Here is a 72,089-nt window from a genome sequence, read left to right as displayed (position 1 = left end):
CTTTCTAGACTAGAGACTTACATTTTGCTGTCTTTTACTCTTGTTATCTCACTATTCTGTAATATTCATTACTATTTGGTCTGAATGACTACTGATTTCTAGCTGTTTCCTATAATGGGCCTTCTGCTCTACTTGTGGGACTTCACCACATGTAGAAACAACTTTATACACTCTTCTCCGGACTTCCGAAGCTATATAAACTTGTCTTTCAACTGTTTTACAGTTGAATACTACTTTTCAGTGAATTCTAGAGGGTTGAAACACTGTTTTCTTGTGAAGTAACTCTATTTCAAGGATTTCTGTAGTGTACAACATCCTTTCTAGACTAGAGACTTACATTTTGCTGTCTTTTACACTTGTTCTCTCACTATTCTGTAATATTCATTTCTATTTGCTCTGAATGACTACTGATTTCTAGCTGTTTCCTATAATGGGCCTTCTGCTCTACTTGTGGGACTTCACCACATGTAGAAACAACTTTATACACTCTTCTCCGGACTTGCGAAGCTATATAAACTTGTCTTTCAACTGTTTTACAGTTGAATACTACTTTTCAGTGAATTCTAGAGGGTTGAAACACTGTTTTCTTGTGAAGTAACTCTATTTCAAGGATTTCTGTAGTGTACAACATCCTTTCTAGACTAGAGACTTACATTTTGCTGTCTTTTACACTTGTTCTCTCACTATTCTGTGATATTCATTAGTATTTGCTCTGAATGACTACTGATTTCTAGCTGTTTCCTATAATCGGCCTTCTTTTCTACTTGTGGGACTTCACCACATGTAGAAACAACTTTATACACTCTTCTCTGAACTTGCGAAGCTATATAAACTTGTCTTTCAACTGTTTTACAGTTAAATACTACTTTTCAGTGAATTCTGGTGGTTTGAAACACTGGTTTCATGTGAACTAACTCTATTTCAAGGATTTCTGCAGTGTACAACATCCTTTCTAGACTAGAGACTTACATTTTGCTGTCTTTTACACTTGTTCTCTCACTATTCTGTAATATTCATTACTATTTGCTCTGAATGACTACTGATTTCTAGCTGTTTCCTATAATGGGCCTTCTGCTCTACTTGTGGGACTTCACCACATGTAGAAACAACTTTATACACTCTTCTCCGGACTTGCGAAGCTATATAAACTTGTCTTTCAACTGTTTTACAGTTGAATACTACTTTTCAGTGAATTCTAGAGGGTTGAAACACTGTTTTCTTGTGAAGTAACTCTATTTCAAGGATTTCTGTAGTGTACAACATCCTTTCTAGACTAGAGACTTACATTTTGCTGTCTTTTACACTTGTTCTCTCACTATTCTGTGATATTCATTAGTATTTGCTCTGAATGACTACTGATTTCTAGCTGTTTCCTATAATGGGCCTTCTTTTCTACTTGTGGGACTTCACCACATGTAGAAACAACTTTATACACTCTTCTCTGAACTTGCGAAGCTATATAAACTTGTATTTCAACTGTTTTACAGTTAAACACTACTTTTCAGTGAATTCTAGTGAGTTGAAACACTGTTTTCTCGTGAAGTAACTCTATTTCTAGGATTTCTGTAGTGTATAACATCCTTTCTAGACTAGAAACTTACATTTTGATGTCTTTTACACCTGTGCTCACTCAATTCTATGATATTCATTAGTATTTCCCCTGAATTACTACTGATTTGTAGGTGTTTCCTATAATGGGCCTTCTGCTCTACTTGTGGGACTTCACTACATGTAGAAACAACTTTATACACTCTTCTCTGAACTTGCGAAGCTATATACACTTGTCTTTCAACTGTTTTACAGTTGAATACTACTTTTCAGTGAATTCTAGAGGGTTGAAACACTGTTTTCTTGTGAAGTAAGTCTATTTCAAGGATTTCTGTAGTGTACAACATCCTTTCTAGACTAGAGACTTACATTTTGCTGTCTTTTACACTTGTTCTCTCACTATTCTGTGATATTCATTAGTATTTGCTCTGAATGACTACTGATTTCTAGCTGTTTCCTATAATCGGCCTTCTTTTCTACTTGTGGGACTTCACCACATGTAGAAACAACTTTATACACTCTTCTCTGAACTTGCGAAGCTATATAAACTTGTCTTTCAACTGTTTTACAGTTAAATATTACTTTTCAGTGAATTCTGGTGGTTTGAAACACTGGTTTCATGTGAACTAACTCTATTTCAAGGATTTCTGCAGTGTACAACATCCTTTCTAGACTAGAGACTTACATTTTGCTGTCTTTTACACTTGTTATCTCACTATTCTGTAATATTCATTACTATTTGCTCTGAATGACTACTGATTTCTAGCTGTTTCCTATAATGGGCCTTCTGCTCTACTTGTGGGACTTCACCACATGTAGAAACAACTTTATACACTCTTCTCCGGACTTGCGAAGCTATATAAACTTGTCTTTCAACTGTTTTACAGTTGAATACTACTTTTCAGTGAATTCTAGAGGGTTGAAACACTGTTTTCTTGTGAAGTAACTCTATTTCAAGGATTTCTGTAGTGTACAACATCCTTTCTAGACTAGAGACTTACATTTTGCTGTCTTTTACACTTGTTCTCTCACTATTCTGTGATATTCATTAGTATTTGCTCTGAATGACTACTGATTTCTAGCTGTTTCCTATAATCGGCCTTCTTTTCTACTTGTGGGACTTCACCACATGTAGAAACAACTTTATACACTCTTCTCTGAACTTGCGAAGCTATATAAACTTGTCTTTCAACTGTTTTACAGTTAAATACTACTTTTCAGTGAATTCTGGTAGTTTGAAACACTGGTTTCATGTGAACTAACTCTATTTCAAGGATTTCTGCAGTGTACAACATCCTTTCTAGACTAGAGACTTACATTTTGCTGTCTTTTACTCTTGTTCTCTCACTATTCTGTAATATTCATTACTATTTGCTCTGAATGACTACTGATTTCTAGCTGTTTCCTATAATGGGCCTTCTGCTCTACTTGTGGGACTTCACCACATGTAGAAACAACTTTATACACTCTTCTCCGGACTTGCGAAGCTATATAAACTTGTCTTTCAACTGTTTTACAGTTGAATACTACTTTTCAGTTAATTCTAGAGGGTTGAAACACTGTTTTCTTGTGAAGTAACTCTATTTCAAGGATTTCTGTAGTGTACAACAACCTTTCTAGACTAGAGACTTACATTTTGCTGTCTTTTACACTTGTTCTCTCACTATTCTGTGATATTCATTAGTATTTGCTCTGAATGACTACTGATTTCTAGCTGTTTCCTATAATGGGCCTTCTTTTCTACTTGTGGGACTTCACCACATGTAGAAACAACTTTATACACTCTTCTCTGAACTTGCGAAGCTATATAAACTTGTCTTTCAACTGTTTTACAGTTAAATACTACTTTTCAGTGAATTCTGGTGGTTTGAAACACTGGTTTCATGTGAACTAACTCTATTTCAAGGATTTCTGCAGTGTACAACATCCTTTCTAGACTAGAGACTTACATTTTGATGTCTTTTACACTTGTTCTCTCACTATTCTGTGATATTCATTAGTATTTGCTCTGAATGACTACTGATTTCTAGCTGTTTCCTATAATGGGCCTTCTGCTCTACTTGTGGGACTTCACCACATGTAGAAACAACTTTATACACTCTTCTCCGGACTTGCGAAGCTATATAAACTTGTCTTTCAACTGTTTTACAGTTGAATACTACTTTTCAGTGAATTCTAGAGGGTTGAAACACTGTTTTCTTGTGAAGTAACTCTATTTCAAGGATTTCTGTAGTGTACAACATCCTTTCTAGACTAGAGACTTACATTTTGCTGTCTTTTACACTTGTTCTCTCACTATTCTGTGATATTCATTAGTATTTGCTCTGAATGACTACTGATTTCTAGCTGTTTCCTATAATGGGCCTTCTTTTCTACTTGTGGGACTTCACCACATGTAGAAACAACTTTATACACTCTTCTCTGAACTTGCGAAGCTATATAAACTTGTATTTCAACTGTTTTACAGTTAAACACTACTTTTCAGTGAATTCTAGTGAGTTGAAACACTGTTTTCTCGTGAAGTAACTCTATTTCTAGGATTTCTGTAGTGTATAACATCCTTTCTAGACTAGAAACTTACATTTTGATGTCTTTTACACCTGTTCTCACTCAATTCTATGATATTCATTAGTATTTCCCCTGAATTACTACTGATTTGTAGCTGTTTCCTATAATGGGCCTTCTGCTCTACTTGTGGGACTTCACTACATGTAGAAACAACTTTATACACTCTTCTCTGAACTTGCGAAGCTATATACACTTGTCTTTCAACTGTTTTACAGTTGAATACTACTTTTCAGTGAATTCTAGGGGGTTGAAACACTGTTTTCTTGTGAAGTAACTCTATTTCAAGGATTTCTGTAGTGTACAACATCCTTTCTAGACTAGAGACTTACATTTTGCTGTCTTTTACACTTGTTCTCTCACTATTCTGTGATATTCATTAGTATTTGCTCTGAATGACTACTGATTTCTAGCTGTTTCCTATAATCGGCCTTCTTTTCTACTTGTGGGACTTCACCACATGTAGAAACAACTTTATACACTCTTCTCTGAACTTGCGAAGCTATATAAACTTGTCTTTCAACTGTTTTACAGTTAAATACTACTTTTCAGTGAATTCTGGTGGTTTGAAACACTGGTTTCATGTGAACTAACTCTATTTCAAGGATTTCTGCAGTGTACAACATCCTTTCTAGACTAGAGACTTACATTTTGCTGTCTTTTACTCTTGTTCTCTCACTATTCTGTAATATTCATTACTATTTGCTCTGAATGACTACTGATTTCTAGCTGTTTCCTATAATGGGCCTTCTGCTCTACTTGTGGGACTTCACCACATGTAGAAACAACTTTATACACTCTTCTCCGGACTTGCGAAGCTATATAAACTTGTCTTTCAACTGTTTTACAGTTGAATACTACTTTTCAGTGAATTCTAGAGGGTTGAAACACTGTTTTCTTGTGAGGTAACTCTATTTCAAGGATTTCTGTAGTGTACAACAACCTTTCTAGACTAGAGACTTACATTTTGCTGTCTTTTACACTTGTTCTCTCACTATTCTGTGATATTCATTAGTATTTGCTCTGAATGACTACTGATTTCTAGCTGTTTCCTATAATGGGCCTTCTTTTCTACTTGTGGGACTTCACCACATGTAGAAACAACTTTATACACTCTTCTCTGAACTTGCGAAGCTATATAAACTTGTCTTTCAACTGTTTTACAGTTAAATACTACTTTTCAGTGAATTCTGGTGGTTTGAAACACTGGTTTCATGTGAACTAACTCTATTTCAAGGATTTCTGCAGTGTACAACATCCTTTCTAGACTAGAGACTTACATTTTGATGTCTTTTACACTTGTTCTCTCACTATTCTGTGATATTCATTAGTATTTGCTCTGAATGACTACTGATTTCTAGTTGTTTCCTATAATGGGCCTTCTTTTCTACTTGTGGGACTTCACCACATGTAGAAACAACTTTATACACTCTTCTCTGAACTTGCGAAGCTATATAAACTTGTCTTTCAACTGTTTTACAGTTAAATACTACTTTTCAGTGAATTCTGGTGGTTTGAGACACTGGTTTCATGTGAACTAACTCTATTTCAAGGATTTCTGCAGTGTACAACATCCTTTCTAGACTAGAGACTTACATTTTGCTGTCTTTTACACTTGTTATCTCACTATTCTGTAATATTCATTACTATTTGCTCTGAATGACTACTGATTTCTAGCTGTTTCCTATAATGGGCCTTCTGCTCTACTTGTGGGACTTCACCACATGTAGAAACAACTTTATACACTCTTCTCCGGACTTGCGAAGCTATATAAACTTGTCTTTCAACTGTTTTACAGTTAAATACTACTTTTCAGTGAATTCTGGTGGTTTGAAACACTGGTTTCATGTGAACTAACTCTATTTCAAGGATTTCTGCAGTGTACAACATCCTTTCTAGACTAGAGACTTACATTTTGATGTCTTTTACACTTGTTCTCTCACTATTCTGTGATATTCATTAGTATTTCCCCTGAATTACTACTGATTTGTAGCTGTTTCCTATAATGGGCCTTCTGCTCTACTTGTGGGACTTCACTACATGTAGAAACAACTTTATACACTCTTCTCTGAACTTGCGAAGCTATATACACTTGTCTTTCAACTGTTTTACAGTTGAATACTACTTTTCAGTGAATTCTAGAGGGTTGAAACACTGTTTTCTTGTGAAGTAACTCTATTTCAAGGATTTCTGTAGTGTACAACATCCTTTCTAGACTAGAGACTTACATTTTGCTGTCTTTTACACTTGTTCTCTCACTATTCTGTGATATTCATTAGTATTTGCTCTGAATGACTACTGATTTCTAGCTGTTTCCTATAATCGGCCTTCTTTTCTACTTGTGGGACTTCACCACATGTAGAAACAACTTTATACACTCTTCTCTGAACTTGCGAAGCTATATAAACTTGTCTTTCAACTGTTTTACAGTTAAACACTACTTTTCAGTGAATTCTGGTGGTTTGAAACACTGGTTTCATGTGAACTAACTCTATTTCAAGGATTTCTGCAGTGTACAACATCCTTTCTAGACTAGAGACTTACATTTTGCTGTCTTTTACTCTTGTTATCTCACTATTCTGTAATATTCATTACTATTTGGTCTGAATGACTACTGATTTCTAGCTGTTTCCTATAATGGGCCTTCTGCTCTACTTGTGGGACTTCACCACATGTAGAAACAACTTTATACACTCTTCTCCGGACTTCCGAAGCTATATAAACTTGTCTTTCAACTGTTTTACAGTTGAATACTACTTTTCAGTGAATTCTAGAGGGTTGAAACACTGTTTTCTTGTGAAGTAACTCTATTTCAAGGATTTCTGTAGTGTACAACATCCTTTCTAGACTAGAGACTTACATTTTGCTGTCTTTTACACTTGTTCTCTCACTATTCTGTAATATTCATTTCTATTTGCTCTGAATGACTACTGATTTCTAGCTGTTTCCTATAATGGGCCTTCTGCTCTACTTGTGGGACTTCACCACATGTAGAAACAACTTTATACACTCTTCTCTGAACTTGCGAAGCTATATAAACTTGTCTTTCAACTGTTTTACAGTTAAATACTACTTTTCAGTGAATTCTGGTGGTTTGAAACACTGGTTTCATGTGAACTAACTCTATTTCAAGGATTTCTGCAGTGTACAACATCCTTTCTAGACTAGAGACTTACATTTTGCTGTCTTTTACACTTGTTATCTCACTATTCTGTAATATTCATTACTATTTGCTCTGAATGACTACTGATTTCTAGCTGTTTCCTATAATGGGCCTTCTGCTCTACTTGTGGGACTTCACCACATGTAGAAACAACTTTATACACTCTTCTCCGGACTTGCGAAGCTATATAAACTTGTCTTTCAACTGTTTTACAGTTGAATACTACTTTTCAGTGAATTCTAGAGGGTTGAAACACTGTTTTCTTGTGAAGTAACTCTATTTCAAGGATTTCTGTAGTGTACAACATCCTTTCTAGACTAGAGACTTACATTTTGCTGTCTTTTACACTTGTTCTCTCACTATTCTGTGATATTCATTAGTATTTGCTCTGAATGACTACTGATTTCTAGCTGTTTCCTATAATGGGCCTTCTTTTCTACTTGTGGGACTTCACCACATGTAGAAACAACTTTATACACTCTTCTCTGAACTTGCGAAGCTATATAAACTTGTATTTCAACTGTTTTACAGTTAAACACTACTTTTCAGTGAATTCTAGTGAGTTGAAACACTGTTTTCTCGTGAAGTAACTCTATTTCTAGGATTTCTGTAGTGTATAACATCCTTTCTAGACTAGAAACTTACATTTTGATGTCTTTTACACCTGTTCTCACTCAATTCTATGATATTCATTAGTATTTCCCCTGAATTACTACTGATTTGTAGGTGTTTCCTATAATGGGCCTTCTGCTCTACTTGTGGGACTTCACTACATGTAGAAACAACTTTATACACTCTTCTCTGAACTTGCGAAGCTATATACACTTGTCTTTCAACTGTTTTACAGTTGAATACTACTTTTCAGTGAATTCTAGAGGATTGAAACACTGTTTTCTTGTGAAGTAAGTCTATTTCAAGGATTTCTGTAGTGTACAACATCCTTTCTAGACTAGAGACTTACATTTTGCTGTCTTTTACACTTGTTCTCTCACTATTCTGTGATATTCATTAGTGTTTGCTCTGAATGACTACTGATTTCTAGCTGTTTCCTATAATGGGCCTTCTTTTCTACTTGTGGGACTTCACCACATGTAGAAACAACTTTATACACTCTTCTCTGAACTTGCGAAGCTATATAAACTTGTATTTCAACTGTTTTACAGTTAAACACTACTTTTCAGTGAATTCTAGTGAGTTGAAACACTGTTTTCTCGTGAAGTAACTCTATTTCTAGGATTTCTGTAGTGTATAACATCCTTTCTAGACTAGAAACTTACATTTTGATGTCTTTTACACCTGTTCTCACTCAATTCTATGATATTCATTAGTATTTCCCCTGAATTACTACTGATTTGTAGCTGTTTCCTATAATGGGCCTTCTGCTCTACTTGTGGGACTTCACTACATGTAGAAACAACTTTATACACTCTTCTCTGAACTTGCGAAGCTATATACACTTGTCTTTCAACTGTTTTACAGTTGAATACTACTTTTCAGTGAATTCTAGGGGGTTGAAACACTGTTTTCTTGTGAAGTAACTCTATTTCAAGGATTTCTGTAGTGTACAACATCCTTTCTAGACTAGAGACTTACATTTTGCTGTCTTTTACACTTGTTCTCTCACTATTCTGTGATATTCATTAGTATTTGCTCTGAATGACTACTGATTTCTAGCTGTTTCCTATAATCGGCCTTCTTTTCTACTTGTGGGACTTCACCACATGTAGAAACAACTTTATACACTCTTCTCTGAACTTGCGAAGCTATATAAACTTGTCTTTCAACTGTTTTACAGTTAAATACTACTTTTCAGTGAATTCTGGTGGTTTGAAACACTGGTTTCATGTGAACTAACTCTATTTCAAGGATTTCTGCAGTGTACAACATCCTTTCTAGACTAGAGACTTACATTTTGCTGTCTTTTACTCTTGTTCTCTCACTATTCTGTAATATTCATTACTATTTGCTCTGAATGACTACTGATTTCTAGCTGTTTCCTATAATGGGCCTTCTGCTCTACTTGTGGGACTTCACCACATGTAGAAACAACTTTATACACTCTTCTCCGGACTTGCGAAGCTATATAAACTTGTCTTTCAACTGTTTTACAGTTGAATACTACTTTTCAGTGAATTCTAGAGGGTTGAAACACTGTTTTCTTGTGAGGTAACTCTATTTCAAGGATTTCTGTAGTGTACAACAACCTTTCTAGACTAGAGACTTACATTTTGCTGTCTTTTACACTTGTTCTCTCACTATTCTGTGATATTCATTAGTATTTGCTCTGAATGACTACTGATTTCTAGCTGTTTCCTATAATGGGCCTTCTTTTCTACTTGTGGGACTTCACCACATGTAGAAACAACTTTATACACTCTTCTCTGAACTTGCGAAGCTATATAAACTTGTCTTTCAACTGTTTTACAGTTAAATACTACTTTTCAGTGAATTCTGGTGGTTTGAAACACTGGTTTCATGTGAACTAACTCTATTTCAAGGATTTCTGCAGTGTACAACATCCTTTCTAGACTAGAGACTTACATTTTGATGTCTTTTACACTTGTTCTCTCACTATTCTGTGATATTCATTAGTATTTGCTCTGAATGACTACTGATTTCTAGTTGTTTCCTATAATGGGCCTTCTTTTCTACTTGTGGGACTTCACCACATGTAGAAACAACTTTATACACTCTTCTCTGAACTTGCGAAGCTATATAAACTTGTCTTTCAACTGTTTTACAGTTAAATACTACTTTTCAGTGAATTCTGGTGGTTTGAGACACTGGTTTCATGTGAACTAACTCTATTTCAAGGATTTCTGCAGTGTACAACATCCTTTCTAGACTAGAGACTTACATTTTGCTGTCTTTTACACTTGTTATCTCACTATTCTGTAATATTCATTACTATTTGCTCTGAATGACTACTGATTTCTAGCTGTTTCCTATAATGGGCCTTCTGCTCTACTTGTGGGACTTCACCACATGTAGAAACAACTTTATACACTCTTCTCCGGACTTGCGAAGCTATATAAACTTGTCTTTCAACTGTTTTACAGTTAAATACTACTTTTCAGTGAATTCTGGTGGTTTGAAACACTGGTTTCATGTGAACTAACTCTATTTCAAGGATTTCTGCAGTGTACAACATCCTTTCTAGACTAGAGACTTACATTTTGATGTCTTTTACACTTGTTCTCTCACTATTCTGTGATATTCATTAGTATTTCCCCTGAATTACTACTGATTTGTAGCTGTTTCCTATAATGGGCCTTCTGCTCTACTTGTGGGACTTCACTACATGTAGAAACAACTTTATACACTCTTCTCTGAACTTGCGAAGCTATATACACTTGTCTTTCAACTGTTTTACAGTTGAATACTACTTTTCAGTGAATTCTAGAGGGTTGAAACACTGTTTTCTTGTGAAGTAACTCTATTTCAAGGATTTCTGTAGTGTACAACATCCTTTCTAGACTAGAGACTTACATTTTGCTGTCTTTTACACTTGTTCTCTCACTATTCTGTGATATTCATTAGTATTTGCTCTGAATGACTACTGATTTCTAGCTGTTTCCTATAATCGGCCTTCTTTTCTACTTGTGGGACTTCACCACATGTAGAAACAACTTTATACACTCTTCTCTGAACTTGCGAAGCTATATAAACTTGTCTTTCAACTGTTTTACAGTTAAACACTACTTTTCAGTGAATTCTGGTGGTTTGAAACACTGGTTTCATGTGAACTAACTCTATTTCAAGGATTTCTGCAGTGTACAACATCCTTTCTAGACTAGAGACTTACATTTTGCTGTCTTTTACTCTTGTTATCTCACTATTCTGTAATATTCATTACTATTTGGTCTGAATGACTACTGATTTCTAGCTGTTTCCTATAATGGGCCTTCTGCTCTACTTGTGGGACTTCACCACATGTAGAAACAACTTTATACACTCTTCTCCGGACTTCCGAAGCTATATAAACTTGTCTTTCAACTGTTTTACAGTTGAATACTACTTTTCAGTGAATTCTAGAGGGTTGAAACACTGTTTTCTTGTGAAGTAACTCTATTTCAAGGATTTCTGTAGTGTACAACATCCTTTCTAGACTAGAGACTTACATTTTGCTGTCTTTTACACTTGTTCTCTCACTATTCTGTAATATTCATTTCTATTTGCTCTGAATGACTACTGATTTCTAGCTGTTTCCTATAATGGGCCTTCTGCTCTACTTGTGGGACTTCACCACATGTAGAAACAACTTTATACACTCTTCTCCGGACTTGCGAAGCTATATAAACTTGTCTTTCAACTGTTTTACAGTTGAATACTACTTTTCAGTGAATTCTAGAGGGTTGAAACACTGTTTTCTTGTGAAGTAACTCTATTTCAAGGATTTCTGTAGTGTACAACATCCTTTCTAGACTAGAGACTTACATTTTGCTGTCTTTTACACTTGTTCTCTCACTATTCTGTGATATTCATTAGTATTTGCTCTGAATGACTACTGATTTCTAGCTGTTTCCTATAATCGGCCTTCTTTTCTACTTGTGGGACTTCACCACATGTAGAAACAACTTTATACACTCTTCTCTGAACTTGCGAAGCTATATAAACTTGTCTTTCAACTGTTTTACAGTTAAATACTACTTTTCAGTGAATTCTGGTGGTTTGAAACACTGGTTTCATGTGAACTAACTCTATTTCAAGGATTTCTGCAGTGTACAACATCCTTTCTAGACTAGAGACTTACATTTTGCTGTCTTTTACACTTGTTATCTCACTATTCTGTAATATTCATTACTATTTGCTCTGAATGACTACTGATTTCTAGCTGTTTCCTATAATGGGCCTTCTGCTCTACTTGTGGGACTTCACCACATGTAGAAACAACTTTATACACTCTTCTCCGGACTTGCGAAGCTATATAAACTTGTCTTTCAACTGTTTTACAGTTGAATACTACTTTTCAGTGAATTCTAGAGGGTTGAAACACTGTTTTCTTGTGAAGTAACTCTATTTCAAGGATTTCTGTAGTGTACAACATCCTTTCTAGACTAGAGACTTACATTTTGCTGTCTTTTACACTTGTTCTCTCACTATTCTGTGATATTCATTAGTATTTGCTCTGAATGACTACTGATTTCTAGCTGTTTCCTATAATGGGCCTTCTTTTCTACTTGTGGGACTTCACCACATGTAGAAACAACTTTATACACTCTTCTCTGAACTTGCGAAGCTATATACACTTGTATTTCAACTGTTTTACAGTTAAACACTACTTTTCAGTGAATTCTAGTGAGTTGAAACACTGTTTTCTCGTGAAGTAACTCTATTTCTAGGATTTCTGTAGTGTATAACATCCTTTCTAGACTAGAAACTTACATTTTGATGTCTTTTACACCTGTTCTCACTCAATTCTATGATATTCATTAGTATTTCCCCTGAATTACTACTGATTTGTAGGTGTTTCCTATAATGGGCCTTCTGCTCTACTTGTGGGACTTCACTACATGTAGAAACAACTTTATACACTCTTCTCTGAACTTGCGAAGCTATATACACTTGTCTTTCAACTGTTTTACAGTTGAATACTACTTTTCAGTGAATTCTAGAGGATTGAAACACTGTTTTCTTGTGAAGTAAGTCTATTTCAAGGATTTCTGTAGTGTACAACATCCTTTCTAGACTAGAGACTTACATTTTGCTGTCTTTTACACTTGTTCTCTCACTATTCTGTGATATTCATTAGTGTTTGCTCTGAATGACTACTGATTTCTAGCTGTTTCCTATAATGGGCCTTCTTTTCTACTTGTGGGACTTCACCACATGTAGAAACAACTTTATACACTCTTCTCTGAACTTGCGAAGCTATATAAACTTGTATTTCAACTGTTTTACAGTTAAACACTACTTTTCAGTGAATTCTAGTGAGTTGAAACACTGTTTTCTCGTGAAGTAACTCTATTTCTAGGATTTCTGTAGTGTATAACATCCTTTCTAGACTAGAAACTTACATTTTGATGTCTTTTACACCTGTTCTCACTCAATTCTATGATATTCATTAGTATTTCCCCTGAATTACTACTGATTTGTAGCTGTTTCCTATAATGGGCCTTCTGCTCTACTTGTGGGACTTCACTACATGTAGAAACAACTTTATACACTCTTCTCTGAACTTGCGAAGCTATATACACTTGTCTTTCAACTGTTTTACAGTTGAATACTACTTTTCAGTGAATTCTAGGGGGTTGAAACACTGTTTTCTTGTGAAGTAACTCTATTTCAAGGATTTCTGTAGTGTACAACATCCTTTCTAGACTAGAGACTTACATTTTGCTGTCTTTTACACTTGTTCTCTCACTATTCTGTGATATTCATTAGTATTTGCTCTGAATGACTACTGATTTCTAGCTGTTTCCTATAATCGGCCTTCTTTTCTACTTGTGGGACTTCACCACATGTAGAAACAACTTTATACACTCTTCTCTGAACTTGCGAAGCTATATAAACTTGTCTTTCAACTGTTTTACAGTTAAATACTACTTTTCAGTGAATTCTGGTGGTTTGAAACACTGGTTTCATGTGAACTAACTCTATTTCAAGGATTTCTGCAGTGTACAACATCCTTTCTAGACTAGAGACTTACATTTTGCTGTCTTTTACTCTTGTTCTCTCACTATTCTGTAATATTCATTACTATTTGCTCTGAATGACTACTGATTTCTAGCTGTTTCCTATAATGGGCCTTCTGCTCTACTTGTGGGACTTCACCACATGTAGAAACAACTTTATACACTCTTCTCCGGACTTGCGAAGCTATATAAACTTGTCTTTCAACTGTTTTACAGTTGAATACTACTTTTCAGTGAATTCTAGAGGGTTGAAACACTGTTTTCTTGTGAGGTAACTCTATTTCAAGGATTTCTGTAGTGTACAACAACCTTTCTAGACTAGAGACTTACATTTTGCTGTCTTTTACACTTGTTCTCTCACTATTCTGTGATATTCATTAGTATTTGCTCTGAATGACTACTGATTTCTAGCTGTTTCCTATAATGGGCCTTCTTTTCTACTTGTGGGACTTCACCACATGTAGAAACAACTTTATACACTCTTCTCTGAACTTGCGAAGCTATATAAACTTGTCTTTCAACTGTTTTACAGTTAAATACTACTTTTCAGTGAATTCTGGTGGTTTGAAACACTGGTTTCATGTGAACTAACTCTATTTCAAGGATTTCTGCAGTGTACAACATCCTTTCTAGACTAGAGACTTACATTTTGATGTCTTTTACACTTGTTCTCTCACTATTCTGTGATATTCATTAGTATTTGCTCTGAATGACTACTGATTTCTAGTTGTTTCCTATAATGGGCCTTCTTTTCTACTTGTGGGACTTCACCACATGTAGAAACAACTTTATACACTCTTCTCTGAACTTGCGAAGCTATATAAACTTGTCTTTCAACTGTTTTACAGTTAAATACTACTTTTCAGTGAATTCTGGTGGTTTGAGACACTGGTTTCATGTGAACTAACTCTATTTCAAGGATTTCTGCAGTGTACAACATCCTTTCTAGACTAGAGACTTACATTTTGCTGTCTTTTACACTTGTTATCTCACTATTCTGTAATATTCATTACTATTTGCTCTGAATGACTACTGATTTCTAGCTGTTTCCTATAATGGGCCTTCTGCTCTACTTGTGGGACTTCACCACATGTAGAAACAACTTTATACACTCTTCTCCGGACTTGCGAAGCTATATAAACTTGTCTTTCAACTGTTTTACAGTTAAATACTACTTTTCAGTGAATTCTGGTGGTTTGAAACACTGGTTTCATGTGAACTAACTCTATTTCAAGGATTTCTGCAGTGTACAACATCCTTTCTAGACTAGAGACTTACATTTTGATGTCTTTTACACTTGTTCTCTCACTATTCTGTGATATTCATTAGTATTTCCCCTGAATTACTACTGATTTGTAGCTGTTTCCTATAATGGGCCTTCTGCTCTACTTGTGGGACTTCACTACATGTAGAAACAACTTTATACACTCTTCTCTGAACTTGCGAAGCTATATACACTTGTCTTTCAACTGTTTTACAGTTGAATACTACTTTTCAGTGAATTCTAGAGGGTTGAAACACTGTTTTCTTGTGAAGTAACTCTATTTCAAGGATTTCTGTAGTGTACAACATCCTTTCTAGACTAGAGACTTACATTTTGCTGTCTTTTACACTTGTTCTCTCACTATTCTGTGATATTCATTAGTATTTGCTCTGAATGACTACTGATTTCTAGCTGTTTCCTATAATCGGCCTTCTTTTCTACTTGTGGGACTTCACCACATGTAGAAACAACTTTATACACTCTTCTCTGAACTTGCGAAGCTATATAAACTTGTCTTTCAACTGTTTTACAGTTAAACACTACTTTTCAGTGAATTCTGGTGGTTTGAAACACTGGTTTCATGTGAACTAACTCTATTTCAAGGATTTCTGCAGTGTACAACATCCTTTCTAGACTAGAGACTTACATTTTGCTGTCTTTTACTCTTGTTATCTCACTATTCTGTAATATTCATTACTATTTGGTCTGAATGACTACTGATTTCTAGCTGTTTCCTATAATGGGCCTTCTGCTCTACTTGTGGGACTTCACCACATGTAGAAACAACTTTATACACTCTTCTCCGGACTTCCGAAGCTATATAAACTTGTCTTTCAACTGTTTTACAGTTGAATACTACTTTTCAGTGAATTCTAGAGGGTTGAAACACTGTTTTCTTGTGAAGTAACTCTATTTCAAGGATTTCTGTAGTGTACAACATCCTTTCTAGACTAGAGACTTACATTTTGCTGTCTTTTACACTTGTTCTCTCACTATTCTGTAATATTCATTTCTATTTGCTCTGAATGACTACTGATTTCTAGCTGTTTCCTATAATGGGCCTTCTGCTCTACTTGTGGGACTTCACCACATGTAGAAACAACTTTATACACTCTTCTCCGGACTTGCGAAGCTATATAAACTTGTCTTTCAACTGTTTTACAGTTGAATACTACTTTTCAGTGAATTCTAGAGGGTTGAAACACTGTTTTCTTGTGAAGTAACTCTATTTCAAGGATTTCTGTAGTGTACAACATCCTTTCTAGACTAGAGACTTACATTTTGCTGTCTTTTACACTTGTTCTCTCACTATTCTGTGATATTCATTAGTATTTGCTCTGAATGACTACTGATTTCTAGCTGTTTCCTATAATCGGCCTTCTTTTCTACTTGTGGGACTTCACCACATGTAGAAACAACTTTATACACTCTTCTCTGAACTTGCGAAGCTATATAAACTTGTCTTTCAACTGTTTTACAGTTAAATACTACTTTTCAGTGAATTCTGGTGGTTTGAAACACTGGTTTCATGTGAACTAACTCTATTTCAAGGATTTCTGCAGTGTACAACATCCTTTCTAGACTAGAGACTTACATTTTGCTGTCTTTTACACTTGTTATCTCACTATTCTGTAATATTCATTACTATTTGCTCTGAATGACTACTGATTTCTAGCTGTTTCCTATAATGGGCCTTCTGCTCTACTTGTGGGACTTCACCACATGTAGAAACAACTTTATACACTCTTCTCCGGACTTGCGAAGCTATATAAACTTGTCTTTCAACTGTTTTACAGTTGAATACTACTTTTCAGTGAATTCTAGAGGGTTGAAACACTGTTTTCTTGTGAAGTAACTCTATTTCAAGGATTTCTGTAGTGTACAACATCCTTTCTAGACTAGAGACTTACATTTTGCTGTCTTTTACACTTGTTCTCTCACTATTCTGTGATATTCATTAGTATTTGCTCTGAATGACTACTGATTTCTAGCTGTTTCCTATAATGGGCCTTCTTTTCTACTTGTGGGACTTCACCACATGTAGAAACAACTTTATACACTCTTCTCTGAACTTGCGAAGCTATATACACTTGTATTTCAACTGTTTTACAGTTAAACACTACTTTTCAGTGAATTCTAGTGAGTTGAAACACTGTTTTCTCGTGAAGTAACTCTATTTCTAGGATTTCTGTAGTGTATAACATCCTTTCTAGACTAGAAACTTACATTTTGATGTCTTTTACACCTGTTCTCACTCAATTCTATGATATTCATTAGTATTTCCCCTGAATTACTACTGATTTGTAGGTGTTTCCTATAATGGGCCTTCTGCTCTACTTGTGGGACTTCACTACATGTAGAAACAACTTTATACACTCTTCTCTGAACTTGCGAAGCTATATACACTTGTCTTTCAACTGTTTTACAGTTGAATACTACTTTTCAGTGAATTCTAGAGGGTTGAAACACTGTTTTCTTGTGAAGTAAGTCTATTTCAAGGATTTCTGTAGTGTACAACATCCTTTCTAGACTAGAGACTTACATTTTGCTGTCTTTTACACTTGTTCTCTCACTATTCTGTGATATTCATTAGTATTTGCTCTGAATGACTACTGATTTCTAGCTGTTTCCTATAATCGGCCTTCTTTTCTACTTGTGGGACTTCACCACATGTAGAAACAACTTTATACACTCTTCTCTGAACTTGCGAAGCTATATAAACTTGTCTTTCAACTGTTTTACAGTTAAATACTACTTTTCAGTGAATTCTGGTGGTTTGAAACACTGGTTTCATGTGAACTAACTCTATTTCAAGGATTTCTGCAGTGTGCAACATCCTTTCTAGACTAGAGACTTACATTTTGATGTCTTTTACACTTGTTCTCTCACTATTCTGTGATATTCATTAGTATTTCCCCTGAATTACTACTGATTTGTAGCTGTTTCCTATAATGGGCCTTCTGCTCTACTTGTGGGACTTCACTACATGTAGAAACAACTTTATACACTCTTCTCTGAACTTGCGAAGCTATATACACTTGTCTTTCAACTGTTTTACAGTTGAATACTACTTTTCAGTGAATTCTAGAGGGTTGAAACACTGTTTTCTTGTGAAGTAACTCTATTTCAAGGATTTCTGTAGTGTACAACATCCTTTCTAGACTAGAGACTTACATTTTGCTGTCTTTTACACTTGTTCTCTCACTATTCTGTGATATTCATTAGTATTTGCTCTGAATGACTACTGATTTCTAGCTGTTTCCTATAATCGGCCTTCTTTTCTACTTGTGGGACTTCACCACATGTAGAAACAACTTTATACACTCTTCTCTGAACTTGCGAAGCTATATAAACTTGTCTTTCAACTGTTTTACAGTTAAACACTACTTTTCAGTGAATTCTGGTGGTTTGAAACACTGGTTTCATGTGAACTAACTCTATTTCAAGGATTTCTGCAGTGTACAACATCCTTTCTAGACTAGAGACTTACATTTTGCTGTCTTTTACTCTTGTTATCTCACTATTCTGTAATATTCATTACTATTTGGTCTGAATGACTACTGATTTCTAGCTGTTTCCTATAATGGGCCTTCTGCTCTACTTGTGGGACTTCACCACATGTAGAAACAACTTTATACACTCTTCTCCGGACTTCCGAAGCTATATAAACTTGTCTTTCAACTGTTTTACAGTTGAATACTACTTTTCAGTGAATTCTAGAGGGTTGAAACACTGTTTTCTTGTGAAGTAACTCTATTTCAAGGATTTCTGTAGTGTACAACATCCTTTCTAGACTAGAGACTTACATTTTGCTGTCTTTTACACTTGTTCTCTCACTATTCTGTAATATTCATTTCTATTTGCTCTGAATGACTACTGATTTCTAGCTGTTTCCTATAATGGGCCTTCTGCTCTACTTGTGGGACTTCACCACATGTAGAAACAACTTTATACACTCTTCTCTGAACTTGCGAAGCTATATAAACTTGTCTTTCAACTGTTTTACAGTTAAATACTACTTTTCAGTGAATTCTGGTGGTTTGAAACACTGGTTTCATGTGAACTAACTCTATTTCAAGGATTTCTGCAGTGTACAACATCCTTTCTAGACTAGAGACTTACATTTTGCTGTCTTTTACACTTGTTATCTCACTATTCTGTAATATTCATTACTATTTGCTCTGAATGACTACTGATTTCTAGCTGTTTCCTATAATGGGCCTTCTGCTCTACTTGTGGGACTTCACCACATGTAGAAACAACTTTATACACTCTTCTCCGGACTTGCGAAGCTATATAAACTTGTCTTTCAACTGTTTTACAGTTGAATACTACTTTTCAGTGAATTCTAGAGGGTTGAAACACTGTTTTCTTGTGAAGTAACTCTATTTCAAGGATTTCTGTAGTGTACAACATCCTTTCTAGACTAGAGACTTACATTTTGCTGTCTTTTACACTTGTTCTCTCACTATTCTGTGATATTCATTAGTATTTGCTCTGAATGACTACTGATTTCTAGCTGTTTCCTATAATGGGCCTTCTTTTCTACTTGTGGGACTTCACCACATGTAGAAACAACTTTATACACTCTTCTCTGAACTTGCGAAGCTATATAAACTTGTATTTCAACTGTTTTACAGTTAAACACTACTTTTCAGTGAATTCTAGTGAGTTGAAACACTGTTTTCTCGTGAAGTAACTCTATTTCTAGGATTTCTGTAGTGTATAACATCCTTTCTAGACTAGAAACTTACATTTTGATGTCTTTTACACCTGTTCTCACTCAATTCTATGATATTCATTAGTATTTCCCCTGAATTACTACTGATTTGTAGGTGTTTCCTATAATGGGCCTTCTGCTCTACTTGTGGGACTTCACTACATGTAGAAACAACTTTATACACTCTTCTCTGAACTTGCGAAGCTATATACACTTGTCTTTCAACTGTTTTACAGTTGAATACTACTTTTCAGTGAATTCTAGAGGATTGAAACACTGTTTTCTTGTGAAGTAAGTCTATTTCAAGGATTTCTGTAGTGTACAACATCCTTTCTAGACTAGAGACTTACATTTTGCTGTCTTTTACACTTGTTCTCTCACTATTCTGTGATATTCATTAGTGTTTGCTCTGAATGACTACTGATTTCTAGCTGTTTCCTATAATGGGCCTTCTTTTCTACTTGTGGGACTTCACCACATGTAGAAACAACTTTATACACTCTTCTCTGAACTTGCGAAGCTATATAAACTTGTATTTCAACTGTTTTACAGTTAAACACTACTTTTCAGTGAATTCTAGTGAGTTGAAACACTGTTTTCTCGTGAAGTAACTCTATTTCTAGGATTTCTGTAGTGTATAACATCCTTTCTAGACTAGAAACTTACATTTTGATGTCTTTTACACCTGTTCTCACTCAATTCTATGATATTCATTAGTATTTCCCCTGAATTACTACTGATTTGTAGCTGTTTCCTATAATGGGCCTTCTGCTCTACTTGTGGGACTTCACTACATGTAGAAACAACTTTATACACTCTTCTCTGAACTTGCGAAGCTATATACACTTGTCTTTCAACTGTTTTACAGTTGAATACTACTTTTCAGTGAATTCTAGGGGGTTGAAACACTGTTTTCTTGTGAAGTAACTCTATTTCAAGGATTTCTGTAGTGTACAACATCCTTTCTAGACTAGAGACTTACATTTTGCTGTCTTTTACACTTGTTCTCTCACTATTCTGTGATATTCATTAGTATTTGCTCTGAATGACTACTGATTTCTAGCTGTTTCCTATAATCGGCCTTCTTTTCTACTTGTGGGACTTCACCACATGTAGAAACAACTTTATACACTCTTCTCTGAACTTGCGAAGCTATATAAACTTGTCTTTCAACTGTTTTACAGTTAAATACTACTTTTCAGTGAATTCTGGTGGTTTGAAACACTGGTTTCATGTGAACTAACTCTATTTCAAGGATTTCTGCAGTGTACAACATCCTTTCTAGACTAGAGACTTACATTTTGCTGTCTTTTACTCTTGTTCTCTCACTATTCTGTAATATTCATTACTATTTGCTCTGAATGACTACTGATTTCTAGCTGTTTCCTATAATGGGCCTTCTGCTCTACTTGTGGGACTTCACCACATGTAGAAACAACTTTATACACTCTTCTCCGGACTTGCGAAGCTATATAAACTTGTCTTTCAACTGTTTTACAGTTGAATACTACTTTTCAGTGAATTCTAGAGGGTTGAAACACTGTTTTCTTGTGAGGTAACTCTATTTCAAGGATTTCTGTAGTGTACAACAACCTTTCTAGACTAGAGACTTACATTTTGCTGTCTTTTACACTTGTTCTCTCACTATTCTGTGATATTCATTAGTATTTGCTCTGAATGACTACTGATTTCTAGCTGTTTCCTATAATGGGCCTTCTTTTCTACTTGTGGGACTTCACCACATGTAGAAACAACTTTATACACTCTTCTCTGAACTTGCGAAGCTATATAAACTTGTCTTTCAACTGTTTTACAGTTAAATACTACTTTTCAGTGAATTCTGGTGGTTTGAAACACTGGTTTCATGTGAACTAACTCTATTTCAAGGATTTCTGCAGTGTACAACATCCTTTCTAGACTAGAGACTTACATTTTGATGTCTTTTACACTTGTTCTCTCACTATTCTGTGATATTCATTAGTATTTGCTCTGAATGACTACTGATTTCTAGTTGTTTCCTATAATGGGCCTTCTTTTCTACTTGTGGGACTTCACCACATGTAGAAACAACTTTATACACTCTTCTCTGAACTTGCGAAGCTATATAAACTTGTCTTTCAACTGTTTTACAGTTAAATACTACTTTTCAGTGAATTCTGGTGGTTTGAGACACTGGTTTCATGTGAACTAACTCTATTTCAAGGATTTCTGCAGTGTACAACATCCTTTCTAGACTAGAGACTTACATTTTGCTGTCTTTTACACTTGTTATCTCACTATTCTGTAATATTCATTACTATTTGCTCTGAATGACTACTGATTTCTAGCTGTTTCCTATAATGGGCCTTCTGCTCTACTTGTGGGACTTCACCACATGTAGAAACAACTTTATACACTCTTCTCCGGACTTGCGAAGCTATATAAACTTGTCTTTCAACTGTTTTACAGTTAAATACTACTTTTCAGTGAATTCTGGTGGTTTGAAACACTGGTTTCATGTGAACTAACTCTATTTCAAGGATTTCTGCAGTGTACAACATCCTTTCTAGACTAGAGACTTACATTTTGATGTCTTTTACACTTGTTCTCTCACTATTCTGTGATATTCATTAGTATTTCCCCTGAATTACTACTGATTTGTAGCTGTTTCCTATAATGGGCCTTCTGCTCTACTTGTGGGACTTCACTACATGTAGAAACAACTTTATACACTCTTCTCTGAACTTGCGAAGCTATATACACTTGTCTTTCAACTGTTTTACAGTTGAATACTACTTTTCAGTGAATTCTAGAGGGTTGAAACACTGTTTTCTTGTGAAGTAACTCTATTTCAAGGATTTCTGTAGTGTACAACATCCTTTCTAGACTAGAGACTTACATTTTGCTGTCTTTTACACTTGTTCTCTCACTATTCTGTGATATTCATTAGTATTTGCTCTGAATGACTACTGATTTCTAGCTGTTTCCTATAATCGGCCTTCTTTTCTACTTGTGGGACTTCACCACATGTAGAAACAACTTTATACACTCTTCTCTGAACTTGCGAAGCTATATAAACTTGTCTTTCAACTGTTTTACAGTTAAACACTACTTTTCAGTGAATTCTGGTGGTTTGAAACACTGGTTTCATGTGAACTAACTCTATTTCAAGGATTTCTGCAGTGTACAACATCCTTTCTAGACTAGAGACTTACATTTTGCTGTCTTTTACTCTTGTTATCTCAATATTCTGTAATATTCATTACTATTTGGTCTGAATGACTACTGATTTCTAGCTGTTTCCTATAATGGGCCTTCTGCTCTACTTGTGGGACTTCACCACATGTAGAAACAACTTTATACACTCTTCTCCGGACTTCCGAAGCTATATAAACTTGTCTTTCAACTGTTTTACAGTTGAATACTACTTTTCAGTGAATTCTAGAGGGTTGAAACACTGTTTTCTTGTGAAGTAACTCTATTTCAAGGATTTCTGTAGTGTACAACATCCTTTCTAGACTAGAGACTTACATTTTGCTGTCTTTTACACTTGTTCTCTCACTATTCTGTAATATTCATTTCTATTTGCTCTGAATGACTACTGATTTCTAGCTGTTTCCTATAATGGGCCTTCTGCTCTACTTGTGGGACTTCACCACATGTAGAAACAACTTTATACACTCTTCTCCGGACTTGCGAAGCTATATAAACTTGTCTTTCAACTGTTTTACAGTTGAATACTACTTTTCAGTGAATTCTAGAGGGTTGAAACACTGTTTTCTTGTGAAGTAACTCTATTTCAAGGATTTCTGTAGTGTACAACATCCTTTCTAGACTAGAGACTTACATTTTGCTGTCTTTTACACTTGTTCTCTCACTATTCTGTGATATTCATTAGTATTTGCTCTGAATGACTACTGATTTCTAGCTGTTTCCTATAATCGGCCTTCTTTTCTACTTGTGGGACTTCACCACATGTAGAAACAACTTTATACACTCTTCTCTGAACTTGCGAAGCTATATAAACTTGTCTTTCAACTGTTTTACAGTTAAATACTACTTTTCAGTGAATTCTGGTGGTTTGAAACACTGGTTTCATGTGAACTAACTCTATTTCAAGGATTTCTGCAGTGTACAACATCCTTTCTAGACTAGAGACTTACATTTTGCTGTCTTTTACACTTGTTATCTCACTATTCTGTAATATTCATTACTATTTGCTCTGAATGACTACTGATTTCTAGCTGTTTCCTATAATGGGCCTTCTGCTCTACTTGTGGGACTTCACCACATGTAGAAACAACTTTATACACTCTTCTCCGGACTTCCGAAGCTATATAAACTTGTCTTTCAACTGTTTTACAGTTGAATACTACTTTTCAGTGAATTCTAGAGGGTTGAAACACTGTTTTCTTGTGAAGTAACTCTATTTCAAGGATTTCTGTAGTGTACAACATCCTTTCTAGACTAGAGACTTACATTTTGCTGTCTTTTACACTTGTTCTCTCACTATTCTGTGATATTCATTAGTATTTGCTCTGAATGACTACTGATTTCTAGCTGTTTCCTATAATGGGCCTTCTTTTCTACTTGTGGTACTTCACCACATGTAGAAACAACTTTATACACTCTTCTCTGAACTTGCGAAGCTATATACACTTGTATTTCAACTGTTTTACAGTTAAACACTACTTTTCAGTGAATTCTAGTGAGTTGAAACACTGTTTTCTCGTGAAGTAACTCTATTTCTAGGATTTCTGTAGTGTATAACATCCTTTCTAGACTAGAAACTTACATTTTGATGTCTTTTACACCTGTTCTCACTCAATTCTATGATATTCATTAGTATTTCCCCTGAATTACTACTGATTTGTAGGTGTTTCCTATAATGGGCCTTCTGCTCTACTTGTGGGACTTCACTACATGTAGAAACAACTTTATACACTCTTCTCTGAACTTGCGAAGCTATATACACTTGTCTTTCAACTGTTTTACAGTTGAATACTACTTTTCAGTGAATTCTAGAGGATTGAAACACTGTTTTCTTGTGAAGTAAGTCTATTTCAAGGATTTCTGTAGTGTACAACATCCTTTCTAGACTAGAGACTTACATTTTGCTGTCTTTTACACTTGTTCTCTCACTATTCTGTGATATTCATTAGTGTTTGCTCTGAATGACTACTGATTTCTAGCTGTTTCCTATAATGGGCCTTCTTTTCTACTTGTGGGACTTCACCACATGTAGAAACAACTTTATACACTCTTCTCTGAACTTGCGAAGCTATATAAACTTGTATTTCAACTGTTTTACAGTTAAACACTACTTTTCAGTGAATTCTAGTGAGTTGAAACACTGTTTTCTCGTGAAGTAACTCTATTTCTAGGATTTCTGTAGTGTATAACATCCTTTCTAGACTAGAAACTTACATTTTGATGTCTTTTACACCTGTTCTCACTCAATTCTATGATATTCATTAGTATTTCCCCTGAATTACTACTGATTTGTAGCTGTTTCCTATAATGGGCCTTCTGCTCTACTTGTGGGACTTCACTACATGTAGAAACAACTTTATACACTCTTCTCTGAACTTGCGAAGCTATATACACTTGTCTTTCAACTGTTTTACAGTTGAATACTACTTTTCAGTGAATTCTAGGGGGTTGAAACACTGTTTTCTTGTGAAGTAACTCTATTTCAAGGATTTCTGTAGTGTACAACATCCTTTCTAGACTAGAGACTTACATTTTGCTGTCTTTTACACTTGTTCTCTCACTATTCTGTGATATTCATTAGTATTTGCTCTGAATGACTACTGATTTCTAGCTGTTTCCTATAATCGGCCTTCTTTTCTACTTGTGGGACTTCACCACATGTAGAAACAACTTTATACACTCTTCTCTGAACTTGCGAAGCTATATAAACTTGTCTTTCAACTGTTTTACAGTTAAATACTACTTTTCAGTGAATTCTGGTGGTTTGAAACACTGGTTTCATGTGAACTAACTCTATTTCAAGGATTTCTGCAGTGTACAACATCCTTTCTAGACTAGAGACTTACATTTTGCTGTCTTTTACTCTTGTTCTCTCACTATTCTGTAATATTCATTACTATTTGCTCTGAATGACTACTGATTTCTAGCTGTTTCCTATAATGGGCCTTCTGCTCTACTTGTGGGACTTCACCACATGTAGAAACAACTTTATACACTCTTCTCCGGACTTGCGAAGCTATATAAACTTGTCTTTCAACTGTTTTACAGTTGAATACTACTTTTCAGTGAATTCTAGAGGGTTGAAACACTGTTTTCTTGTGAGGTAACTCTATTTCAAGGATTTCTGTAGTGTACAACAACCTTTCTAGACTAGAGACTTACATTTTGCTGTCTTTTACACTTGTTCTCTCACTATTCTGTGATATTCATTAGTATTTGCTCTGAATGACTACTGATTTCTAGCTGTTTCCTATAATGGGCCTTCTTTTCTACTTGTGGGACTTCACCACATGTAGAAACAACTTTATACACTCTTCTCTGAACTTGCGAAGCTATATAAACTTGTCTTTCAACTGTTTTACAGTTAAATACTACTTTTCAGTGAATTCTGGTGGTTTGAAACACTGGTTTCATGTGAACTAACTCTATTTCAAGGATTTCTGCAGTGTACAACATCCTTTCTAGACTAGAGACTTACATTTTGATGTCTTTTACACTTGTTCTCTCACTATTCTGTGATATTCATTAGTATTTGCTCTGAATGACTACTGATTTCTAGTTGTTTCCTATAATGGGCCTTCTTTTCTACTTGTGGGACTTCACCACATGTAGAAACAACTTTATACACTCTTCTCTGAACTTGCGAAGCTATATAAACTTGTCTTTCAACTGTTTTACAGTTAAATACTACTTTTCAGTGAATTCTGGTGGTTTGAGACACTGGTTTCATGTGAACTAACTCTATTTCAAGGATTTCTGCAGTGTACAACATCCTTTCTAGACTAGAGACTTACATTTTGCTGTCTTTTACACTTGTTATCTCACTATTCTGTAATATTCATTACTATTTGCTCTGAATGACTACTGATTTCTAGCTGTTTCCTATAATGGGCCTTCTGCTCTACTTGTGGGACTTCACCACATGTAGAAACAACTTTATACACTCTTCTCCGGACTTGCGAAGCTATATAAACTTGTCTTTCAACTGTTTTACAGTTAAATACTACTTTTCAGTGAATTCTGGTGGTTTGAAACACTGGTTTCATGTGAACTAACTCTATTTCAAGGATTTCTGCAGTGTACAACATCCTTTCTAGACTAGAGACTTACATTTTGATGTCTTTTACACTTGTTCTCTCACTATTCTGTGATATTCATTAGTATTTCCCCTGAATTACTACTGATTTGTAGCTGTTTCCTATAATGGGCCTTCTGCTCTACTTGTGGGACTTCACTACATGTAGAAACAACTTTATACACTCTTCTCTGAACTTGCGAAGCTATATACACTTGTCTTTCAACTGTTTTACAGTTGAATACTACTTTTCAGTGAATTCTAGAGGGTTGAAACACTGTTTTCTTGTGAAGTAACTCTATTTCAAGGATTTCTGTAGTGTACAACATCCTTTCTAGACTAGAGACTTACATTTTGCTGTCTTTTACACTTGTTCTCTCACTATTCTGTGATATTCATTAGTATTTGCTCTGAATGACTACTGATTTCTAGCTGTTTCCTATAATCGGCCTTCTTTTCTACTTGTGGGACTTCACCACATGTAGAAACAACTTTATACACTCTTCTCTGAACTTGCGAAGCTATATAAACTTGTCTTTCAACTGTTTTACAGTTAAACACTACTTTTCAGTGAATTCTGGTGGTTTGAAACACTGGTTTCATGTGAACTAACTCTATTTCAAGGATTTCTGCAGTGTACAACATCCTTTCTAGACTAGAGACTTACATTTTGCTGTCTTTTACTCTTGTTATCTCACTATTCTGTAATATTCATTACTATTTGGTCTGAATGACTACTGATTTCTAGCTGTTTCCTATAATGGGCCTTCTGCTCTACTTGTGGGACTTCACCACATGTAGAAACAACTTTATACACTCTTCTCCGGACTTCCGAAGCTATATAAACTTGTCTTTCAACTGTTTTACAGTTGAATACTACTTTTCAGTGAATTCTAGAGGGTTGAAACACTGTTTTCTTGTGAAGTAACTCTATTTCAAGGATTTCTGTAGTGTACAACATCCTTTCTAGACTAGAGACTTACATTTTGCTGTCTTTTACACTTGTTCTCTCACTATTCTGTAATATTCATTTCTATTTGCTCTGAATGACTACTGATTTCTAGCTGTTTCCTATAATGGGCCTTCTGCTCTACTTGTGGGACTTCACCACATGTAGAAACAACTTTATACACTCTTCTCCGGACTTGCGAAGCTATATAAACTTGTCTTTCAACTGTTTTACAGTTGAATACTACTTTTCAGTGAATTCTAGAGGGTTGAAACACTGTTTTCTTGTGAAGTAACTCTATTTCAAGGATTTCTGTAGTGTACAACATCCTTTCTAGACTAGAGACTTACATTTTGCTGTCTTTTACACTTGTTCTCTCACTATTCTGTGATATTCATTAGTATTTGCTCTGAATGACTACTGATTTCTAGCTGTTTCCTATAATCGGCCTTCTTTTCTACTTGTGGGACTTCACCACATGTAGAAACAACTTTATACACTCTTCTCTGAACTTGCGAAGCTATATAAACTTGTCTTTCAACTGTTTTACAGTTAAATACTACTTTTCAGTGAATTCTGGTGGTTTGAAACACTGGTTTCATGTGAACTAACTCTATTTCAAGGATTTCTGCAGTGTACAACATCCTTTCTAGACTAGAGACTTACATTTTGCTGTCTTTTACACTTGTTATCTCACTATTCTGTAATATTCATTACTATTTGCTCTGAATGACTACTGATTTCTAGCTGTTTCCTATAATGGGCCTTCTGCTCTACTTGTGGGACTTCACCACATGTAGAAACAACTTTATACACTCTTCTCCGGACTTGCGAAGCTATATAAACTTGTCTTTCAACTGTTTTACAGTTGAATACTACTTTTCAGTGAATTCTAGAGGGTTGAAACACTGTTTTCTTGTGAAGTAACTCTATTTCAAGGATTTCTGTAGTGTACAACATCCTTTCTAGACTAGAGACTTACATTTTGCTGTCTTTTACACTTGTTCTCTCACTATTCTGTGATATTCATTAGTATTTGCTCTGAATGACTACTGATTTCTAGCTGTTTCCTATAATGGGCCTTCTTTTCTACTTGTGGGACTTCACCACATGTAGAAACAACTTTATACACTCTTCTCTGAACTTGCGAAGCTATATACACTTGTATTTCAACTGTTTTACAGTTAAACACTACTTTTCAGTGAATTCTAGTGAGTTGAAACACTGTTTTCTCGTGAAGTAACTCTATTTCTAGGATTTCTGTAGTGTATAACATCCTTTCTAGACTAGAAACTTACATTTTGATGTCTTTTACACCTGTTCTCACTCAATTCTATGATATTCATTAGTATTTCCCCTGAATTACTACTGATTTGTAGGTGTTTCCTATAATGGGCCTTCTGCTCTACTTGTGGGACTTCACTACATGTAGAAACAACTTTATACACTCTTCTCTGAACTTGCGAAGCTATATACACTTGTCTTTCAACTGTTTTACAGTTGAATACTACTTTTCAGTGAATTCTAGAGGGTTGAAACACTGTTTTCTTGTGAAGTAAGTCTATTTCAAGGATTTCTGTAGTGTACAACATCCTTTCTAGACTAGAGACTTACATTTTGCTGTCTTTTACACTTGTTCTCTCACTATTCTGTGATATTCATTAGTATTTGCTCTGAATGACTACTGATTTCTAGCTGTTTCCTATAATCGGCCTTCTTTTCTACTTGTGGGACTTCACCACATGTAGAAACAACTTTATACACTCTTCTCTGAACTTGCGAAGCTATATAAACTTGTCTTTCAACTGTTTTACAGTTAAATACTACTTTTCAGTGAATTCTGGTGGTTTGAAACACTGGTTTCATGTGAACTAACTCTATTTCAAGGATTTCTGCAGTGTGCAACATCCTTTCTAGACTAGAGACTTACATTTTGATGTCTTTTACACTTGTTCTCTCACTATTCTGTGATATTCATTAGTATTTCCCCTGAATTACTACTGATTTGTAGCTGTTTCCTATAATGGGCCTTCTGCTCTACTTGTGGGACTTCACTACATGTAGAAATAACTTTATACACTCTTCTCTGAACTTGCGAAGCTATATACACTTGTCTTTCAACTGTTTTACAGTTGAATACTACTTTTCAGTGAATTCTAGAGGGTTGAAACACTGTTTTCTTGTGAAGTAACTCTATTTCAAGGATTTCTGTAGTGTACAACATCCTTTCTAGACTAGAGACTTACATTTTGCTGTCTTTTACACTTGTTCTCTCACTATTCTGTGATATTCATTAGTATTTGCTCTGAATGACTACTGATTTCTAGCTGTTTCCTATAATCGGCCTTCTTTTCTACTTGTGGGACTTCACCACATGTAGAAACAACTTTATACACTCTTCTCTGAACTTGCGAAGCTATATAAACTTGTCTTTCAACTGTTTTACAGTTAAACACTACTTTTCAGTGAATTCTGGTGGTTTGAAACACTGGTTTCATGTGAACTAACTCTATTTCAAGGATTTCTGCAGTGTACAACATCCTTTCTAGACTAGAGACTTACATTTTGCTGTCTTTTACTCTTGTTATCTCACTATTCTGTAATATTCATTACTATTTGGTCTGAATGACTACTGATTTCTAGCTGTTTCCTATAATGGGCCTTCTGCTCTACTTGTGGGACTTCACCACATGTAGAAACAACTTTATACACTCTTCTCCGGACTTCCGAAGCTATATAAACTTGTCTTTCAACTGTTTTACAGTTGAATACTACTTTTCAGTGAATTCTAGAGGGTTGAAACACTGTTTTCTTGTGAAGTAACTCTATTTCAAGGATTTCTGTAGTGTACAACATCCTTTCTAGACTAGAGACTTACATTTTGCTGTCTTTTACACTTGTTCTCTCACTATTCTGTAATATTCATTTCTATTTGCTCTGAATGACTACTGATTTCTAGCTGTTTCCTATAATGGGCCTTCTGCTCTACTTGTGGGACTTCACCACATGTAGAAACAACTTTATACACTCTTCTCTGAACTTGCGAAGCTATATAAACTTGTCTTTCAACTGTTTTACAGTTAAATACTACTTTTCAGTGAATTCTGGTGGTTTGAAACACTGGTTTCATGTGAACTAACTCTATTTCAAGGATTTCTGCAGTGTACAACATCCTTTCTAGACTAGAGACTTACATTTTGCTGTCTTTTACACTTGTTATCTCACTATTCTGTAATATTCATTACTATTTGCTCTGAATGACTACTGATTTCTAGCTGTTTCCTATAATGGGCCTTCTGCTCTACTTGTGGGACTTCACCACATGTAGAAACAACTTTATACACTCTTCTCCGGACTTGCGAAGCTATATAAACTTGTCTTTCAACTGTTTTACAGTTGAATACTACTTTTCAGTGAATTCTAGAGGGTTGAAACACTGTTTTCTTGTGAAGTAACTCTATTTCAAGGATTTCTGTAGTGTACAACATCCTTTCTAGACTAGAGACTTACATTTTGCTGTCTTTTACACTTGTTCTCTCACTATTCTGTGATATTCATTAGTATTTGCTCTGAATGACTACTGATTTCTAGCTGTTTCCTATAATGGGCCTTCTTTTCTACTTGTGGGACTTCACCACATGTAGAAACAACTTTATACACTCTTCTCTGAACTTGCGAAGCTATATAAACTTGTATTTCAACTGTTTTACAGTTAAACACTACTTTTCAGTGAATTCTAGTGAGTTGAAACACTGTTTTCTCGTGAAGTAACTCTATTTCTAGGATTTCTGTAGTGTATAACATCCTTTCTAGACTAGAAACTTACATTTTGATGTCTTTTACACCTGTTCTCACTCAATTCTATGATATTCATTAGTATTTCCCCTGAATTACTACTGATTTGTAGGTGTTTCCTATAATGGGCCTTCTGCTCTACTTGTGGGACTTCACTACATGTAGAAACAACTTTATACACTCTTCTCTGAACTTGCGAAGCTATATACACTTGTCTTTCAACTGTTTTACAGTTGAATACTACTTTTCAGTGAATTCTAGAGGATTGAAACACTGTTTTCTTGTGAAGTAAGTCTATTTCAAGGATTTCTGTAGTGTACAACATCCTTTCTAGACTAGAGACTTACATTTTGCTGTCTTTTACACTTGTTCTCTCACTATTCTGTGATATTCATTAGTGTTTGCTCTGAATGACTACTGATTTCTAGCTGTTTCCTATAATGGGCCTTCTTTTCTACTTGTGGGACTTCACCACATGTAGAAACAACTTTATACACTCTTCTCTGAACTTGCGAAGCTATATAAACTTGTATTTCAACTGTTTTACAGTTAAACACTACTTTTCAGTGAATTCTAGTGAGTTGAAACACTGTTTTCTCGTGAAGTAACTCTATTTCTAGGATTTCTGTAGTGTATAACATCCTTTCTAGACTAGAAACTTACATTTTGATGTCTTTTACACCTGTTCTCACTCAATTCTATGATATTCATTAGTATTTCCCCTGAATTACTACTGATTTGTAGCTGTTTCCTATAATGGGCCTTCTGCTCTACTTGTGGGACTTCACTACATGTAGAAACAACTTTATACACTCTTCTCTGAACTTGCGAAGCTATATACACTTGTCTTTCAACTGTTTTACAGTTGAATACTACTTTTCAGTGAATTCTAGGGGGTTGAAACACTGTTTTCTTGTGAAGTAACTCTATTTCAAGGATTTCTGTAGTGTACAACATCCTTTCTAGACTAGAGACTTACATTTTGCTGTCTTTTACACTTGTTCTCTCACTATTCTGTGATATTCATTAGTATTTGCTCTGAATGACTACTGATTTCTAGCTGTTTCCTATAATCGGCCTTCTTTTCTACTTGTGGGACTTCACCACATGTAGAAACAACTTTATACACTCTTCTCTGAACTTGCGAAGCTATATAAACTTGTCTTTCAACTGTTTTACAGTTAAATACTACTTTTCAGTGAATTCTGGTGGTTTGAAACACTGGTTTCATGTGAACTAACTCTATTTCAAGGATTTCTGCAGTGTACAACATCCTTTCTAGACTAGAGACTTACATTTTGCTGTCTTTTACTCTTGTTCTCTCACTATTCTGTAATATTCATTACTATTTGCTCTGAATGACTACTGATTTCTAGCTGTTTCCTATAATGGGCCTTCTGCTCTACTTGTGGGACTTCACCACATGTAGAAACAACTTTATACACTCTTCTCCGGACTTGCGAAGCTATATAAACTTGTCTTTCAACTGTTTTACAGTTGAATACTACTTTTCAGTGAATTCTAGAGGGTTGAAACACTGTTTTCTTGTGAGGTAACTCTATTTCAAGGATTTCTGTAGTGTACAACAACCTTTCTAGACTAGAGACTTACATTTTGCTGTCTTTTACACTTGTTCTCTCACTATTCTGTGATATTCATTAGTATTTGCTCTGAATGACTACTGATTTCTAGCTGTTTCCTATAATGGGCCTTCTTTTCTACTTGTGGGACTTCACCACATGTAGAAACAACTTTATACACTCTTCTCTGAACTTGCGAAGCTATATAAACTTGTCTTTCAACTGTTTTACAGTTAAATACTACTTTTCAGTGAATTCTGGTGGTTTGAAACACTGGTTTCATGTGAACTAACTCTATTTCAAGGATTTCTGCAGTGTACAACATCCTTTCTAGACTAGAGACTTACATTTTGATGTCTTTTACACTTGTTCTCTCACTATTCTGTGATATTCATTAGTATTTGCTCTGAATGACTACTGATTTCTAGTTGTTTCCTATAATGGGCCTTCTTTTCTACTTGTGGGACTTCACCACATGTAGAAACAACTTTATACACTCTTCTCTGAACTTGCGAAGCTATATAAACTTGTCTTTCAACTGTTTTACAGTTAAATACTACTTTTCAGTGAATTCTGGTGGTTTGAGACACTGGTTTCATGTGAACTAACTCTATTTCAAGGATTTCTGCAGTGTACAACATCCTTTCTAGACTAGAGACTTACATTTTGCTGTCTTTTACACTTGTTATCTCACTATTCTGTAATATTCATTACTATTTGCTCTGAATGACTACTGATTTCTAGCTGTTTCCTATAATGGGCCTTCTGCTCTACTTGTGGGACTTCACCACATGTAGAAACAACTTTATACACTCTTCTCCGGACTTGCGAAGCTATATAAACTTGTCTTTCAACTGTTTTACAGTTAAATACTACTTTTCAGTGAATTCTGGTGGTTTGAAACACTGGTTTCATGTGAACTAACTCTATTTCAAGGATTTCTGCAGTGTACAACATCCTTTCTAGACTAGAGACTTACATTTTGATGTCTTTTACACTTGTTCTCTCACTATTCTGTGATATTCATTAGTATTTCCCCTGAATTACTACTGATTTGTAGCTGTTTCCTATAATGGGCCTTCTGCTCTACTTGTGGGACTTCACTACATGTAGAAACAACTTTATACACTCTTCTCTGAACTTGCGAAGCTATATACACTTGTCTTTCAACTGTTTTACAGTTGAATACTACTTTTCAGTGAATTCTAGAGGGTTGAAACACTGTTTTCTTGTGAAGTAACTCTATTTCAAGGATTTCTGTAGTGTACAACATCCTTTCTAGACTAGAGACTTACATTTTGCTGTCTTTTACACTTGTTCTCTCACTATTCTGTGATATTCATTAGTATTTGCTCTGAATGACTACTGATTTCTAGCTGTTTCCTATAATCGGCCTTCTTTTCTACTTGTGGGACTTCACCACATGTAGAAACAACTTTATACACTCTTCTCTGAACTTGCGAAGCTATATAAACTTGTCTTTCAACTGTTTTACAGTTAAACACTACTTTTCAGTGAATTCTGGTGGTTTGAAACACTGGTTTCATGTGAACTAACTCTATTTCAAGGATTTCTGCAGTGTACAACATCCTTTCTAGACTAGAGACTTACATTTTGCTGTCTTTTACTCTTGTTATCTCACTATTCTGTAATATTCATTACTATTTGGTCTGAATGACTACTGATTTCTAGCTGTTTCCTATAATGGGCCTTCTGCTCTACTTGTGGGACTTCACCACATGTAGAAACAACTTTATACACTCTTCTCCGGACTTCCGAAGCTATATAAACTTGTCTTTCAACTGTTTTACAGTTGAATACTACTTTTCAGTGAATTCTAGAGGGTTGAAACACTGTTTTCTTGTGAAGTAACTCTATTTCAAGGATTTCTGTAGTGTACAACATCCTTTCTAGACTAGAGACTTACATTTTGCTGTCTTTTACACTTGTTCTCTCACTATTCTGTAATATTCATTTCTATTTGCTCTGAATGACTACTGATTTCTAGCTGTTTCCTATAATGGGCCTTCTGCTCTACTTGTGGGACTTCACCACATGTAGAAACAACTTTATACACTCTTCTCCGGACTTGCGAAGCTATATAAACTTGTCTTTCAACTGTTTTACAGTTGAATACTACTTTTCAGTGAATTCTAGAGGGTTGAAACACTGTTTTCTTGTGAAGTAACTCTATTTCAAGGATTTCTGTAGTGTACAACATCCTTTCTAGACTAGAGACTTACATTTTGCTGTCTTTTACACTTGTTCTCTCACTATTCTGTGATATTCATTAGTATTTGCTCTGAATGACTACTGATTTCTAGCTGTTTCCTATAATCGGCCTTCTTTTCTACTTGTGGGACTTCACCACATGTAGAAACAACTTTATACACTCTTCTCTGAACTTGCGAAGCTATATAAACTTGTCTTTCAACTGTTTTACAGTTAAATACTACTTTTCAGTGAATTCTGGTGGTTTGAAACACTGGTTTCATGTGAACTAACTCTATTTCAAGGATTTCTGCAGTGTACAACATCCTTTCTAGACTAGAGACTTACATTTTGCTGTCTTTTACACTTGTTATCTCACTATTCTGTAATATTCATTACTATTTGCTCTGAATGACTACTGATTTCTAGCTGTTTCCTATAATGGGCCTTCTGCTCTACTTGTGGGACTTCACCACATGTAGAAACAACTTTATACACTCTTCTCCGGACTTGCGAAGCTATATAAACTTGTCTTTCAACTGTTTTACAGTTGAATACTACTTTTCAGTGAATTCTAGAGGGTTGAAACACTGTTTTCTTGTGAAGTAACTCTATTTCAAGGATTTCTGTAGTGTACAACATCCTTTCTAGACTAGAGACTTACATTTTGCTGTCTTTTACACTTGTTCTCTCACTATTCTGTGATATTCATTAGTATTTGCTCTGAATGACTACTGATTTCTAGCTGTTTCCTATAATGGGCCTTCTTTTCTACTTGTGGGACTTCACCACATGTAGAAACAACTTTATACACTCTTCTCTGAACTTGCGAAGCTATATACACTTGTATTTCAACTGTTTTACAGTTAAACACTACTTTTCAGTGAATTCTAGTGAGTTGAAACACTGTTTTCTCGTGAAGTAACTCTATTTCTAGGATTTCTGTAGTGTATAACATCCTTTCTAGACTAGAAACTTACATTTTGATGTCTTTTACACCTGTTCTCACTCAATTCTATGATATTCATTAGTATTTCCCCTGAATTACTACTGATTTGTAGGTGTTTCCTATAATGGGCCTTCTGCTCTACTTGTGGGACTTCACTACATGTAGAAACAACTTTATACACTCTTCTCTGAACTTGCGAAGCTATATACACTTGTCTTTCAACTGTTTTACAGTTGAATACTACTTTTCAGTGAATTCTAGAGGGTTGAAACACTGTTTTCTTGTGAAGTAAGTCTATTTCAAGGATTTCTGTAGTGTACAACATCCTTTCTAGACTAGAGACTTACATTTTGCTGTCTTTTACACTTGTTCTCTCACTATTCTGTGATATTCATTAGTATTTGCTCTGAATGACTACTGATTTCTAGCTGTTTCCTATAATCGGCCTTCTTTTCTACTTGTGGGACTTCACCACATGTAGAAACAACTTTATACACTCTTCTCTGAACTTGCGAAGCTATATAAACTTGTCTTTCAACTGTTTTACAGTTAAATACTACTTTTCAGTGAATTCTGGTGGTTTGAAACACTGGTTTCATGTGAACTAACTCTATTTCAAGGATTTCTGCAGTGTACAACATCCTTTCTAGACTAGAGACTTACATTTTGCTGTCTTTTACTCTTGTTCTCTCACTATTCTGTAATATTCATTACTATTTGCTCTGAATGACTACTGATTTCTAGCTGTTTCCTATAATCGGCCTTCTTTTCTACTTGTGGGACTTCACCACATGTAGAAACAACTTTATACACTCTTCTCTGAACTTGCGAAGCTATATAAACTTGTCTTTCAACTGTTTTACAGTTAAATACTACTTTTCAGTGAATTCTGGTGGTTTGAAACACTGGTTTCATGTGAACTAACTCTATTTCAAGGATTTCTGCAGTGTACAACATCCTTTCTAGACTAGAGACTTACATTTTGCTGTCTTTTACACTTGTTCTCTCACTATTCTGTAATATTCATTACTATTTGCTCTGAATGACTACTGATTTCTAGCTGTTTCCTATAATGGGCCTTCTGCTCTACTTGTGGGAGTTCACCACATGTAGAAACAACTTTATACACTCTTCTCCGGACTTGCGAAGCTATATAAACTTGTCTTTCAACTGTTTTACAGTTGAATACTACTTTTCAGTGAATTCTAGAGGGTTGAAACACTGTTTTCTTGTGAAGTAACTCTATTTCAAGGATTTCTGTAGTGTACAACATCCTTTCTAGACTAGAGACTTACATTTTGCTGTCTTTTACACTTGTTCTCTCACTATTCTGTGATATTCATTAGTATTTGCTCTGAATGACTACTGATTTCTAGCTGTTTCCTATAATGGGCCTTCTTTTCTACTTGTGGGACTTCACCACATGTAGAAACAACTTTATACACTCTTCTCTGAACTTGCGAAGCTATATAAACTTGTCTTTCAACTGTTTTACAGTTAAATACTACTTTTCAGTGAATTCTGGTGGTTTGAAACACTGGTTTCATGTGAACTAACTCTATTTCAAGGATTTCTGCAGTGTACAACATCCTTTCTAGACTAGAGACTTACATTATGATGTCTTTTACACTTGTTCTCTCACTATTCTGTGATATTCATTAGTATTTCCCCTGAATTACTACTGATTTGTAGCTGTTTCCTATAATGGGCCTTCTGCTCTACTTGTGGGACTTCACTACATGTAGAAACAACTTTATACACTCTTCTCTGAACTTGCGAAGCTATATACACTTGTCTTTCAACTGTTTTACAGTTGAATACTACTTTTCAGTGAATTCTAGAGGGTTGAAACACTGTTTTCTTGTGAAGTAACTCTATTTCAAGGATTTCTGTAGTGTACAACATCCTTTCTAGACTAGAGACTTACATTTTGCTGTCTTTTACACTTGTTCTCTCACTATTCTGTGATATTCATTAGTATTTGCTCTGAATGACTACTGATTTCTAGCTGTTTCCTATAATCGGCCTTCTTTTCTACTTGTGGGACTTCACCACATGTAGAAACAACTTTATACACTCTTCTCTGAACTTGCGAAGCTATATAAACTTGTCTTTCAACTGTTTTACAGTTAAACACTACTTTTCAGTGAATTCTGGTGGTTTGAAACACTGGTTTCATGTGAACTAACTCTATTTCAAGGATTTCTGCAGTGTACAACATCCTTTCTAGACTAGAGACTTACATTTTGCTGTCTTTTACTCTTGTTATCTCACTATTCTGTAATATTCATTACTATTTGGTCTGAATGACTACTGATTTCTAGCTGTTTCCTATAATGGGCCTTCTGCTCTACTTGTGGGACTTCACCACATGTAGAAACAACTTTATACACTCTTCTCCGGACTTGCGAAGCTATATAAACTTGTCTTTCAACTGTTTTACAGTTGAATACTACTTTTCAGTGAATTCTAGAGGGTTGAAACACTGTTTTCTTGTGAAGTAACTCTATTTCAAGGATTTCTGTAGTGTACAACATCCTTTCTAGACTAGAGACTTACATTTTGCTGTCTTTTACACTTGTTCTCTCACTATTCTGTGATATTCATTAGTATTTGCTCTGAATGACTACTGATTTCTAGCTGTTTCCTATAATCGGCCTTCTTTTCTACTTGTGGGACTTCACCACATGTAGAAACAACTTTATACACTCTTCTCTGAACTTGCGAAGCTATATAAACTTGTCTTTCAACTGTTTTACAGTTAAATACTACTTTTCAGTGAATTCTGGTGGTTTGAAACACTGGTTTCATGTGAACTAACTCTATTTCAAGGATTTCTGCAGTGTACAACATCCTTTCTAGACTAGAGACTTACATTTTGCTGTCTTTTACACTTGTTCTCTCACTATTCTGTAATATTCATTACTATTTGCTCTGAATGACTACTGATTTCTAGCTGTTTCCTATAATGGGCCTTCTGCTCTACTTGTGGGACTTCACCACATGTAGAAACAACTTTATACACTCTTCTCCGGACTTGCGAAGCTATATAAACTTGTCTTTCAACTGTTTTACAGTTGAATACTACTTTTCAGTGAATTCTAGAGGGTTGAAACACTGTTTTCTTGTGAAGTAACTCTATTTCAAGGATTTCTGTAGTGTACAACATCCTTTCTAGACTAGAGACTTACATTTTGCTGTCTTTTACACTTGTTCTCTCACTATTCTGTGATATTCATTAGTATTTGCTCTGAATGACTACTGATTTCTAGCTGTTTCCTATAATGGGCCTTCTTTTCTACTTGTGGGACTTCACCACATGTAGAAACAACTTTATACACTCTTCTCTGAACTTGCGAAGCTATATAAACTTGTATTTCAACTGTTTTACAGTTAAACACTACTTTTCAGTGAATTCTAGTGAGTTGAAACACTGTTTTCTCGTGAAGTAACTCTATTTCTAGGATTTCTGTAGTGTATAACATCCTTTCTAGACTAGAAACTTACATTTTGATGTCTTTTACACCTGTTCTCACTCAATTCTATGATATTCATTAGTATTTCCCCTGAATTACTACTGATTTGTAGGTGTTTCCTATAATGGGCCTTCTGCTCTACTTGTGGGACTTCACTACATGTAGAAACAACTTTATACACTCTTCTCTGAACTTGCGAAGCTATATACACTTGTCTTTCAACTGTTTTACAGTTGAATACTACTTTTCAGTGAATTCTAGAGGGTTGAAACACTGTTTTCTTGTGAAGTAAGTCTATTTCAAGGATTTCTGTAGTGTACAACATCCTTTCTAGACTAGAGACTTACATTTTGCTGTCTTTTACACTTGTTCTCTCACTATTCTGTGATATTCATTAGTATTTGCTCTGAATGACTACTGATTTCTAGCTGTTTCCTATAATCGGCCTTCTTTTCTACTTGTGGGACTTCACCACATGTAGAAACAACTTTATACACTCTTCTCTGAACTTGCGAAGCTATATAAACTTGTCTTTCAACTGTTTTACAGTTAAATACTACTTTTCAGTGAATTCTGGTGGTTTGAAACACTGGTTTCATGTGAACTAACTCTATTTCAAGGATTTCTGCAGTGTACAACATCCTTTCTAGACTAGAGACTTACATTTTGCTGTCTTTTACTCTTGTTCTCTCACTATTCTGTAATATTCATTACTATTTGGTCTGAATGACTACTGATTTCTAGCTGTTTCCTATAATCGGCCTTCTTTTCTACTTGTGGGACTTCACCACATGTAGAAACAACTTTATACACTCTTCTCTGAACTTGCGAAGCTATATAAACTTGTCTTTCAACTGTTTTACAGTTAAATACTACTTTTCAGTGAATTCTGGTGGTTTGAAACACTGGTTTCATGTGAACTAACTCTATTTCAAGGATTTCTGCAGTGTATAACATCCTTTCTAGACTAGAGACTTACATTTTGCTGTCTTTTACACTTGTTCTCTCACTATTCTGTAATATTCATTACTATTTGCTCTGAATGACTACTGATTTCTAGCTGTTTCCTATAATGGACCTTCTGCTCTACTTGTGGGACTTCACCACATGTAGAAACAACTTTATACACTCTTCTCCGGACTTGCGAAGCTATATAAACTTGTCTTTCAACTGTTTTACAGTTGAATACTAATTTTCAGTGAATTCTAGAGGGTTGAAACACTGTTTTCTTGTGAAGTAACTCTATTTCAAGGATTTCTGTAGTGTACAACATCCTTTCTAGACTAGAGACTTACATTTTGCTGTCTTTTACACTTGTTCTCTCACTATTCTGTAATATTCATTTCTATTTGCTCTGAATGACTACTGATTTCTAGCTGTTTCCTATAATGGGCCTTCTGCTCTACTTGTGGGACTTCACCACATGTAGAAACAACTTTATACACTCTTCTCCGGACTTGCGAAGCTATATAAACTTGTCTTTCAACTGTTTTACAGTTGAATACTACTTTTCAGTTAATTCTAGAGGGTTGAAACACTGTTTTCTTGTGAAGTAACTCTATTTCAAGGATTTCTGTAGTGTACAACATCCTTTCTAGACTAGAGACTTACATTTTGCTGTCTTTTACACTTGTTCTCTCACTATTCTGTGATATTCATTAGTATTTGCTCTGAATGACTACTGATTTCTAGCTGTTTCCTATAATGGGCCTTCTTTTCTACTTGTGGGACTTCACCACATGTAGAAACAACTTTATACACTCTTCTCTGAACTTGCGAAGCTATATAAACTTGTCTATCAACTGTTTTACAGTTAAATACTACTTTTCAGTGAATTCTGGTGGTTTGAAACACTGGTTTCATGTGAACTAACTCTATTTCAAGGATTTCTGCAGTGTACAACATCCTTTCTAGACTAGAGACTTACATTTTGATGTCTTTTACACTTGTTCTCTCACTATTCTGTGATATTCATTAGTATTTCCACTGAATTACTACTGATTTGTAGCTGTTTCCTATAATGGGCCTTCTGCTCTTCTTGTGGGACTTCACTACATGTAGAAACAACTTTATACACTCTTCTCTGAACTTGCGAAGCTATATACACTTGTCTTTCAACTGTTTTACAGTTGAATACTACTTTTCAGTGAATTCTAGAGGGTTGAAACACTGTTTTCTTGTGAAGTAACTCTATTTCAAGGATTTCTGTAGTGTACAACATCCTTTCTAGACTAGAGACTTACATTTTGCTGTCTTTTACACTTGTTCTCTCACTATTCTTTGATATTCATTAGTATTTGCTCTGAATGACTACTGATTTCTAGCTGTTTCCTATAATCGGCCTTCTTTTCTACTTGTGGGACTTCACCACATGTAGAAACAACTTTATACACTCTTCTCTGAACTTGCGAAGCTATATAAACTTGTCTTTCAACTGTTTTACAGTTAAATACTACTTTTCAGTGAATTCTGGTGGTTTGAAACACTGGTTTCATGTGAACTAACTCTATTTCAAGGATTTCTGCAGTGTATAACATCCTTTCTAGACTAGAGACTTACATTTTGCTGTCTTTTACACTTGTTCTCTCACTATTCTGTAATATTCATTACTATTTGCTCTGAATGACTACTGATTTCTAGCTGTTTCCTATAATGGACCTTCTGCTCTACTTGTGGGACTTCACCACATGTAGAAACAACTTTATACACTCTTCTCCGGACTTGCGAAGCTATATAAACTTGTCTTTCAACTGTTTTACAGTTGAATACTAATTTTCAGTGAATTCTAGAGGGTTGAAACACTGTTTTCTTGTGAAGTAACTCTATTTCAAGGATTTCTGTAGTGTACAACATCCTTTCTAGACTAGAGACTTACATTTTGCTGTCTTTTACACTTGTTCTCTCACTATTCTGTAATATTCATTTCTATTTGCTCTGAATGACTACTGATTTCTAGCTGTTTCCTATAATGGGCCTTCTGCTCTACTTGTGGGACTTCACCACATGTAGAAACAACTTTATACACTCTTCTCCGGACTTGCGAAGCTATATAAACTTGTCTTTCAACTGTTTTACAGTTGAATACTACTTTTCAGTTAATTCTAGAGGGTTGAAACACTGTTTTCTTGTGAAGTAACTCTATTTCAAGGATTTCTGTAGTGTACAACATCCTTTCTAGACTAGAGACTTACATTTTGCTGTCTTTTACACTTGTTCTCTCACTATTCTGTGATATTCATTAGTATTTGCTCTGAATGACTACTGATTTCTAGCTGTTTCCTATAATGGGCCTTCTTTTCTACTTGTGGGACTTCACCACATGTAGAAACAACTTTATACACTCTTCTCTGAACTTGCGAAGCTATATAAACTTGTCTATCAACTGTTTTACAGTTAAATACTACTTTTCAGTGAATTCTGGTGGTTTGAAACACTGGTTTCATGTGAACTAACTCTATTTCAAGGATTTCTGCAGTGTACAACATCCTTTCTAGACTAGAGACTTACATTTTGATGTCTTTTACACTTGTTCTCTCACTATTCTGTGATATTCATTAGTATTTCCACTGAATTACTACTGATTTGTAGCTGTTTCCTATAATGGGCCTTCTGCTCTTCTTGTGGGACTTCACTACATGTAGAAACAACTTTATACACTCTTCTCTGAACTTGCGAAGCTATATACACTTGTCTTTCAACTGTTTTACAGTTGAATACTACTTTTCAGTGAATTCTAGAGGGTTGAAACACTGTTTTCTTGTGAAGTAACTCTATTTCAAGGATTTCTGTAGTGTACAACATCCTTTCTAGACTAGAGACTTACATTTTGCTGTCTTTTACACTTGTTCTCTCACTATTCTTTGATATTCATTAGTATTTGCTCTGAATGACTACTGATTTCTAGCTGTTTCCTATAATCGGCCTTCTTTTCTACTTGTGGGACTTCACCACATGTAGAAACAACTTTATACACTCTTCTCTGAACTTGCGAAGCTATATAAACTTGTCTTTCAACTGTTTTACAGTTAAACACTACTTTTCAGTGAATTCTGGTGGTTTGAAACACTGGTTTCATGTGAACTAACTCTATTTCAAGGATTTCTGCAGTGTACAACATCCTTTCTAGACTAGAGACTTACATTTTGCTGTCTTTTACTCTTGTTCTCTCACTATTCTGTAATATTCATTACTATTTGCTCTGAATGACTACTGATTTCTAGCTGTTTCCTATAATGGGCCTTCTGCTCTACTTGTGGGACTTCACCACATGTAGAAACAACTTTATACACTCTTCTCCGGACTTGCGAAGCTATATAAACTTGTCTTTCAACTGTTTTACAGTTGAATACTACTTTTCAGTGAATTCTAGAGGGTTGAAACACTGTTTTCTTGTGAAGTAACTCTATTTCAAGGATTTCTGTAGTGTACAACATCCTTTCTAGACTAGAGACTTACATTTTGCTGTCTTTTACACTTGTTCTCTCACTATTCTGTGATATTCATTTCTATTTGCTCTGAATGACTACTGATTTCTAGCTGTTTCCTATAATGGGCCTTCTTTTCTACTTGTGGGACTTCACCACATGTAGAAACAACTTTATACACTCTTCTCTGAACTTGCGAAGCTATATAAACTTGTATTTCAACTGTTTTACAGTTAAACACTACTTTTCAGTGAATTCTAGTGAGTTGAAACACTGTTTTCTCGTGAAGTAACTCTATTTCTAGGATTTCTGTAGTGTATAACATCCTTTCTAGACTAGAAACTTACATTTTGATGTCTTTTACACCTGTTCTCACTCAATTCTATGATATTCATTAGTATTTCCCCTGAATTACTACTGATTTGTAGGTGTTTCCTATAATGGGCCTTCTGCTCTACTTGTGGGACTTCACTACATGTAGAAACAACTTTATACACTCTTCTCTGAACTTGCGAAGCTATATACACTTGTCTTTCAACTGTTTTACAGTTGAATACTACTTTTCTGTGAATTCTAGAGGGTTGAAACACTGTTTTCTTGTGAAGTAAGTCTATTTCAAGGATTTCTGTAGTGTACAACATCCTTTCTAGACTAGAGACTTACATTTTGCTGTCTTTTACACTTGTTCTCTCACTATTCTGTGATATTCATTAGTATTTGCTCTGAATGACTACTGATTTCTAGCTCTTTCCTATAATCGGCCTTCTTTTCTACTTGTGGGACTTCACCACATGTAGAAACAACTTTATACACTCTTCTCTGAACTTGCGAAGCTATATAAACTTGTCTTTCAACTGTTTTACAGTTAAATACTACTTTTCAGTGAATTCTGGTGGTTTGAAACACTGGTTTCATGTGAACTAACTCTATTTCAAGGATTTCTGCAGTGTACAACATCCTTTCTAGACTAGAGATTTACATTTTGCTGTCTTTTACACTTGTTCTCTCACTATTCTGTAATATTCATTACTATTTGCTCTGAATGACTACTGATTTCTAGCTGTTTCCTATAATGGACCTTCTGCTCTACTTGTGGGACTTCACCACATGTAGAAACAACTTTATACACTCTTCTCCGGACTTGCGAAGCTATATAAACTTGTCTTTCAACTGTTTTACAGTTGAATACTAATTTTCAGTGAATTCTAGAGGGTTGAAACACTGTTTTCTTGTGAAGTAACTCTATTTCAAGGATTTCTGTAGTGTACAACATCCTTTCTAGACTAGAGACTTACATTTTGCTGTCTTTTACACTTGTTCTCTCACTATTCTGTAATATTCATTTCTATTTGCTCTGAATGACTACTGATTTCTAGCTGTTTCCTATAATGGGCCTTCTGCTCTACTTGTGGGACTTCACCACATGTAGAAACAACTTTATACACTCTTCTCCGGACTTGCGAAGCTATATAAACTTGTCTTTCAACTGTTTTACAGTTGAATACTACTTTTCAGTTAATTCTAGAGGGTTGAAACACTGTTTTCTTGTGAAGTAACTCTATTTCAAGGATTTCTGTAGTGTACAACATCCTTTCTAGACTAGAGACTTACATTTTGCTGTCTTTTACACTTGTTCTCTCACTATTCTGTGATATTCATTAGTATTTGCTCTGAATGACTACTGATTTCTAGCTGTTTCCTATAATGGGCCTTCTTTTCTACTTGTGGGACTTCACCACATGTAGAAACAACTTTATACACTCTTCTCTGAACTTGCGAAGCTATATAAACTTGTCTTTCAACTGTTTTACAGTTAAATACTACTTTTCAGTGAATTCTGGTGGTTTGAAACACTGGTTTCATGTGAACTAACTCTATTTCAAGGATTTCTGCAGTGTACAACATCCTTTCTAGACTAGAGACTTACATTTTGATGTCTTTTACACTTGTTCTCTCACTATTCTGTGATATTCATTAGTATTTCCCCTGAATTACTACTGATTTGTAGCTGTTTCCTATAATGGGCCTTCTGCTCTACTTGTGGGACTTCACTACATGTAGAAACAACTTTATACACTCTTCTCTGAACTTGTGAAGCTATATACACTTGTCTTTCAACTGTTTTACAGTTGAATACTACTTTTCAGTGAATTCTAGAGGGTTGAAACACTGTTTTCTTGTGAAGTAACTCTATTTCAAGGATTTCTGTAGTGTACAACATCCTTTCTAGACTAGAGACTTACATTTTGCTGTCTTTTACACTTGTTCTCTCACTATTCTGTGATATTCATTAGTATTTGCTCTGAATGACTACTGATTTCTAGCTGTTTCCTATAATCGGCCTTCTTTTCTACTTGTGGGACTTCACCACATGTAGAAACAACTTTATACACTCTTCTCTGAACTTGCGAAGCTATATAAACTTGTCTTTCAACTGTTTTACAGTTAAATACTACTTTTCAGTGAATTCTGGTGGTTTGAAACACTGGTTTCATGTGAACTAACTCTATTTCAAGGATTTCTGCAGTGTACAACATCCTTTCCAGACTAGAGACTTACATTTTGCTGTCTTTTACACTTGTTCTCTCACTATTCTGTAATATTCATTACTATTTGCTCTGAATGACTACTGATTTCTAGCTGTTTCCTATAATGGGCCTTCTGCTCTACTTGTGGGAGTTCACCACATGTAGAAACAACTTTATACACTCTTCTCCGGACTTGCGAAGCTATATAAACTTGTCTTTCAACTGTTTTACAGTTGAATACTACTTTTCAGTGAATTCTAGAGGGTTGAAACACTGTTTTCTTGTGAAGTAACTCTATTTCAAGGATTTCTGTAGTGTACAACATCCTTTCTAGACTAGAGACTTACATTTTGCTGTCTTTTACACTTGTTCTCTCACTATTCTGTAATATTCATTACTATTTGCTCTGAATGACTACTGATTTCTAGCTGTTTCCTATAATCGGCCTTCTTTTCTACTTGTGGGACTTCACCACATGTAGAAACAACTTTATACACTCTTCTCTGAACTTGCGAAGCTATATAAACTTGTCTTTCAACTGTTTTACAGTTAAATACTACTTTTCAGTGAATTCTGGTGGTTTGAAACACTGGTTTCATGTGAACTAACTCTATTTCAAGGATTTCTGCAGTGTACAACATCCTTTCTAGACTAGAGACTTACATTTTGCTGTCTTTTACACTTGTTCTCTCACTATTCTGTAATATTCATTACTATTTGCTCTGAATGACTACTGATTTCTAGCTGTTTCCTATAATGGGCCTTCTGCTCTACTTGTGGGACTTCACCACATGTAGAAACAACTTTATACACTCTTCTCCGGACTTGCGAAGCTATATAAACTTGTCTTTCAACTGTTTTACAGTTGAATACTACTTTTCAGTGAATTCTAGAGGGTTGAAACACTGTTTTCTTGTGAAGTAACTCTATTTCAAGGATTTCTGTAGTGTACAACATCCTTTCTAGACTAGAGACTTACATTTTGCTGTCTTTTACACTTGTTCTCTCACTATTCTGTAATATTCATTTCTATTTGCTCTGAATGACTACTGATTTCTAGCTGTTTCCTATAATGGGCCTTCTGCTCTACTTGTGGGACTTCACCACATGTAGAAACAACTTTATACACTCTTCTCCGGACTTGCGAAGCTATATAAACTTGTCTTTCAACTGTTTTACAGTTGAATACTACTTTTCAGTGAATTCTAGAGGGTTGAAACACTGTTTTCTTGTGAAGTAACTCTATTTCAAGGATTTCTGTAGTGTACAACATCCTTTCTAGACTAGAGACTTACATTTTGCTGTCTTTTACACTTGTTCTCTCACTATTCTGTGATATTCATTAGTATTTGCTCTGAATGACTACTGATTTCTAGCTGTTTCCTATAATGGGCCTTCTTTTCTACTTGTGGGACTTCACCACATGTAGAAACAACTTTATACACTCTTCTCTGAACTTGCGAAGCTATATAAACTTGTCTTTCAACTGTTTTACAGTTAAATACTACTTTTCAGTGAATTCTGGTGGTTTGAAACACTGGTTTCATGTGAACTAACTCTATTTCAAGGATTTCTGCAGTGTACAACATCCTTTCTAGACTAGAGACTTACATTTTGATGTCTTTTACACTTGTTCTCTCACTATTCTGTGATATTCATTAGTATTTCCCCTGAATTACTACTGATTTGTAGCTGTTTCCTATAATGGGCCTTCTGCTCTACTTGTGGGACTTCACTACATGTAGAAACAACTTTATACACTCTTCTCTGAACTTGCGAAGCTATATACACTTGTCTTTCAACTGTTTTACAGTTGAATACTACTTTTCAGTGAATTCTAGAGGGTTGAAACACTGTTTTCTTGTGAAGTAACTCTATTTCAAGGATTTCTGTAGTGTACAACATCCTTTCTAGACTAGAGACTTACATTTTGCTGTCTTTTACACTTGTTCTCTCACTATTCTGTGATATTCATTAGTATTTGCTCTGAATGACTACTGATTTCTAGCTGTTTCCTATAATCGGCCTTCTTTTCTACTTGTGGGACTTCACCACATGTAGAAACAACTTTATACACTCTTCTCTGAACTTGCGAAGCTATATAAACTTGTCTTTCAACTGTTTTACAGTTAAATACTACTTTTCAGTGAATTCTGGTGGTTTGAAACACTGGTTTCATGTGAACTAACTCTATTTCAAGGATTTCTGCAGTGTACAACATCCTTTCTAGACTAGAGACTTACATTTTGCTGTCTTTTACTCTTGTTCTCTCACTATTCTGTAATATTCATTACTATTTGCTCTGAATGACTACTGATTTCTAGCTGTTTCCTATAATCGGCCTTCTTTTCTACTTGTGGGACTTCACCACATGTAGAAACAACTTTATACACTCTTCTCTGAACTTGCGAAGCTATATAAACTTGTCTTTCAACTGTTTTACAGTTAAATACTACTTTTCAGTGAATTCTGGTGGTTTGAAACACTGGTTTCATGTGAACTAACTCTATTTCAAGGATTTCTGCAGTGTACAACATCCTTTCTAGACTAGAGACTTACATTTTGCTGTCTTTTACACTTGTTCTCTCACTATTCTGTAATATTCATTTCTATTTGCTCTGAATGACTACTGATTTCTAGCTGTTTCCTATAATGGGCCTTCTGCTCTACTTGTGGGACTTCACCACATGTAGAAACAACTTTATACACTCTTCTCCGGACTTGCGAAGCTATATAAACTTGTCTTTCAACTGTTTTACAGTTGAATACTACTTTTCAGTTAATTCTAGAGGGTTGAAACACTGTTTTCTTGTGAAGTAACTCTATTTCAAGGATTTCTGTAGTGTACAACATCCTTTCTAGACTAGAGACTTACATTTTGCTGTCTTTTACACTTGTTCTCTCACTATTCTGTGATATTCATTAGTATTTGCTCTGAATGACTACTGATTTCTAGCTGTTTCCTATAATGGGCCTTCTTTTCTACTTGTGGGACTTCACCACATGTAGAAACAACTTTATACACTCTTCTCTGAACTTGCGAAGCTATATAAACTTGTCTTTCAACTGTTTTACAGTTAAATACTACTTTTCAGTGAATTCTGGTGGTTTGAAACACTGGTTTCATGTGAACTAACTCTATTTCAAGGATTTCTGCAGTGTACAACATCCTTTCTAGACTAGAGACTTACATTTTGATGTCTTTTACACTTGTTCTCTCACTATTCTGTGATATTCATTAGTATTTCCCCTGAATTACTACTGATTTGTAGCTGTTTCCTATAATGGGCCTTCTGCTCTACTTGTGGGACTTCACTACATGTAGAAACAACTTTATACACTCTTCTCTGAACTTGTGAAGCTATATACACTTGTCTTTCAACTGTTTTACAGTTGAATACTACTTTTCAGTGAATTCTAGAGGGTTGAAACACTGTTTTCTTGTGAAGTAACTCTATTTCAAGGATTTCTGTAGTGTACAACATCCTTTCTAGACTAGAGACTTACATTTTGCTGTCTTTTACACTTGTTCTCTCACTATTCTGTGATATTCATTAGTATTTGCTCTGAATGACTACTGATTTCTAGCTGTTTCCTATAATCGGCCTTCTTTTCTACTTGTGGGACTTCACCACATGTAGAAACAACTTTATACACTCTTCTCTGAACTTGCGAAGCTATATAAACTTGTCTTTCAACTGTTTTACAGTTAAATACTACTTTTCAGTGAATTCTGGTGGTTTGAAACACTGGTTTCATGTGAACTAACTCTATTTCAAGGATTTCTGCAGTGTACAACATCCTTTCCAGACTAGAGACTTACATTTTGCTGTCTTTTACACTTGTTCTCTCACTATTCTGTAATATTCATTACTATTTGCTCTGAATGACTACTGATTTCTAGCTGTTTCCTATAATGGGCCTTCTGCTCTACTTGTGGGAGTTCACCACATGTAGAAACAACTTTATACACTCTTCTCCGGACTTGCGAAGCTATATAAACTTGTCTTTCAACTGTTTTACAGTTGAATACTACTTTTCAGTGAATTCTAGAGGGTTGAAACACTGTTTTCTTGTGAAGTAACTCTATTTCAAGGATTTCTGTAGTGTACAACATCCTTTCTAGACTAGAGACTTACATTTTGCTGTCTTTTACACTTGTTCTCTCACTATTCTGTAATATTCATTACTATTTGCTCTGAATGACTACTGATTTCTAGCTGTTTCCTATAATCGGCCTTCTTTTCTACTTGTGGGACTTCACCACATGTAGAAACAACTTTATACACTCTTCTCTGAACTTGCGAAGCTATATAAACTTGTCTTTCAACTGTTTTACAGTTAAATACTACTTTTCAGTGAATTCTGGTGGTTTGAAACACTGGTTTCATGTGAACTAACTCTATTTCAAGGATTTCTGCAGTGTACAACATCCTTTCTAGACTAGAGACTTACATTTTGCTGTCTTTTACACTTGTTCTCTCACTATTCTGTAATATTCATTACTATTTGCTCTGAATGACTACTGATTTCTAGCTGTTTCCTATAATGGGCCTTCTGCTCTACTTGTGGGACTTCACCACATGTAGAAACAACTTTATACACTCTTCTCCGGACTTGCGAAGCTATATAAACTTGTCTTTCAACTGTTTTACAGTTGAATACTACTTTTCAGTGAATTCTAGAGGGTTGAAACACTGTTTTCTTGTGAAGTAACTCTATTTCAAGGATTTCTGTAGTGTACAACATCCTTTCTAGACTAGAGACTTACATTTTGCTGTCTTTTACACTTGTTCTCTCACTATTCTGTAATATTCATTTCTATTTGCTCTGAATGACTACTGATTTCTAGCTGTTTCCTATAATGGGCCTTCTGCTCTACTTGTGGGACTTCACCACATGTAGAAACAACTTTATACACTCTTCTCCGGACTTGCGAAGCTATATAAACTTGTCTTTCAACTGTTTTACAGTTGAATACTACTTTTCAGTGAATTCTAGAGGGTTGAAACACTGTTTTCTTGTGAAGTAACTCTATTTCAAGGATTTCTGTAGTGTACAACATCCTTTCTAGACTAGAGACTTACATTTTGCTGTCTTTTACACTTGTTCTCTCACTATTCTGTGATATTCATTAGTATTTGCTCTGAATGACTACTGATTTCTAGCTGTTTCCTATAATGGGCCTTCTTTTCTACTTGTGGGACTTCACCACATGTAGAAACAACTTTATACACTCTTCTCTGAACTTGCGAAGCTATATAAACTTGTCTTTCAACTGTTTTACAGTTAAATACTACTTTTCAGTGAATTCTGGTGGTTTGAAACACTGGTTTCATGTGAACTAACTCTATTTCAAGGATTTCTGCAGTGTACAACATCCTTTCTAGACTAGAGACTTACATTTTGATGTCTTTTACACTTGTTCTCTCACTATTCTGTGATATTCATTAGTATTTCCCCTGAATTACTACTGATTTGTAGCTGTTTCCTATAATGGGCCTTCTGCTCTACTTGTGGGACTTCACTACATGTAGAAACAACTTTATACACTCTTCTCTGAACTTGCGAAGCTATATACACTTGTCTTTCAACTGTTTTACAGTTGAATACTACTTTTCAGTGAATTCTAGAGGGTTGAAACACTGTTTTCTTGTGAAGTAACTCTATTTCAAGGATTTCTGTAGTGTACAACATCCTTTCTAGACTAGAGACTTACATTTTGCTGTCTTTTACACTTGTTCTCTCACTATTCTGTGATATTCATTAGTATTTGCTCTGAATGACTACTGATTTCTAGCTGTTTCCTATAATCGGCCTTCTTTTCTACTTGTGGGACTTCACCACATGTAGAAACAACTTTATACACTCTTCTCTGAACTTGCGAAGCTATATAAACTTGTCTTTCAACTGTTTTACAGTTAAATACTACTTTTCAGTGAATTCTGGTGGTTTGAAACACTGGTTTCATGTGAACTAACTCTATTTCAAGGATTTCTGCAGTGTACAACATCCTTTCTAGACTAGAGACTTACATTTTGCTGTCTTTTACTCTTGTTCTCTCACTATTCTGTAATATTCATTACTATTTGCTCTGAATGACTACTGATTTCTAGCTGTTTCCTATAATCGGCCTTCTTTTCTACTTGTGGGACTTCACCACATGTAGAAACAACTTTATACACTCTTCTCTGAACTTGCGAAGCTATATAAACTTGTCTTTCAACTGTTTTACAGTTAAATACTACTTTTCAGTGAATTCTGGTGGTTTGAAACACTGGTTTCATGTGAACTAACTCTATTTCAAGGATTTCTGCAGTGTACAACATCCTTTCTAGACTAGAGACTTACATTTTGCTGTCTTTTACACTTGTTCTCTCACTATTCTGTAATATTCATTACTATTTGCTCTGAATGACTACTGATTTCTAGCTGTTTCCTATAATGGGCCTTCTGCTCTACTTGTGGGAGTTCACCACATGTAGAAACAACTTTATACACTCTTCTCCGGACTTGCGAAGCTATATAAACTTGTCTTTCAACTGTTTTACAGTTGAATACTACTTTTCAGTGAATTCTAGAGGGTTGAAACACTGTTTTCTTGTGAAGTAACTCTATTTCAAGGATTTCTGTAGTGTACAACATCCTTTCTAGACTAGAGACTTACATTTTGCTGTCTTTTACACTTGTTCTCTCACTATTCTGTAATATTCATTACTATTTGCTCTGAATGACTACTGATTTCTAGCTGTTTCCTATAATCGGCCTTCTTTTCTACTTGTGGGACTTCACCACATGTAGAAACAACTTTATACACTCTTCTCTGAACTTGCGAAGCTATATAAACTTGTATTTCAACTGTTTTACAGTTAAATACTACTTTTCAGTGAATTCTGGTGGTTTGAAACATTGGTTTCATGTGCACTAACTCTATTTCAAGGATTTCTGCAGTGTACAACATCCTTTCTAGACTAGAGACTTACATTTTGCTGTCTTTTACACTTGTTCTCTCACTATTCTGTAATATTCATTACTATTTGCTCTGAATGACTACTGATTTCTAGCTGTTTCCTATAATGGGCCTTCTGCTCTACTTGTGGGACTTCACCACATGTAGAAACAACTTTATACACTCTTCTCCGGACTTGCGAAGCTATATAAACTTGTCTTTCAACTGTTTTACAGTTGAATACTACTTTTCAGTGAATTCTAGAGGGTTGAAACACTGTTTTCTTGTGAAGTAACTCTATTTCAAGGATTTCTGTAGTGTACAACATCCTTTCTAGACTAGAGACTTACATTTTGCTGTCTTTTACACTTGTTCTCTCACTATTCTGTAATATTCATTTCTATTTGCTCTGAATGACTACTGATTTCTAGCTGTTTCCTATAATGGGCCTTCTGCTCTACTTGTGGGACTTCACCACATGTAGAAACAACTTTATACACTCTTCTCCGGACTTGCGAAGCTATATAAACTTGTCTTTCAACTGTTTTACAGTTGAATACTACTTTTCAGTGAATTCTAGAGGGTTGAAACACTGTTTTCTTGTGAAGTAACTCTATTTCAAGGATTTCTGCAGTGTACAACATCCTTTCTAGACTAGAGACTTATATTTTGCTGTCTTTTACACTTGTTCTCTCACTATTCTGTAATATTCATTACTATTTGCTCTGAATGACTACTGATTTCTAGCTGTTTCCTATAATCGGCCTTCTTTTCTACTTGTGGGACTTCACCACATGTAGAAACAACTTTATACACTCTTCTCTGAACTTGCGAAGCTATATAAACTTGTATTTCAACTGTTTTACAGTTAAATACTACTTTTCAGTGAATTCTGGTGGTTTGAAACACTGGTTTCATGTGCACTAACTCTATTTCAAGGATTTCTGCAGTGTACAACATCCTTTCTAGACTAGAGACTTACATTTTGCTGTCTTTTACACTTGTTCTCTCACTATTCTGTAATATTCATTACTATTTGCTCTGAATGACTACTGATTTCTAGCTGTTTCCTATAATGGGCCTTCTGCTCTACTTGTGGGACTTCACCACATGTAGAAACAACTTTATACACTCTTCTCCGGACTTGCGAAGCTATATAAACTTGTCTTTCAACTGTTTTACAGTTGAATACTACTTTTCAGTGAATTCTAGAGGGTTGAAACACTGTTTTCTTGTGAAGTAACTCTATTTCAAGGATTTCTGTAGTGTACAACATCCTTTCTAGACTAGAGACTTACATTTTGCTGTCTTTTACACTTGTTCTCTCACTATTCTGTAATATTCATTTCTATTTGCTCTGAATGACTACTGATTTCTAGCTGTTTCCTATAATGGGCCTTCTGCTCTACTTGTGGGACTTCACCACATGTAGAAACAACTTTATACACTCTTCTCCGGACTTGCGAAGCTATATAAACTTGTCTTTCAACTGTTTTACAGTTGAATACTACTTTTCAGTGAATTCTAGAGGGTTGAAACACTGTTTTCTTGTGAAGTAACTCTATTTCAAGGATTTCTGTAGTGTACAACATCCTTTCTAGACTAGAGACTTACATTTTGCTGTCTTTTACACTTGTTCTCTCACTATTCTGTGATATTCATTAGTATTTGCTCTGAATGACTACTGATTTCTAGCTGTTTCCTATAATCGGCCTTCTTTTCTACTTGTGGGACTTCACCACATGTAGAAACAACTTTATACACTCTTCTCTGAACTTGCGAAGCTATATAAACTTGTATTTCAACTGTTTTACAGTTAAACACTACTTTTCAGTGAATTCTAGTGAGTTGAAACACTGTTTTCTCGTGAAGTAACTCTATTTCTAGGATTTCTGTAGTGTATAACATCCTTTCTAGACTAGAAACTTACATTTTGATGTCTTTTACACCTGTTCTCACTCAATTCTATGATATTCATTAGTATTTCCCCTGAATTACTACTGATTTGTAGGTGTTTCCTATAATGGGCCTTCTGCTCTACTTGTGGGACTTCACTACATGTAGAAACAACTTTATACACTCTTCTCTGAACTTGCGAAGCTATATACACTTGTCTTTCAACTGTTTTACAGTTGAATACTACTTTTCAGTGAATTCTAGAGGGTTGAAACACTGTTTTCTTGTGAAGTAAGTCTATTTCAAGGATTTCTGTAGTGTACAACATCCTTTCTAGACTAGAGACTTACATTTTGCTGTCTTTTACACTTGTTCTCTCACTATTCTGTGATATTCATTAGTATTTGCTCTGAATGACTACTGATTTCTAGCTGTTTCCTATAATCGGCCTTCTTTTCTACTTGTGGGACTTCACCACATGTAGAAACAACTTTATACACTCTTCTCTGAACTTGCGAAGCTATATAAACTTGTCTTTCAACTGTTTTACAGTTAAATACTACTTTTCAGTGAATTCTGGTGGTTTGAAAAACTGGTTTCATGTGAACTAACTCTATTTCAAGGATTTCTGCAGTGTACAACATCCTTTCTAGACTAGAGACTTACATTTTGCTGTCTTTTACTCTTGTTCTCTCACTATTCTGTAATATTCATTACTATTTGGTCTGAATGACTACTGATTTCTAGCTGTTTCCTATAATGGGCCTTCTGCTCTACTTGTGGGACTTCACCACATGTAGAAACAACTTTATACACTCTTCTCCGGACTTGCGAAGCTATATAAACTTGTCTTTCAACTGTTTTACAGTTGAATACTACTTTTCAGTTAATTCTAGAGGGTTGAAACACTGTTTTCTTGTGAAGTAACTCTATTTCAAGGATTTCTGTAGTGTACAACATCCTTTCTAGACTAGAGACTTACATTTTGCTGTCTTTTACACTTGTTCTCTCACTATTCTGTGATATTCATTAGTATTTGCTCTGAATGACTACTGATTTCTAGCTGTTTCCTATAATGGGCCTTCTTTTCTACTTGTGGGACTTCACCACATGTAGAAACAACTTTATACACTCTTCTCTGAACTTGCGAAGCTATATAAACTTGTCTTTCAACTGTTTTACAGTTAAATACTACTTTTCAGTGAATTCTGGTGGTTTGAAACACTGGTTTCATGTGAACTAACTCTATTTCAAGGATTTCTGCAGTGTGCAACATCCTTTCTAGACTAGAGACTTACATTTTGATGTCTTTTACACTTGTTCTCTCACTATTCTGTGATATTCATTAGTATTTCCCCTGAATTACTACTGATTTGTAGCTGTTTCCTATAATGGGCCTTCTGCTCTACTTGTGGGACTTCACTACATGTAGAAACAACTTTATACACTCTTCTCTGAACTTGCGAAGCTATATACACTTGTCTTTCAACTGTTTTACAGTTGAATACTACTTTTCAGTGAATTCTAGAGGGTTGAAACACTGTTTTCTTGTGAAGTAACTCTATTTCAAGGATTTCTGTAGTGTACAACATCCTTTCTAGACTAGAGACTTACATTTTGCTGTCTTTTACACTTGTTCTCTCACTATTCTGTGATATTCATTAGTATTTGCTCTGAATGACTACTGATTTCTAGCTGTTTCCTATAATCGGCCTTCTTTTCTACTTGTGGGACTTCACCACATGTAGAAACAACTTTATACACTCTTCTCTGAACTTGCGAAGCTATATAAACTTGTCTTTCAACTGTTTTACAGTTAAATACTACTTTTCAGTGAATTCTGGTGGTTTGAAACACTGGTTTCATGTGAACTAACTCTATTTCAAGGATTTCTGCAGTGTACAACATCCTTTCTAGACTAGAGACTTACATTTTGCTGTCTTTTACTCTTGTTCTCTCACTATTCTGTAATATTCATTACTATTTGCTCTGAATGACTACTGATTTCTAGCTGTTTCCTATAATCGGCCTTCTTTTCTACTTGTGGGACTTCACCACATGTAGAAACAACTTTATACACTCTTCTCTGAACTTGCGAAGCTATATAAACTTGTCTTTCAACTGTTTTACAGTTAAATACTACTTTTCAGTGAATTCTGGTGGTTTGAAACACTGGTTTCATGTGAACTAACTCTATTTCAAGGATTTCTGCAGTGTACAACATCCTTTCTAGACTAGAGACTTACATTTTGCTGTCTTTTACACTTGTTCTCTCACTATTCTGTAATATTCATTACTATTTGCTCTGAATGACTACTGATTTCTAGCTGTTTCCTATAATGGGCCTTCTGCTCTACTTGTGGGACTTCACCACATGTAGAAACAACTTTATACACTCTTCTCCGGACTTGCGAAGCTATATAAACTTGTCTTTCAACTGTTTTACAGTTGAATACTACTTTTCAGTGAATTCTAGAGGGTTGAAACACTGTTTTCTTGTGAAGTAACTCTATTTCAAGGATTTCTGTAGTGTACAACATCCTTTCTAGACTAGAGACTTACATTTTGCTGTCTTTTACACTTGTTCTCTCACTATTCTGTAATATTCATTACTATTTGCTCTGAATGACTACTGATTTCTAGCTGTTTCCTATAATCGGCCTTCTTTTCTACTTGTGGGACTTCACCACATGTAGAAACAACTTTATACACTCTTCTCTGAACTTGCGAAGCTATATAAACTTGTATTTCAACTGTTTTACAGTTAAATACTACTTTTCAGTGAATTCTGGTGGTTTGAAACATTGGTTTCATGTGAACTAACTCTATTTCAAGGATTTCTGCAGTGTACAACATCCTTTCTAGACTAGAGACTTACATTTTGCTGTCTTTTACACTTGTTCTCTCACTATTCTGTAATATTCATTACTATTTGCTCTGAATGACTACTGATTTCTAGCTGTTTCCTATAATGGGCCTTCTGCTCTACTTGTGGGACTTCACCACATGTAGAAACAACTTTATACACTCTTCTCCGGACTTGCGAAGCTATATAAACTTGTCTTTCAACTGTTTTACAGTTGAATACTACTTTTCAGTGAATTCTAGAGGGTTGAAACACTGTTTTCTTGTGAACTAACTCTATTTCAAGGATTTCTGCAGTGTACAACATCCTTTCTAGACTAGAGACTTACATTTTGCTGTCTTTTACACTTGTTCTCTCACTATTCTGTAATATTCATTACTATTTGCTCTGAATGACTACTGATTTCTAGCTGTTTCCTATAATGGGCCTTCTGCTCTACTTGTGGGACTTCACCACATGTAGAAACAACTTTATACACTCTTCTCTGAACTTGCGAAGCTATATAAACTTGTATTTCAACTGTTTTACAGTTAAACACTACTTTTCAGTGAATTCTAGTGAGTTGAAACACTCTTTTCTCGTGAAGTAACTCTATTTCTAGGATTTCTGTAGTGTATAACATCCTTTCTAGACTAGAAACTTACATTTTGATGTCTTTTACACCTGTTCTCACTCAATTCTATGATATTCATTAGTATTTCCCCTGAATTACTACTGATTTGTAGGTGTTTCCTATAATGGGCCTTCTGCTCTACTTGTGGGACTTCACTACATGTAGAAACAACTTTATACACTCTTCTCTGAACTTGCGAAGCTATATACACTTGTCTTTCAACTGTTTTACAGTTGAATACTACTTTTCAGTGAATTCTAGAGGGTTGAAACACTGTTTTCTTGTGAAGTAAGTCTATTTCAAGGATTTCTGTAGTGTACAACATCCTTTCTAGACTAGAGACTTACATTTTGCTGTCTTTTACACTTGTTCTCTCACTATTCTGTGATATTCATTAGTATTTGCTCTGAATGACTACTGATTTCTAGCTGTTTCCTATAATCGGCCTTCTTTTCTACTTGTGGGACTTCACCACATGTAGAAACAACTTTATACACTCTTCTCTGAACTTGCGAAGCTATATAAACTTGTATTTCAACTGTTTTACAGTTAAACACTACTTTTCAGTGAATTCTAGTGAGTTGAAACACTGTTTTCTCGTGAAGTAACTCTATTTCTAGGATTTCTGTAGTGTACAACATCCTTTCTAGACTAGAGACTTACATTTTGCTGTCTTTTACTCTTGTTCTCTCACTATTCTGTAATATTCATTACTATTTGGTCTGAATGACTACTGATTTCTAGCTGTTTCCTATAATCGGCCTTCTGCTCTACTTGTGGGACTTCACCACATGTAGAAACAACTTTATACACTCTTCTCCGGACTTGCGAAGCTATGTAAACTTGTCTTTCAACTGTTTTACAGTTGAATACTAATTTTCAGTGAGTTCTAGAGGGTTGAAACACTGTTTTCTTGTGAAGTAACTCTATTTCAAGGATTTCTGTAGTGTACAACATCCTTTCTAGACTAGAGACTTACATTTTGCTGTCTTTTACACTTGTTCTCTCACTATTCTGTAATATTCATTTCTATTTGCTCTGAATGACTACTGATTTCTAGCTGTTTCCTATAATGGGCCTTCTGCTCTACTTGTGGGACTTCACCACATGTAGAAACAACTTTATACACTCTTCTCCGGACTTGCGAAGCTATATAAACTTGTCTTTCAACTGTTTTACAGTTGAATACTACTTTTCAGTTAATTCTAGAGGGTTGAAACACTGTTTTCTTGTGAAGTAACTCTATTTCAAGGATTTCTGTAGTGTACAACATCCTTTCTAGACTAGAGACTTACATTTTGCTGTCTTTTACACTTGTTCTCTCACTATTCTGTGATATTCATTAGTATTTGCTCTGAATGACTACTGATTTCTAGCTGTTTCCTATAATGGGCCTTCTTTTCTACTTGTGGGACTTCACCACATGTAGAAACAACTTTATACACTCTTCTCTGAACTTGCGAAGCTATATAAACTTGTCTTTCAACTGTTTTACAGTTAAATACTACTTTTCAGTGAATTCTGGTGGTTTGAAACACTGGTTTCATGTGAACTAACTCTATTTCAAGGATTTCTGCAGTGTGCAACATCCTTTCTAGACTAGAGACTTACATTTTGATGTCTTTTACACTTGTTCTCTCACTATTCTGTGATATTCATTAGTATTTCCCCTGAATTACTACTGATTTGTAGCTGTTTCCTATAATGGGCCTTCTGCTCTACTTGTGGGACTTCACTACATGTAGAAACAACTTTATACACTCTTCTCTGAACTTGCGAAGCTATATACACTTGTCTTTCAACTGTTTTACAGTTGAATACTACTTTTCAGTGAATTCTAGAGGGTTGAAACACTGTTTTCTTGTGAAGTAACTCTATTTCAAGGATTTCTGTAGTGTACAACATCCTTTCTAGACTAGAGACTTACATTTTGCTGTCTTTTACACTTGTTCTCTCACTATTCTGTGATATTCATTAGTATTTGCTCTGAATGACTACTGATTTCTAGCTGTTTCCTATAATCGGCCTTCTTTTCTACTTGTGGGACTTCACCACATGTAGAAACAACTTTATACACTCTTCTCTGAACTTGCGAAGCTATATAAACTTGTCTTTCAACTGTTTTACAGTTAAATACTACTTTTCAGTGAATTCTGGTGGTTTGAAACACTGGTTTCATGTGAACTAACTCTATTTCAAGGATTTCTGCAGTGTACAACATCCTTTCTAGACTAGAGACTTACATTTTGCTGTCTTTTACTCTTGTTCTCTCACTATTCTGTAATATTCATTACTATTTGCTCTGAATGACTACTGATTTCTAGCTGTTTCCTATAATCGGCCTTCTTTTCTACTTGTGGGACTTCACCACATGTAGAAACAACTTTATACACTCTTCTCTGAACTTGCGAAGCTATATAAACTTGTCTTTCAACTGTTTTACAGTTAAATACTACTTTTCAGTGAATTCTGGTGGTTTGAAACACTGGTTTCATGTGAACTAACTCTATTTCAAGGATTTCTGCAGTGTACAACATCCTTTCTAGACTAGAGACTTACATTTTGCTGTCTTTTACACTTGTTCTCTCACTATTCTGTAATATTCATTACTATTTGCTCTGAATGACTACTGATTTCTAGCTGTTTCCTATAATGGGCCTTCTGCTCTACTTGTGGGAGTTCACCACATGTAGAAACAACTTTATACACTCTTCTCCGGACTTGCGAAGCTATATAAACTTGTCTTTCAACTGTTTTACAGTTGAATACTACTTTTCAGTGAATTCTAGAGGGTTGAAACACTGTTTTCTTGTGAAGTAACTCTATTTCAAGGATTTCTGTAGTGTACAACATCCTTTCTAGACTAGAGACTTACATTTTGCTGTCTTTTACACTTGTTCTCTCACTATTCTGTAATATTCATTACTATTTGCTCTGAATGACTACTGATTTCTAGCTGTTTCCTATAATCGGCCTTCTTTTCTACTTGTGGGACTTCACCACATGTAGAAACAACTTTATACACTCTTCTCTGAACTTGCGAAGCTATATAAACTTGTATTTCAACTGTTTTACAGTTAAATACTACTTTTCAGTGAATTCTGGTGGTTTGAAACACTGGTTTCATGTGCACTAACTCTATTTCAAGGATTTCTGCAGTGTACAACATCCTTTCTAGACTAGAGACTTACATTTTGCTGTCTTTTACACTTGTTCTCTCACTATTCTGTAATATTCATTACTATTTGCTCTGAATGACTACTGATTTCTAGCTGTTTCCTATAATGGGCCTTCTGCTCTACTTGTGGGACTTCACCACATGTAGAAACAACTTTATACACTCTTCTCCGGACTTGCGAAGCTATATAAACTTGTCTTTCAACTGTTTTACAGTTGAATACTACTTTTCAGTGAATTCTAGAGGGTTGAAACACTGTTTTCTTGTGAAGTAACTCTATTTCAAGGATTTCTGTAGTGTACAACATCCTTTCTAGACTAGAGACTTACATTTTGCTGTCTTTTACACTTGTTCTCTCACTATTCTGTAATATTCATTTCTATTTGCTCTGAATGACTACTGATTTCTAGCTGTTTCCTATAATGGGCCTTCTGCTCTACTTGTGGGACTTCACCACATGTAGAAACAACTTTATACACTCTTCTCCGGACTTGCGAAGCTATATAAACTTGTCTTTCAACTGTTTTACAGTTGAATACTACTTTTCAGTGAATTCTAGAGGGTTGAAACACTGTTTTCTTGTGAAGTAACTCTATTTCAAGGATTTCTGCAGTGTACAACATCCTTTCTAGACTAGAGACTTATATTTTGCTGTCTTTTACACTTGTTCTCTCACTATTCTGTAATATTCATTACTATTTGCTCTGAATGACTACTGATTTCTAGCTGTTTCCTATAATCGGCCTTCTTTTCTACTTGTGGGACTTCACCACATGTAGAAACAACTTTATACACTCTTCTCTGAACTTGCGAAGCTATATAAACTTGTATTTCAACTGTTTTACAGTTAAATACTACTTTTCAGTGAATTCTGGTGGTTTGAAACACTGGTTTCATGTGCACTAACTCTATTTCAAGGATTTCTGCAGTGTACAACATCCTTTCTAGACTAGAGACTTACATTTTGCTGTCTTTTACACTTGTTCTCTCACTATTCTGTAATATTCATTACTATTTGCTCTGAATGACTACTGATTTCTAGCTGTTTCCTATAATGGGCCTTCTGCTCTACTTGTGGGACTTCACCACATGTAGAAACAACTTTATACACTCTTCTCCGGACTTGCGAAGCTATATAAACTTGTCTTTCAACTGTTTTACAGTTGAATACTACTTTTCAGTGAATTCTAGAGGGTTGAAACACTGTTTTCTTGTGAAGTAACTCTATTTCAAGGATTTCTGTAGTGTACAACATCCTTTCTAGACTAGAGACTTACATTTTGCTGTCTTTTACACTTGTTCTCTCACTATTCTGTAATATTCATTTCTATTTGCTCTGAATGACTACTGATTTCTAGCTGTTTCCTATAATGGGCCTTCTGCTCTACTTGTGGGACTTCACCACATGTAGAAACAACTTTATACACTCTTCTCCGGACTTGCGAAGCTATATAAACTTGTCTTTCAACTGTTTTACAGTTGAATACTACTTTTCAGTGAATTCTAGAGGGTTGAAACACTGTTTTCTTGTGAAGTAACTCTATTTCAAGGATTTCTGTAGTGTACAACATCCTTTCTAGACTAGAGACTTACATTTTGCTGTCTTTTACACTTGTTCTCTCACTATTCTGTGATATTCATTAGTATTTGCTCTGAATGACTACTGATTTCTAGCTGTTTCCTATAATCGGCCTTCTTTTCTACTTGTGGGACTTCACCACATGTAGAAACAACTTTATACACTCTTCTCTGAACTTGCGAAGCTATATAAACTTGTATTTCAACTGTTTTACAGTTAAACACTACTTTTCAGTGAATTCTAGTGAGTTGAAACACTGTTTTCTCGTGAAGTAACTCTATTTCTAGGATTTCTGTAGTGTATAACATCCTTTCTAGACTAGAAACTTACATTTTGATGTCTTTTACACCTGTTCTCACTCAATTCTATGATATTCATTAGTATTTCCCCTGAATTACTACTGATTTGTAGGTGTTTCCTATAATGGGCCTTCTGCTCTACTTGTGGGACTTCACTACATGTAGAAACAACTTTATACACTCTTCTCTGAACTTGCGAAGCTATATACACTTGTCTTTCAACTGTTTTACAGTTGAATACTACTTTTCAGTGAATTCTAGAGGGTTGAAACACTGTTTTCTTGTGAAGTAAGTCTATTTCAAGGATTTCTGTAGTGTACAACATCCTTTCTAGACTAGAGACTTACATTTTGCTGTCTTTTACACTTGTTCTCTCACTATTCTGTGATATTCATTAGTATTTGCTCTGAATGACTACTGATTTCTAGCTGTTTCCTATAATCGGCCTTCTTTTCTACTTGTGGGACTTCACCACATGTAGAAACAACTTTATACACTCTTCTCTGAACTTGCGAAGCTATATAAACTTGTCTTTCAACTGTTTTACAGTTAAATACTACTTTTCAGTGAATTCTGGTGGTTTGAAAAACTGGTTTCATGTGAACTAACTCTATTTCAAGGATTTCTGCAGTGTACAACATCCTTTCTAGACTAGAGACTTACATTTTGCTGTCTTTTACTCTTGTTCTCTCACTATTCTGTAATATTCATTACTATTTGGTCTGAATGACTACTGATTTCTAGCTGTTTCCTATAATGGGCCTTCTGCTCTACTTGTGGGACTTCACCACATGTAGAAACAACTTTATACACTCTTCTCCGGACTTGCGAAGCTATATAAACTTGTCTTTCAACTGTTTTACAGTTGAATACTACTTTTCAGTTAATTCTAGAGGGTTGAAACACTGTTTTCTTGTGAAGTAACTCTATTTCAAGGATTTCTGTAGTGTACAACATCCTTTCTAGACTAGAGACTTACATTTTGCTGTCTTTTACACTTGTTCTCTCACTATTCTGTGATATTCATTAGTATTTGCTCTGAATGACTACTGATTTCTAGCTGTTTCCTATAATGGGCCTTCTTTTCTACTTGTGGGACTTCACCACATGTAGAAACAACTTTATACACTCTTCTCTGAACTTGCGAAGCTATATAAACTTGTCTTTCAACTGTTTTACAGTTAAATACTACTTTTCAGTGAATTCTGGTGGTTTGAAACACTGGTTTCATGTGAACTAACTCTATTTCAAGGATTTCTGCAGTGTGCAACATCCTTTCTAGACTAGAGACTTACATTTTGATGTCTTTTACACTTGTTCTCTCACTATTCTGTGATATTCATTAGTATTTCCCCTGAATTACTACTGATTTGTAGCTGTTTCCTATAATGGGCCTTCTGCTCTACTTGTGGGACTTCACTACATGTAGAAACAACTTTATACACTCTTCTCTGAACTTGCGAAGCTATATACACTTGTCTTTCAACTGTTTTACAGTTGAATACTACTTTTCAGTGAATTCTAGAGGGTTGAAACACTGTTTTCTTGTGAAGTAACTCTATTTCAAGGATTTCTGTAGTGTACAACATCCTTTCTAGACTAGAGACTTACATTTTGCTGTCTTTTACACTTGTTCTCTCACTATTCTGTGATATTCATTAGTATTTGCTCTGAATGACTACTGATTTCTAGCTGTTTCCTATAATCGGCCTTCTTTTCTACTTGTGGGACTTCACCACATGTAGAAACAACTTTATACACTCTTCTCTGAACTTGCGAAGCTATATAAACTTGTCTTTCAACTGTTTTACAGTTAAATACTACTTTTCAGTGAATTCTGGTGGTTTGAAACACTGGTTTCATGTGAACTAACTCTATTTCAAGGATTTCTGCAGTGTACAACATCCTTTCTAGACTAGAGACTTACATTTTGCTGTCTTTTACTCTTGTTCTCTCACTATTCTGTAATATTCATTACTATTTGCTCTGAATGACTACTGATTTCTAGCTGTTTCCTATAATCGGCCTTCTTTTCTACTTGTGGGACTTCACCACATGTAGAAACAACTTTATACACTCTTCTCTGAACTTGCGAAGCTATATAAACTTGTCTTTCAACTGTTTTACAGTTAAATACTACTTTTCAGTGAATTCTGGTGGTTTGAAACACTGGTTTCATGTGAACTAACTCTATTTCAAGGATTTCTGCAGTGTACAACATCCTTTCTAGACTAGAGACTTACATTTTGCTGTCTTTTACACTTGTTCTCTCACTATTCTGTAATATTCATTACTATTTGCTCTGAATGACTACTGATTTCTAGCTGTTTCCTATAATGGGCCTTCTGCTCTACTTGTGGGACTTCACCACATGTAGAAACAACTTTATACACTCTTCTCCGGACTTGCGAAGCTATATAAACTTGTCTTTCAACTGTTTTACAGTTGAATACTACTTTTCAGTGAATTCTAGAGGGTTGAAACACTGTTTTCTTGTGAAGTAACTCTATTTCAAGGATTTCTGTAGTGTACAACATCCTTTCTAGACTAGAGACTTACATTTTGCTGTCTTTTACACTTGTTCTCTCACTATTCTGTAATATTCATTACTATTTGCTCTGAATGACTACTGATTTCTAGCTGTTTCCTATAATCGGCCTTCTTTTCTACTTGTGGGACTTCACCACATGTAGAAACAACTTTATACACTCTTCTCTGAACTTGCGAAGCTATATAAACTTGTATTTCAACTGTTTTACAGTTAAATACTACTTTTCAGTGAATTCTGGTGGTTTGAAACATTGGTTTCATGTGAACTAACTCTATTTCAAGGATTTCTGCAGTGTACAACATCCTTTCTAGACTAGAGACTTACATTTTGCTGTCTTTTACACTTGTTCTCTCACTATTCTGTAATATTCATTACTATTTGCTCTGAATGACTACTGATTTCTAGCTGTTTCCTATAATGGGCCTTCTGCTCTACTTGTGGGACTTCACCACATGTAGAAACAACTTTATACACTCTTCTCCGGACTTGCGAAGCTATATAAACTTGTCTTTCAACTGTTTTACAGTTGAATACTACTTTTCAGTGAATTCTAGAGGGTTGAAACACTGTTTTCTTGTGAACTAACTCTATTTCAAGGATTTCTGCAGTGTACAACATCCTTTCTAGACTAGAGACTTACATTTTGCTGTCTTTTACACTTGTTCTCTCACTATTCTGTAATATTCATTACTATTTGCTCTGAATGACTACTGATTTCTAGCTGTTTCCTATAATGGGCCTTCTGCTCTACTTGTGGGACTTCACCACATGTAGAAACAACTTTATACACTCTTCTCTGAACTTGCGAAGCTATATAAACTTGTATTTCAACTGTTTTACAGTTAAACACTACTTTTCAGTGAATTCTAGTGAGTTGAAACACTCTTTTCTCGTGAAGTAACTCTATTTCTAGGATTTCTGTAGTGTATAACATCCTTTCTAGACTAGAAACTTACATTTTGATGTCTTTTACACCTGTTCTCACTCAATTCTATGATATTCATTAGTATTTCCCCTGAATTACTACTGATTTGTAGGTGTTTCCTATAATGGGCCTTCTGCTCTACTTGTGGGACTTCACTACATGTAGAAACAACTTTATACACTCTTCTCTGAACTTGCGAAGCTATATACACTTGTCTTTCAACTGTTTTACAGTTGAATACTACTTTTCAGTGAATTCTAGAGGGTTGAAACACTGTTTTCTTGTGAAGTAAGTCTATTTCAAGGATTTCTGTAGTGTACAACATCCTTTCTAGACTAGAGACTTACATTTTGCTGTCTTTTACACTTGTTCTCTCACTATTCTGTGATATTCATTAGTATTTGCTCTGAATGACTACTGATTTCTAGCTGTTTCCTATAATCGGCCTTCTTTTCTACTTGTGGGACTTCACCACATGTAGAAACAACTTTATACACTCTTCTCTGAACTTGCGAAGCTATATAAACTTGTATTTCAACTGTTTTACAGTTAAACACTACTTTTCAGTGAATTCTAGTGAGTTGAAACACTGTTTTCTCGTGAAGTAACTCTATTTCTAGGATTTCTGTAGTGTACAACATCCTTTCTAGACTAGAGACTTACATTTTGCTGTCTTTTACTCTTGTTCTCTCACTATTCTGTAATATTCATTACTATTTGGTCTGAATGACTACTGATTTCTAGCTGTTTCCTATAATCGGCCTTCTGCTCTACTTGTGGGACTTCACCACATGTAGAAACAACTTTATACACTCTTCTCCGGACTTGCGAAGCTATGTAAACTTGTCTTTCAACTGTTTTACAGTTGAATACTAATTTTCAGTGAGTTCTAGAGGGTTGAAACACTGTTTTCTTGTGAAGTAACTCTATTTCAAGGATTTCTGTAGTGTACAACATCCTTTCTAGACTAGAGACTTACATTTTGCTGTCTTTTACACTTGTTCTCTCACTATTCTGTAATATTCATTTCTATTTGCTCTGAATGACTACTGATTTCTAGCTGTTTCCTATAATGGGCCTTCTGCTCTACTTGTGGGACTTCACCACATGTAGAAACAACTTTATACACTCTTCTCCGGACTTGCGAAGCTATATAAACTTGTCTTTCAACTGTTTTACAGTTGAATACTACTTTTCAGTTAATTCTAGAGGGTTGAAACACTGTTTTCTTGTGAAGTAACTCTATTTCAAGGATTTCTGTAGTGTACAACATCCTTTCTAGACTAGAGACTTACATTTTGCTGTCTTTTACACTTGTTCTCTCACTATTCTGTGATATTCATTAGTATTTGCTCTGAATGACTACTGATTTCTAGCTGTTTCCTATAATGGGCCTTCTTTTCTACTTGTGGGACTTCACCACATGTAGAAACAACTTTATACACTCTTCTCTGAACTTGCGAAGCTATATAAACTTGTCTTTCAACTGTTTTACAGTTAAATACTACTTTTCAGTGAATTCTGGTGGTTTGAAACACTGGTTTCATGTGAACTAACTCTATTTCAAGGATTTCTGCAGTGTGCAACATCCTTTCTAGACTAGAGACTTACATTTTGATGTCTTTTACACTTGTTCTCTCACTATTCTGTGATATTCATTAGTATTTCCCCTGAATTACTACTGATTTGTAGCTGTTTCCTATAATGGGCCTTCTGCTCTACTTGTGGGACTTCACTACATGTAGAAATAACTTTATACACTCTTCTCTGAACTTGCGAAGCTATATACACTTGTCTTTCAACTGTTTTACAGTTGAATACTACTTTTCAGTGAATTCTAGAGGGTTGAAACACTGTTTTCTTGTGAAGTAACTCTATTTCAAGGATTTCTGTAGTGTACAACATCCTTTCTAGACTAGAGACTTACATTTTGCTGTCTTTTACACTTGTTCTCTCACTATTCTGTGATATTCATTAGTATTTGCTCTGAATGACTACTGATTTCTAGCTGTTTCCTATAATCGGCCTTCTTTTCTACTTGTGGGACTTCACCACATGTAGAAACAACTTTATACACTCTTCTCTGAACTTGCGAAGCTATATAAACTTGTCTTTCAACTGTTTTACAGTTAAATACTACTTTTCAGTGTATTCTGGTGGTTTGAAACACTGGTTTCATGTGAACTAACTCTATTTCAAGGATTTCTGCAGTGTACAACATCCTTTCCAGACTAGAGACTTACATTTTGCTGTCTTTTACTCTTGTTCTCTCACTATTCTGTAATATTCATTACTATTTGCTCTGAATGACTACTGATTTCTAGCTGTTTCCTATAATCGGCCTTCTTTTCTACTTGTGGGACTTCACCACATGTAGAAACAACTTTATACACTCTTCTCTGAACTTGCGAAGCTATATAAACTTGTCTTTCAACTGTTTTACAGTTAAATACTACTTTTCAGTGAATTCTGGTGGTTTGAAACACTGGTTTCATGTGAACTAACTCTATTTCAAGGATTTCTGCAGTGTACAACATCCTTTCTAGACTAGAGACTTACATTTTGCTGTCTTTTACACTTGTTCTCTCACTATTCTGTAATATTCATTACTATTTGCTCTGAATGACTACTGATTTCTAGCTGTTTCCTATAATGGGCCTTCTGCTCTACTTGTGGGACTTCACCACATGTAGAAACAACTTTATACACTCTTCTCCGGACTTGCGAAGCTATATAAACTTGTCTTTCAACTGTTTTACAGTTGAATACTACTTTTCAGTGAATTCTAGAGGGTTGAAACACTGTTTTCTTGTGAAGTAACTCTATTTCAAGGATTTCTGTAGTGTACAACATCCTTTCTAGACTAGAGACTTACATTTTGCTGTCTTTTACACTTGTTCTCTCACTATTCTGTAATATTCATTACTATTTGCTCTGAATGACTACTGATTTCTAGCTGTTTCCTATAATCGGCCTTCTTTTCTACTTGTGGGACTTCACCACATGTAGAAACAACTTTATACACTCTTCTCTGAACTTGCGAAGCTATATAAACTTGTATTTCAACTGTTTTACAGTTAAATACTACTTTTCAGTGAATTCTGGTGGTTTGAAACATTGGTTTCATGTGAACTAACTCTATTTCAAGGATTTCTGCAGTGTACAACATCCTTTCTAGACTAGAGACTTACATTTTGCTGTCTTTTACACTTGTTCTCTCACTATTCTGTAATATTCATTACTATTTGCTCTGAATGACTACTGATTTCTAGCTGTTTCCTATAATGGGCCTTCTGCTCTACTTGTGGGACTTCACCACATGTAGAAACAACTTTATACACTCTTCTCCGGACTTGCGAAGCTATATAAACTTGTCTTTCAACTGTTTTACAGTTGAATACTACTTTTCAGTGAATTCTAGAGGGTTGAAACACTGTTTTCTTGTGAAGTAACTCTATTTCAAGGATTTCTGTAGTGTACAACATCCTTTCTAGACTAGAGACTTACATTTTGCTGTCTTTTACACTTGTTCTCTCACTATTCTGTAATATTCATTTCTATTTGCTCTGAATGACTACTGATTTCTAGCTGTTTCCTATAATGGGCCTTCTGCTCTACTTGTGGGACTTCACCACATGTAGAAACAACTTTATACACTCTTCTCCGGACTTGCGAAGCTATATAAACTTGTCTTTCAACTGTTTTACAGTTGAATACTACTTTTCAGTGAATTCTAGAGGGTTGAAACACTGTTTTCTTGTGAAGTAACTCTATTTCAAGGATTTCTGTAGTGTACAACATCCTTTCTAGACTAGAGACTTACATTTTGCTGTCTTTTACACTTGTTCTCTCACTATTCTGTGATATTCATTAGTATTTGCTCTGAATGACTACTGATTTCTAGCTGTTTCCTATAATCGGCCTTCTTTTCTACTTGTGGGACTTCACCACATGTAGAAACAACTTTATACACTCTTCTCTGAACTTGCGAAGCTATATAAACTTGTCTTTCAACTGTTTTACAGTTAAATACTACTTTTCAGTGAATTCTGGTGGTTTGAAACACTGGTTTCATGTGAACTAACTCTATTTCAAGGATTTCTGCAGTGTACAACATCCTTTCTAGACTAGAGACTTACATTTTGCTGTCTTTTACACT

The sequence above is a fragment of the Cnephaeus nilssonii genome (assembly GCF_951640355.1).
Source record: "Cnephaeus nilssonii genome assembly, chromosome: 18".
NCBI lineage: Eukaryota > Metazoa > Chordata > Mammalia > Chiroptera > Vespertilionidae > Cnephaeus > Cnephaeus nilssonii.
This window is presented reverse-complemented; position numbering follows the sequence as displayed.